General features: G+C 39.6%; 2 protein-coding genes across 2 annotated transcripts; both read left to right on the forward strand.

The window, feature by feature from the left end:
• Positions 1 to 1,882: 1,882 nt before the first annotated feature.
• myo3a (myosin IIIA) lies at positions 1,883 to 41,279 on the forward strand. Its single transcript, XM_030768932.1, has 37 exons — positions 1,883 to 2,050; positions 3,671 to 3,805; positions 11,596 to 11,700; positions 11,902 to 12,001; positions 15,986 to 16,062; positions 17,277 to 17,422; positions 19,708 to 19,773; positions 20,092 to 20,247; positions 21,006 to 21,047; positions 22,167 to 22,266; positions 23,060 to 23,176; positions 23,622 to 23,726; positions 23,814 to 23,897; positions 24,489 to 24,691; positions 25,475 to 25,573; positions 25,693 to 25,807; positions 26,851 to 26,977; positions 27,314 to 27,524; positions 27,890 to 28,037; positions 29,547 to 29,700; positions 30,132 to 30,220; positions 30,343 to 30,472; positions 31,486 to 31,571; positions 31,808 to 31,849; positions 32,873 to 32,956; positions 33,211 to 33,291; positions 33,416 to 33,621; positions 34,029 to 34,140; positions 34,247 to 34,409; positions 34,581 to 34,667; positions 34,767 to 34,890; positions 34,988 to 36,158; positions 36,527 to 36,665; positions 38,653 to 38,744; positions 38,863 to 38,903; positions 40,734 to 40,916; positions 41,165 to 41,279. The coding sequence occupies exons 1-37, from the start codon at positions 1,883 to 1,885 to the stop codon at positions 41,277 to 41,279; spliced, it is 5,403 nt and encodes a 1,800-aa protein (XP_030624792.1).
• Positions 41,280 to 44,189: 2,910 nt separating this feature from the next.
• On the forward strand, positions 44,190 to 56,817 carry gad2 (glutamate decarboxylase 2). Its single transcript, XM_030767529.1, has 16 exons — positions 44,190 to 44,259; positions 44,648 to 44,710; positions 44,922 to 45,062; positions 45,720 to 45,953; positions 46,585 to 46,675; positions 47,828 to 47,940; positions 48,517 to 48,632; positions 49,317 to 49,396; positions 49,526 to 49,580; positions 49,762 to 49,878; positions 50,946 to 51,010; positions 51,333 to 51,411; positions 51,528 to 51,677; positions 52,903 to 53,010; positions 54,047 to 54,136; positions 56,644 to 56,817. Exons 1-16 carry the CDS (start codon positions 44,190 to 44,192, stop codon positions 56,815 to 56,817), a joined length of 1,746 nt encoding a protein of 581 aa, XP_030623389.1.
• The last annotated feature ends 10,742 nt before the right edge of the window (positions 56,818 to 67,559 follow it).

The following is a 67,559-nucleotide window of genomic DNA, read 5'->3' on the forward strand; positions in this document are numbered from 1 at the left end:
ACAGTTGCTATACACTTCTTGTAATGACAACAACTTGGGCACGATGAATTTCTGTCCAGTAATTAACAGAGAATGTGATGTGTAACATGCTGGTCTCCCTAAGCTTTAATTACATTAGACCAAAACAGTATTTTTGTGCTATTACGTTGCTGGTCCTCTTTGGATTCACAGATAAAAAACTGTACTTGACTTACTGATATCTGTTATTGAAACCTAGATCTCTATAAGGGGCAGGATCATCATATTGGGGACATTGCTGCCTTTGGAGATGGAAACCTCACTTCAGCGCAAGTTTACAGCAATCTTAATTCAGATATTTGAAGCTGTCAGGAATAGTGAGCTCATGCTGGCCTATTTCCCATCTTGAGATGACTGGAATAGCCATATTCACCTAGCTCTGAGCCATTCAGAGTCTTGTTTACATGCCTGCAACCTACATGAAATTAGCTTGCATGTCACAAATTACCCAACACTGCTTCATCGTTGCTTGAGACCTCAGCTTGTAGTCGTCCAAGTGCCGTCCAAGTCTAAACACTATGTGCTGCTTGTTAGTGCGATATCCTTGCACCACTGTGTATTGCTGGTTTTCTTTCCGTAATATGGCATTTCATGGGGGGGCCTCGTTCAACCCTGCTTCGCTCATTCAGTAAGATTAAAGACACCTGATTGCTTTCCCAGTGTCTAACAAAATGCTTAAATGGCAGGCTGCATGGGAATATTAAAGTTTATCAGTAGTGCTATTATAGCAGATTCTCTCAGGGACTCACAGTAACACTGGCCATGAGGTTGGGCACAATTGCTGCATCTACTAAGCAATGCCACTAAGTAAAATGTACTGGTCCCTGGTTTATATTGGAAGGTATTTATCACTGACAGAAAAACAGAGGCCGTGAATGCTGTAAGATTTGTCTTGTTTGTATGAATTTGGGGGGAGGAGATCTTGGTACCATGCTATGTCTGTGACTGATGAGTTTATTTTTACGTAATACTCTTAGAATCAATTGTGTTGCACATTGCAGTCCATTTGCAATTCTCCTGAACAAAGTCACTGTCTGAAAGGATTTATTTTCTCCTGCTCTGTTTACAGAGAGAAACAACCTGCCAATTATGTTGGAGTAAAACTAATTGACCTCAGGGCTGTGTTACTGATACAGAGATCCTCACATCTCTTTGACCAGTGGTTTAACAATGTCTTCATCTTTGGGTGCTTTTTTAGCTTCGAGATTCATTAGGTTTGTACGATCAAAGCCTTTGAGGCTTGAATGGACACAGTGAGAGTTAGTCTGGCGTCTTCTGTCCTCTTTTTTGGGCATGGCACTAATCCAACTGGCGTGTTGCTCCAAGCTTCAGAGTGGAAGAAGTTCTCTGGCTGGCTCTTTATCGGTTCATTTTTCTTTCCCCGCTATGTCACCGGCGCATAAAACAACACGATCCTTGGACTGGCACATAAAGTAAAGTGCCTGAGGTTGAGGTATATAAAACAATACAGCTTCAGCCTTAGCAGGCTACTGACCGAGGTTTATGGCATTTCTTATCTTTTTTTTTTTTTCCACCTATTATTTATGTGGGACATTAGACAAAATCTCCATGTAAACTTTCATTGCGTCGTCAGTACTGTCTTTAAGCCCGTTGTTAGAAATATGCCATTTCACTGTGTTTATGGGGTTTCTTCATTTTAATTTGGTGCGAAACACTCTAACTGATATTGAACAGAGGAGTGAAAGGCATCCCAATAGAGAGAAACGCTGGCAGCTCTCAGGTTTTCAATAAGACGCCAAAACAAACTGTCAAGGGCCGTATACTCGTGAGCTTGTATACCACTGAGCATCCAACTTGACTGTCATTAGATGTTTATCTCATTTGCAGGAGATCCCTTAGGAAGATGTTTCCACAGTCAGGGAAATCAATTGTGTTTGACAACTTTCCTGATCCATCTGACACCTGGGACATCGTGGAAACCATTGGCAAAGGGACCTATGGAAAAGTTTATAAGGTGCTTAACAAGGTCGATGGAAGCAAGGCAGCTGTCAAAATACTGGATCCCATTCATGTAAGTTACAGTTTAGGGATGCCTGTGACATACAATCCATAAGTGAAGGACAGACGTGAAGACATCATTTGTTTTCTCAGAATAAAGGATGAAAGACAATGCGACTTTATGGGGCATTGCTGCATTTTAAATGCAAAGTCATGGGTTGAGATCACAGAGAAAATGAAGGTCATGTTTATATGAAACAATGCTTGAGGGACTATTCAGAGTCATACAGGTGTAGCAGTCGTATTGTATTAACTGTGTTTACACAGGTTCTTTTTTGAGGTCATGCCCCACAAGTACTGGCTTATTCTCCTTCACATCTTTGTGTGGTAGACAGACTAAAGGCTAAATTTGTAAAGCTCCGTGAACAAAATCTCTCACATTTGTTCAGACAGTTTACATAACTGTTTATTTCCATTGATTTCAAAATAAACCAAAACCTGTTTACTCACCGCAATATTAAAATTCTAGCACCATAGTGCTAAAGAGAACGTTACAAAAATGCATCGACGCACAGTTGCCATTAAAATGCTTGACTCAGTGGTTGTTTTTTGGTGGATTCATTTTGTAAATAGTTATTTTCTGCTAAAGGTCAGTATGCACTTCAGGTGTCAAAAAAAATTGATACAAAATTGATTGTCTGCAGCACTCAAAACCGTTATTGAACGTTTTTCTGCTACATTTATCCCTCCTGGGGGTTTAGAATTATAGATGGATCATGTTGTTCCCTGTTTGTTACATTTTTTTACTTTCCTCAAAAACAAAGCGTAAATACTAATAAAAATGTAAATAATGAGACATCATCCTCATTTATCAGATAGAAGCTCAATTTTTCAGCGTCCCAAATTGTTACACATTAGACTATGAATGGTTTCTTTTCCTCATTATTGTTGAATAATTATGCAGGATGTAGTGGTTTAGAAGATTAGCATCATTTTAATCAATCAGTTGATTGGCTCTGTGAGCATGAGGACTGTTGCGACCGTACACAGTGACAATGCCTAGAATTACAGTTTTAACAATGTCACAGTCTGCCAGTCTAAAATGAGCTCATATAATTGAGACCTGCACTTTAGTAATACTTTGGTTGATAGACCAGGGTAAAGAATTAGTTTATATTTCATCCAGTTTTGACAAGGATATGTTGATGCATTTTAACATGAATACATTTTAACAAAAAAACGCATTGTAGTCTGTAAGTAATGGTATGATTAAAAATATACAATTTGATGTGAGTGTGTTTATGAATAGATTTTCAGATGCGCTGTATAATTGTACTGTTTTATGCTTGGCATGTTCGATTTGGAATGCTGCCCTGCACATTGAATTGTACAGCACAACAAGAACAGGGAGTTAGTCTGGTGCGAGCTGTATTACAGCTCAACCCAGAAATACCTTATCATATTCAGTGTCCTGTCCCAGAGCCACAGATGACCCCAAATGAAATGGACTCCTATTCACTTAGTTCTTTACAAACTGCTCACTTAAATAATGTACAGTAGTATGCAGAATCATTCAGTGAAAGTTCAATACTTGTACTTGTACAATTCATGTGTCACATGTGCTCAGCATCTTTGCTGTAGATTAATCCAGTAATGTCATTCGGTTTCAACTCTGTTAATATCTGTGTTGTAGGACATCGATGAGGAGATTGAAGCTGAATACAATATACTAAAGGCCCTGTCAGACCACCCCAATGTGGTCAAATTCTTTGGGATGTTTTACAAGAAAGATGTGAAGAACGGAGATCAACTGTGGCTTGTGCTGGAGGTAAAAAAAAAAAAAAAAAAGAAATACATTTTTTTTTTGTCTCACTGTGGACTCATACCGTACTTTACAACCAATTTGACAAAAACTTTTACGAATGTTAACAGATGCTAACGAGCAGAGCTAATGTACTGTCATACTGATTTTTTCACATTTAGTCGTGAGGAAGATGTATGTGCAGAGCTGTTGGGAGAATTTTATGCTGCTGAGAGGTGACCTAATTGTATGTATTTGTAAGTGTAACGTGTCAAAAAGAGATTATCATGTTGCATTTGGAAGAGATTAGCAATAGGACACTTTCCTTAATTATTAATGTGGGCATGTTTATATCAGTTGTTTCGATGTCCTCTTTCAACTTATATGTTGGTACATGCAGTCTAAAACAGTCTGTTTCCTTAGTCTAATCAGTGTTAGTATTGCTCTGTAGTGTGTTTTGGCTTCTTTACTCAACTCTAGGTTGACAGAGTATCCACAATGGAGATTGGATAAAGTGTTATGTAACAGTCTAAACCTCCACAGGAGGTCCTGGACACAGTGACCTTGTCTGTCTGTGTGGGGTTGTGATCTGTTCTCACTGCTCCTACATATATCTTGCTGAGAAAAGCAGGCTACAGATTTGCTTTGCTGGGTCTTTGCTAAGACTCCCTTAAAGCACCTGTTAATGTCTTTCTTTCTGACTTTAGCAAGTTATAGACAATATCCAGAGGGCTAGAAGTTTGCATCCTTTCATGTGCAAAAGTTCTAAAATTAGCACAATAATAGAATGTAATTACTGTATGGCTAATTGCCAATGAAGTGTTTACAGCTTTCTTCTATATTAAGTATGTGACCAACATTGTCCGTGAACTATTTTTGACCTTAGCAATTATTGTGGTGAGACATTGATTAAAAGTCTCATGACTCGGAACTGTACTTTAGAAATACACTGTACTGTTTTAAGAGCTGCTAGTTTCCTCAGTATACTGCTATGGAGGTACTTATGCCACCTTCTTATAACTTTAATGTTTCCCTGTATTCAACACTAATGCTTTTTCCATGAAATATGGTTATTTTTTAGTAGTCTATTGGTGCCCCAGCAATATGTAATTACAACAGAGGAGTCACATCCAACCTAATCTTAAAAGTTCTGGGTTCTTAAATTAGTCTCAAAATGAACAATATCTTAGGCTTGTTAAATGAGAAAACCTAAGAGCAGCAGTGCTCAAACTCCATAAGACCAGACCTGTGGGGAAGGCTTTGGCTGAGATTATGCTGGGATGCCCTTAGATGACCTGTACATAAGCATGCGTCTCATGCGTATACTTAGACTTGTTTGAGCGTGAACTACTCTTTGCGACACTACTTTAGTGCTTCTATTTCAGTGCAGCCTCTTATAAATATCTTCCTTTGATTTTTCCATGAAGTGCTCAGTATGTTGTATGTCAAATGGTTATAGCTAATTTCAGAAATAAGGTGAAAACTTTCCTTTCACATCTTAAAGCAGTTGAAGGATTGATTTCAGTTGGTGGTTAAAGGATCGGGCTTAAAGGATCAAAGGAAAACAGTGCTAGTTTTTCTCAACACCGAGAAGGTTGAGTTGACCTTATTTAGCTGTCCTTCACATTTTATTTCCACCAGAGGCTTTTTGAAATGTCAGGGCGCTGACAACTATATAATGGAAGTTCACCTGTGCTGGCCAGAGAGTTCCTGTGGTTGGACACTGTGCTGGGAGCATGTGTTTGTGTTCCTAAACTTTGACTCTTTGCTCTTCCTTTATCCTGTAAAAATGATTTTTGCATTAGTGTGTGAAAAGATACCCTGAACAGAGTGAGAAATTTAATTCAGTTCTCTTGTTTTGTCTGCAAGTGCCTGAATGTCTGTCAGTGTCTGTTTCCAACAATATGCTGTAAACCAATATCAATGCTTGTAGAGATGATCTTGTTAATCTGTTGCGCTGTACACAATCATCAGATACACTTTAGGCACAAACAAGCTTGGCCACTTTAATTCTCCTGGAAATGCTATCTATCTTAAGGCCATGCAACTGTGAGCTATTCAGGTCATTCTCCCAGGCTATCCTGATTTGCTGTCATTCAGAGTGTGAAATAGAATCCCAATCATTGGTGAACTGGAGGCTTGATTAATTCAGAGGACAATGTAGTTACAAAAGAAAGGTGACTTTCCTTGTCTCTGTGGCCTCATAGACAGTCTTCATGTGGTGTGCTTCTGTTTTTGTGTGTGACAACAGTTGCCTTGTAGGCTAGAGTGAGTCCAGATGGTATGAGTACATATGTTCAGATTTGGGTTTTTTTTGGGTGACATTTTTCGTATGATTGCTGTGGTGTTGTCATGAATGTATCATTTGCTGTTAGATAGGAAACACCACAGATCTAGTGCTGAAACAGACAAAAAAAACCCCTCCAGAATTGCCATATATTTAACAGTATTAACACAAAGATACTTTAGCACACATTTTTTTCTTTTCCCAAAGAGCTTTGCATCTCTGTATGCAAACACCCTTACGCAAAACCCACACTCAGCAGTCCAAATCTGAGAAGCTAATCCTTTGGCTTGAGTCGCAGCATGCCTGTCAGGCTATTGCTCGCAATTTAGAATCAGAGCGAGGGATGGTGGCAGGGGGGGTTAAAATTGCCATGGTTACGGTCCTTCCCTCTGAACTGTAATTTTCTGTGTTTCGGAGAGAGATCCGGGGAACTACTCCTCAGTGCCGCTCAAACTCTGATTACTGAGAGGACTGGCGTAAATTGCGTCCTCCACTTTGTGGCCTCCTCATCGGCCCCACTGCTTGTGCTGCGGTTCTTTTGTCCGCTCATCTCTAATTATGGTTATGGAACGATCCAGAAGCTTTCATCTCTTTTCAACCCGGCCTCAGCCTTTTAGGCCCCCAACTCCTCACCCAGAGCACCGGAACTTCAAAGAAATAAGAGAACCATTCGGTTGTGTTTGGAGGAACGCAGTATGCTCATGCTCATTTTGGTTTGTATTGGTCAATATGGGTTTAATAGGGCAAAAATAGATGTTCACCATGACAGTAATTACAAAAACAAGCGCAGCAGTGTGCTCAACTCTCAGCAGTCCTATTATTGTTTTTTTTTTTCATTGGTCTATTAATAGAGTTAATGGCCTTCTCCAGCTCACAAATAATTAGTTTCACAAATTAATATTGCAGCACAGTTTGTGTATCGCGCCTTATTCATTTTAACACAATTAATTCATGCTACTTTAATGGTCAGACAGAATACAGACTGTGTTATTTTTCATTTAGGGAGTATTTTGTTTTTCTGAGTGGTCTGGAATTTTTGCGGTTTACTCACTGAATTTGTATTTTATTTGTATTCTTAGAAATCCCTTGTCAAATATTTGTATTCTGATCACAGCCTAAATGTATTTCATTAGCAATGACCAAACCATCAAGTGGAAGACAACAATTACCCCACAGGAAGAGGATCTAAATGCAGAAGATATAATATAACAGGAAGTGATGATATCTGCAAGTGCTGAAGCTGAGGTCCACAGTTATTTTGTCTAACTCATGCTTTTATGCTAAAATGAAGCAGGCTTAAAGTACCCTTGTTTTTTTCAGAATTTCTTACATATTTGAACTTTCAAAATATGTATTTCTTTGCTTGTGCATGTGATATTAACTGGCTCATGTCATAAACTTGCTGATGTCGCATCACAAGAAATAGTGATCAGACTCAAAATTCATTAGGTAGAAATTTGATCACAATCCATTCAAACACCCAATACTGTTGAATAAGCAGAAACTCAGATTTTGTTCTTGTGTGAGTGCCATATAATTTTAGTCTTGATATTATCTGTTGTGTCTTTTTTTAATAATCCATTCGCTCCCGTCGGCTTTTAGACTGTACCTGCATTGATCCTGAAGTGGTGCCCTTTAAATGAGTGCATTTTCTGGCCAGGTCTAATGTGTTCAGCTTGTGCCATCATTAATTGACAATGAGGTTTAAAATGCCATTGTTTGTCAGGGCTTTTCATTAAACGGCTAGAGAAAGCAGACACCCAGCTCTTTATTTGAGTGTAAATGATAAGGTCGTCTGAACAAATGAGAACTTCCAGAAGTAGCCATGCGCACCCCCCCCCCCCCCCCCCCCACACACACTCACTCACACACACTCACTCACACACACACGTACTGCACCAGACAATCTATACACAAAGAAAACTTTCAATGAAGCATGATGAAAGTCTTTGCAGTGGTGTTGCAAAGATTCTTCAGTGAATGAGAATGCTTGATAAGACAGTACAGAAATTGATTGAAGTCTGACTCTACCCTGGTATTCATCATAATAACATCCTTATGAAGAGAAAGAGGCCTCTAAAAGGTGGATATGGAACTGCAGCAGGCTCTATAGGTTAAGTTCTGCTGTATGTTGAGTATGAGGTGAAGCAACAAGATGAATGTGTCCTTATGTAATACTGTTTTGCAGGTTGTTATATTCAATATTCATAATCTCACTTTACTTATGTATTCTTCTTATTATTTAATCAGAAAGATCCTCACAGTATAATTTGCTGCACCTTTCGTTTTGCTTTTCAGCTTTCTATATTCAGTTAGCAGTCGCACTGATTATAATTATAGTTTATTGTTATAGCTGTAGTCTTTTGGAAGATCAGCAGAGTAGTCTAACAAACTAACAAACTTTTTTTTTCTTTTAATTGCCAGTAAAAAATAGGCAGCAGACTTTAAAAGCCAAAGGTAGTCTGACCGTAGGTGCAGAGGAGTGATGATCGAATTAGCCTTGAATCTCTGCTTCAGCTCCATGTGAGGAATTATGCTGATGTTGTGTCTGAAGATGGCATTTAATATTGTGCCCTCAGCCTTATGAGGGTAAACAGAGGCAATACACATCAAATCTAAAAAGAAATCAATATCAGAAATGTTTCTACTGTCAGAGAACTAAAATGAAGGTACTAAATTAACGTTATTATCTACAGAATGTAGCTAACAATTCTTGTCTATAGTTTTACCTCTCATATCCTGTTTTGTAGACTTGTTTTTAAATCAGCTGTCTCTCTCTTCTTAAATAATCCTCTAAACATATCTCAGGAAGAGCTTTTAAACAATAAAAATTTCGACTCAGTTAACTCAACTGGGAACATTTTGTATATTTGTAACTGATAACTGATGCTACTAACTGATGATTAATTGAAAAATAAGGAAATTAAGTGATGACATCCAATCAGAGAGAGAGGGGGGGGGGAAGGAGGGAGATTTCACACAGACAGTAGTCCCTGTCCTCAGTGGTATGACCATTTCTGTTTGGGGAAGAAAAGATCTGAACATGTTAATATTCATGTCAGAGGTGGCACACCATGTGATGCCAAGCACTTCTTCGGAGACATCTGTGAAAGCTGGACCAATTCAAAGCCACACAAGCCTCTCTCATTAAGACACTTCTTTTCCCTGTCTGCTTGTGTGTGTTTGTGTGTGTGTGTAATTTAATGACGTCAAATGATCTCACTGCTACAGTGGCCACTTACATCAGGTCCAAAAGGTTTTGTCCAACCCCTCTGTTTGTATGACCCCCCCCCCCCCCCCCCCCTTTTGACTGCAAGGTGTCTGCAGTCAGAGCCGCAGTGCTAAAGTGTGTGAGACACTGCTTCAGGGTGTTTACACCATCACAACTCAGACTGCAGGGGTGAAAATATTCTGTCAGATGTGCCTTCATGTGTTGCTCTGACCATCTTCCTCCTAAATTATAGGCCTTCATGAACCAGTGTACCTTCTTTTTGAAAGCTACAGCTTGTGTTTGTTTACAGCATTCTTTGGAGATGTCTCTATAGAGGTATTTTCCACAGTCTTTTCCTCCAAATTGCTGTGAATATGGGCAATGCAACATAAAGTGCACTTCATACATCAATAACTAACTGCCTACATATGCACTCTTTTCATCTGCGTCAAATCGATACGTGTTCTTTGGGCGTGTTCCTGAAATCTTTAGTGTAAGATGTGAGTGGAACAGGGAAATTACAACTCCCTGTGGTTAGCTCAATTAACTTTCACAGATGGCAGAGAAACATGAAGGCAAAAACACACTTGACAATGGCACATGGCCCTTAAAGCAGAATGGTAATGAGATCACAAAAATGGTTTTGTAGCTTTACGGGAGTTTATTTTTTCCACAGCACACCAAAAAAAGAAAAAAAAAACCCACTGAAACTCCGATTTAAAGCTTTACTGTGCAGGCCAGTGACAAACGCCGTCTTAACCCTATTTTCAAGTCATCAGAGAAAATAATATGTGTATTGTAATAATTACGGTTACTGTTTTGAAGATGTTTGACATGCTTTGATGTTGTTAAAGTGTGGTTTACTCTGGGTAGCATGTTGTGAAACATAAGCTCTGGATTTTCTGAATAGGAGAGTGATTTCATTCTCAAATATCTTTTCACTGGATTGACTTTATTCATTATCAATTCACTGGACAGACAAACATTACTCCTGGATGTCTGCAAGAGTACCATGTATAATTAGGCAAAAGCCAGTCTCCTTGTAGGAAAAGTTCTGGGGACTCAGATGTTTACAATGCTTTTTGAGCATATACGGGGGGGATTTGGAGCACGTCCTCTTTCATTTGCTCCTGATGTTTCACCTAAGCCTTCCATGTGAACCTTTTCACCTGAGTCTAAGCTACTATTCAACAACTGAGAGACCTTCTGGACAGAGCTAATATATGTAGTTTGATGTGTCTTTTAATAAAGTACAGCAGGCCTGATGTGGATCAAATCATGTTTTTAAAGAGATGATTTTTGTTGGGGGTTTGTGATACACCGTGTTGCTGACTTTAATATTCTTGGGAGGTTGTATTATTCGTTCATTTATCTATTTTCTTCTATTTATTAATATTTCCAACCTCTTTATAACATCAGTGATCTGACGGAATATGGATATGAAGGAAAACAAATGAAGAATAAATACTTTAGTTTAATCAAAATGTATTTTTTATTACTTTTATAACTTTTTAACATTAAACATTTTTTTAAACATTTTTTTTTAACATGAAACATTTTCTCTGATCCCAGCAGTGGATAGTTGATAGCAGGCAGTTTTTTTTCTAGGGGTCAATTTGAAATGGTCCCTAATAAAGGGGTTTAGTTGTTGCCTTGGTAACACATAAGACAATTTTGTGCAATTTTATGAGGGTTTGTGCGTGCTGAAGGAACTATGCTCCTCCTTGATGGCATAAAAAGACAGCTGCCGGAATTACTGACAGAAACATATGAACTATCCTGCATTTGACACCCAAACAACACATCACACATCTCCTAACCATTAAAAAAGTGCTCCAGCATAGCTCATCTGTTTAGTGTACTCATAACCCCAAATTTTTTTTTTGTCTTAAAATGAAGGGAAGAAAACTACTGCGTGTCGATTTAATGTAGTTTAGAGGCGTTCTTAATTTGAGAAAAGCGATTTGCATACCATTAATACTTGCACAGTACAGTCATTGCTAATCTTAGTAAATCCCTGTTATGAGAGATTTTTTTTTTTTTCAGAGGCATGTCTTACCTTCTTCTGCCAGCATCTCAATGATTAGCTTTAAAATGACTGCGGAGTTCAAATGGATGTGACAGCTGCAGCTCATGAGCTCCTCAAGCATTACTTCTGAAATCACAGGTTTAAATTTGAAAGCTCTCAGCCACAGAGTTAAAATAAGCATATAAACCTTCTCTGAATTTAAGCTTTTGTCTCAGCTGCTACAATTTGCACAAATACGGACTCACAAAGATTTGTTTTAGATTTCTTTTATTTTATTTGTGTTGTTTCAGCTCTGCAACGGAGGCTCTGTGACAGATCTCGCCAAGGGGATGCTGAAAAGAGGAGACAGAATGGAAGAGCCTGTAATTGCCTACATCTTACATGAGGCACTCATGGTAAGCAGTAGTTTTGTACGGAGTCATAGTTTATGCAAGACAGACCGAATGTCTTATATAACTGTACATCAAATGTTTACATGACTGGGAACATGCATCTTCACACTTTCATTCTCTTTTGGTCGCAGATTAATGACCAATAATAAGCTTTGATAGATGGAGGGTACAGGCGCTCTTACTATTCTTGTCCCTCATTCACAGGGGCTCCAGCACTTACACGTCAATAAGACCATCCATCGAGACGTCAAGGGCAATAACATTCTTCTAACCACTCAAGGAGGGATCAAGCTAGTTGACTTTGGTAGGTTATTATGAGTTTACTGTGGGGGGGGGATGACATCAGCAAGGAGCGAGAGGAATAAAAAGAGAGATTTTTTTCCTCTCTCTCTCTCTCCCCCTCTCTTTCTCTCTGCCACTCTGTGTGTGTGTGTGTGTGTGTGTGTGTTTGGGAGAGAGACAGAGAGAGCGTGGGTCAAAGACATTACCACAAAGTGTTTGCAATGCTAATTTCTAACCGTGTTTTTTTTTTTTTTTTTGATGAAGGGCAGAATGCATTTACGCAGTGTGGGGAGGTTGTAGCCCTAATACGTTTCCATTAGAGCTCCATCTCTGTCCATTGCCAACAGGGCACAGGACATTGTTATTTGCTCCCTGTTAGCACTGATTTGCTTTTAGTTTTTTTCTTAACCAAACGAAGCTCTCTAAGTGCCACTGTCTGAAAACAGAGCAGCAATAAGGAGAATGAATCAGAGCATTTTTTCTTGTGACTCATTTAGTTCCTTCGGGGCCCGCAGAACGGATTGCCTCTTTTCATTAGAGCAAGGCGAGAGAAGACGTGTGGGATTTCTTTTCAGTCTGTAAGTGGGACATTTCTTAAGAGCCCCAGCCAGAACATCTCATAACATTCCTGTTGTAAAACCTTTAGAAATCTGGAAACCATTTTCCCTCTTAATAAAACAACCGATCGTGCCTCGTGCTTCGCTATATTGTTGAGCTCTGTTTGTTGTGCCCCACACGTTTACATTGCACACGTCCATTACAAAGCATTAATTTTCATCCCGCCCTCTGTAAAATCTACTTTAAATTTAATCTCCTCTACTCATGATGCAGTGGGCCGGTATTAGCCCCTTTTCATAGATAGGTGCCCCACAGTAACCCTCACTGGGGTATCAGCCCCGATGCAGAAGCAAAGAAAGCCTGCAATTAGGCAGCACTACACCGGGGAGAGGACAGATAACGCTTTTTTGGGGGGGGGGGGGGGGGGGGGGGTCCAGACATATGGAGTGAGTGGATAGGAGGAGTAAACCCCATTTAGAACGAAATAGATTGATGAGTCATCCGGGGAAAGTTAAAACCGCTCAGGCGGAGTGAGAGTCAGCGAAAAAAAAAAAAAAAAAAAAAAGCATTGTTTCCCGAGAACAGGGTCCCATCAAAAGCGTGTGACAAAACACCCTGATGCTGTGACAGAAATGTGGTTAGGAGATTTCCATCATTCCAATTATCCATTTGTCCTCTGCTTTCACTTACACCCAAAATATCTATTTAAAGGAAGAGTTCAAAAAAAAAAAAAAAAAAAAAGAGACTGAAAGCGTAACACTAATGGACTCGTATTTTACTCTCACATTTTTTAAAATGAATGCACCGGCATACTCAGATAGATGACTCCAGGTTTTTAAATAAACTGTGATGAGCAAAAATTCCGGCCTTCCCGCACTTTAAACAGGAACACGAACTCTTACCCAGAATGCTTTTACGACGTGCTCTACAAATCTGCATAATTCCATATATAATGCTTATATAACCCACAGCTGCTGGTAAAAGAATTTTAATACCCCTGCACTAAACCAAAATGTGAACATGGTATGAGCAGTGAACCCACATTTCTCCTCAAGACTTTTAAGAAGTTGAAAGTGGTTTAGCAAGACTTTGTAAAATAGAAAGCTTTGGTCTGTTTTGCTTGCCAAGCCTCAAGACATTTGTGCTAGCGCTATAATGAGGTTACCATTTGCATACAGACATATCTCTTTGTGTTATAACCACACATTTTTGAGTAACAGAGAGAGTGCATTGAACAAATTCTTGTACGACACAATTTTTAGATGTCTTAAACTCTGTATGAGGGCCTTGCGTAGCCTAGCTGTATCTGTTGAGAAATGGTGAATCCCTGTTATGTGCCTTTTTTTAGGGGACTGAACTTCTCAAGACATCTTAAGTTAATATGTCTTTTTTCTTTCCGAATATCAGACTGAGAAGGGCCGTCGCAAAATGATTTTATCAGTAGCTGCAGTGTTACAGATGGGGTAATAAATGCTCTTGACTTGACCGGCCAAATGCTTGTAACACAAGAAGAGGAAAGTGGAGCAAGTTGAAGTGCTCTTCTTTTGTCGTCTGTATAATTTTGTAGTAATTCTGTCTCTTTAACAAAAATACTGACCCCCAGTATTTGACCCCAGACCACCAACTATCCTTCAGTGATGCCTCAACTATATATAGAGATTCTGGGCTAATGATTGAATGTTTATCGCCTTGGAGAGCCAATGAATTTGTACCACGTGGCAGTTTGTGTGTGTGTGTGTGTGTGTGTGTGTGTAGTGAGTGGGTGGCAGAGTGGTAGGGAAATGGGGTCCACGTGCTGGCATCTCCACGCGTGCGCCGTGTCACATAGTGCTAATGCGCTATCCGTGAGAAGGAGCTCACGCTACGCTGAGCAGCAGAGCTGATAAAGCCCCCGCAATGACTCATCATTCAGAGAAGAAAGGGAAAAAAAGAACATTACTGGCCTAAAAAAAAAAAAGAGCGAAAGAATGGAAGAGATTGGTCTAGTAGTCTCTTCATGAATATTCTAATTGACAGTGTTATCTCTCAGATGATTATTAAGTCTGGCCCCAGGGCCCTGTCCACGGCTAATGTAGCAGAAAGAAAAAGGCCACAGGAGACCTGTGTGTGTCTGGGTGTGTATGTGTATGTGTGTGTGTGTGACAGTATTTGTGCGGAAAAGTGTTGGTGTGAATATGTTGGAAACACAGGCTCTCAGCCCTCTAGCTATTGTACACACCCCACAATATTTCCCAAATCCCTTTTGATCGTCGCTACTGTTGAGAATCTGATGTTTTCTTCATCATAGTGATTCAGAAATCCCTGTCATTGCTTCGAGAAGAACATCGCTCAGAGAAATGAAGAACCATTTTGAGAAGAAACCTTTTCAAAATAAAATGAAAGTCAGGATTGCATTTCTCCATATACACAGTGTGTACCTACCTTGTAAACATTGTCATAGTGGATTAAATTACACTCCCCCACCGAATTTGTCCGTTTTTAAAAAAAAAAATATCTGTTGAAATGTTATTTATATAAGGATACATGGATTCTCATGGAAGTCTTGTGCATACCAGGATGCTTTTCAGACTAGAGATCATTAGAATCAGTCTGATCCAGGGCTGCTCTGTTCTTACAGCTTTTAATGCTGATTTGTCTGGAAGAGTCACAACTGGGTGCTGGCCTGCTGCTGATTGTCATTGTATTCTCTCTCTCTCTCACACACACACACACACACACCCACACACACAGACACACACGCACACACACAAGCAGTGTCGTAGACCCACGGCTGTGGGCACGGGAAGGAGTGTGGGGGTGGAAAAGTGAGAGTGCTTCTAATGCCATTTGACATGGTGGTGGCTGTCACCCAGCAGAAATGAAATACTGCTTTTGATTATTATCCAGTTAGCAAACGGCTTCTTCTGGGAGCGTTCAGGTGCCTAGTTCTGACCACATATAATCAATAGCACAGTGACTATATTGCCGCCAGCTGAGATACCCTTCAAAATGAGGAGGAAGATCTTTTTGGATAAACTGTTCTCTGACGTGTGTTTAAAAAGCAGTCAGCATTCTTTTGGAACGTTTTTTCTTTCCTTCAGAGGTCCATGCTAAGTCATTACTTAACGTAATGTTGATTTTGGTGGAGAGAGTACGGTGAGATGGAAAATGGACGAATCGTTAGTGAGTAAATACATGCTGCAACTGTTTCACATGGTATGTTCTCTCTAGTCAAATGCTGTGATAGTGTATGGATGTGATTTTCAAAGTTTAAACTTTGTCATTCAAAACAGTCAATCATTTGCCTAAGAGCCATAAGAGCACATCACTAGCACAGGACTGAATTTCTGCCCCAATGCGTTTTTCAGTACTGCAATGAGTGCAGTGTCAAATCTGCTAGACAACAAGCTGCGTTCAGCACCTGAATGCTAAATCTAAACACCCTCCGTGCCCTCCTGTCTTTGTCCAGGGGTATCTGCCCAGCTGACCAACACCCGTCTCCGTAGGAACACCTCCGTTGGCACGCCCTTCTGGATGGCTCCAGAGGTAGGCCAGCTGTCAGCTCACCATCAGATCCTGCTATAGCTTATCATTTAAACTGAACACTTAACCAAATCCTCAGGAGCGCACAGAACATCTCCTAAAGAAATGTTTTCCACGTGTGTCTTTTTCTGCAGCCTCTTATTTGCGATGTACCTAATTCTTTAATTTATCAACATTTTGATCACGTAAACAGTCTTTTTAAATCAGTGACTGATAAAACATTTACATTTTTTCCCCTTCACTTGCATGCAAACCAGGTTGAATTGCTTAAGGGGAAGTTGATTTTACATGATGTTTACATATATTCGGAATAGAATCAGTGTGTACTGATGATTACACCACTTGAACTGACCGAAGCAAAAGGCTTTGAACCAAAGAAGCGGTGCCAGAGACAAACATAACAAACAACTTGCTTACAGTGAGATTTTAGACTAATGCCGGATGCTAACAGAAGCCAATTCTGAGTGAGTGTAAAATGGTTGAGAAAGTCTGTTTTGAGTGTAATGTAAAATGGTTGACCAGTCTGTCAAAACAAGTGAAATGAATACCTTAAGAAAGTATATGCTTTGTTCTCTGATGGAAGGGGAGTGGGAGTTTTAGTATATTTGTCTGTTGTGAGCTGAGGTAAACTTTGGTCATTATTAAACACACTGTGCACTTATACAGATCTGTGTATTTCAGCAACAGAATAGGTGTTGCAGGCTCGTGTGATGAATGGCTTGTGAAATGGTTACTCTTTATTTTTAAGTGTGAATGCTTAGTTTGAGTACATCTCCACATACTCATCAAGCGCTGGTTGTGCTTATAGTGCTTCAATAAGTCATTCTGTTATGGCTCGCAGCATGAAACTGTTTTCTTAAATTCATCATTTTATTTTGTCGGATAGTTTTCTTTCTCATTTCATTTTGTGTGGACAACATTCTTATAAATGTGTATAAGTATTTCTATAAATCATACGAACTCCACAGAATTGAACGCTTAAAGCTGAAATATACAAATATAGCATCACAAAATCATTTTACGATTTAAACATATATGATCGGTTTTAAATGAAATGTGATGTCTTTACTTAAGTGATTAGATTAATTATTTTTGATGAAAAATAATAACAGTAAGATAAACTGAGATTTGTATGTTACATGTGATGCAGCTGTGATGTTCATCTTTGGTGTTAGACATGGTTATTGTATTGGTAAAAGAAGTGTCTGGTATGCTAGGTAATAGCATGCGAGCAGCAGTTGGACTCGACATATGATGCGCGTTGTGACGTCTGGTCTCTCGGTATCACCGCCATTGAGCTTGGAGATGGAGACCCGCCCCTTGCAGATCTCCACCCAATGAGAGCTCTCTTTAAAATTCCCAGGTAACATTTTTTTTTTTTGCATGATTTTTTAAAAAAATAATTCTCTAATGCCATACATTCCTCAGCCCCTCATTCTAATCACTCACCATAAAAAAAAGAAGAGAAATATCTGCTTTCATTTTTCATTTCTTTCCATTGATGTTTTCATGGCTCATTTCAGATGGTGGATGACAATGCCAGGGAAAGTCTTATCCTTTAGTATACACTGTCACATACATCTGTATGCACACTCAGATTGATTGCACTCCCATATTGTTCTGTGTGGTTGCAAGACAGCGAGCACCTCTTCACTCTTAATGGTTTATTGCAGCTGTACAATTTTTCAAGCTCCTCTTCCCTTCTCTGGTTCTCTGTGAAAAGAGGAGAGTACGGATAGTAATTCTTTCCACTGCACCCATCATTGTCTGAAGGTGAATTCCTATTGTGCGCTGTCCTCTACATTCACTCTCACAACCTGTTATCTCCAATGTCATCTTGACAGCACAGCACTTTTGTTCCTAACCTGCCTTCTAAGCTACACACAGGCAGACACACACACATTCAGACATATACACATGCGCACAACCGTGCGCACACACACTCACACACTCACGCACACACACACACACACACACACACACACACACACACACACACACACACACACACACAGATACACACACTCTCACACTCCTATGCTGTCAAAGCAGTCCTGTTTTGCTAGGGGGCCAGTCCGGGGGAATCATCACAGAATTTTGTTATAATGTTTCCGACTGCCGCTATAAACGCTCCGGGCTTTCTGCACACACACTCTGTTTAAGCATTCAGATCCTCATGAACTTGGCACTCGGTGTGAGTCAGTGGACAAATCAAATTAAAGGGCCCAGCACCACTGAGCTGGTTTACTGAGCTGTTAAGCTGCTTTATGTTTCCCTGTCATATCTGAATGAGTGTGAGGAACTGCACAGCCTGATTCACACAATGATGACCACAGAGGGAATTGATGTGGCTTTAGGGAGCAGGAGTATCCCCATATGCAAGGCCACAGAGAGTGCACCAGTGCAGGCCAGTGGTTTGAAGCCCCACAGCCCCTGAATTACTGAAGACTTTTCAGGGGGGCAGCTGCCACCAAGGCTCCTCCTAGCACTTAAGAACTCTCCCAGAGAACCACTGCATCTACATAAGGAGCCCAGTTCTGGCAGGGCTGAGAACAACACAGGCACAAATGCTTTAAGGCAGGGGAGAGGAGCTATGGCTCAAGGTCAGGCCCTAAATAAACACATTTAATAAAGGAAGACAGGCTGGGATCCTTATCATGTTGATGCAGTAGCAGAGTAAAGCCTTGCTATCCACAGTCTCTTTTTACCTTCTTAAATCTCTAGGCCTTATCCTGATCGCTATAACTAACTTTGCAAAATAAAGATGATTTAACAATCTGACAGTCATTTGTCACATGCGGTTACAACAATTTATACTGTCATGTGACAAACTATTTTGTAATATGCCAGTGATATTAATCATTAAGCGCAGTAAAATATTTCAGAACAAGCAGAAATTTAATCAGGTGTGATTGCTTAAAAGTCTTGGCCTTTGTGGATTGTAGGCTGGATTCAGGTTTTAAATTGCAGATCTTTGGCCCTGTTTTTAGCTTGAGATTTGCAAACCTTGTTGTCATCCTGATAAGGACGCATTTAAATCGCCTGAGCGTGCACTCGGCAGGTCTCACCGCAACGTCTGACACACAGTGCCCCGTGTGGGGTGTAAAGTGTGATAAGCAGGAGATGTATGCCCCCCCATTAAAGCAATTAATCGTTGTCAGTCGACACAAAAAGAGGTCCTGATGCACTAGCCTGTTAGTGTGGAGTACCACACTTAGCGTATAGCTTGGCTCTCTAAAAGGCACTTAAAGCAGGACAGCAAATTAGTTCTAATTAGGCCTATTGTTCCACAGCTCCACAGTCTTGTCTTCAGCTCAGTGGCAGCTTTGCATGTCTATCTAGTTTTGAATCTGCATGTCAAGGACAAAGTGTTCAGTCGTTCCCAGTAAGACAACACGCCATTCTAAAAGGGCTTGAAAATCCTTACCGTGTCCGGCCATAAATTGTATTTTAAAATGAAGTGGAATAAAAAAGAAATATGTGATGACAGACAGTTTTTTGGGATGGAATGAGGTCATAAATGAGGAATGTCTTCTGTTTTTGCCATTATGTGATTATTCATTTCCCAAGAGCATTTGATCCCTTCCTCTGTGTAATATTCATCGTATCTTACTCATTTCTCATTTATCTATCGGTTTCTCCATGCAGAAATCCACCCCCTACGCTGCACCAGCCAGAGCTGTGGTCCAGTGATTTCAATGACTTTATCTCCAAGTGAGCAAACTTCTGCTGATTCTCAGTCATTCAAACCATTTGCAAAGCTTTGAATACAAGCGTTACCTGATATTATAACATCATAATTCAGCCTCAAGATTCAGTGGCCTTCGGTGACTTAGTAATACCCTCCTACGTTTGATGAAAGAAATTTCATGATTCTGACTGTACGTCTCTCAAACAAATATCTTGATAGATATAATTAAAAATATCCTCATGCAGTTTGTTCATTTAGTGCATCCCTCAACTTTGTATATTACAAAAGCCATGGAGCGCTAAAACCGTGACCCCAGATGTCTGCCTTTGTTTCCCCTGCAGATGTCTGATAAAAGATTTTGAACTGAGGCCGAATGTTCTGGACCTCCTGCAGCATGTGTTCATCAAACAGATTGTTGGACGTGAGAAGACTCTTCAGAAACAGTTGATGGAGCTCATTGATCTTAACCAGCAGATTGGGACCGTAGAGAAAACGAGGTACTATAAAATGGATGTCCATCATTCTCACAGTGTTGTGTTGTACAGCACTGTAGAAGTGCAATCCCTCTTTTAAATGTTATGTACACAATGGGTGATAAACAGCTGTCACAGTCTGTGCATGCAGTTCATTTTCCTTCATCCTGAAAATGGGATCTTTTAAAATGTGACCTTTTAAAACATTTGTTTGAAGGGAGATCGTTGGAAATCTTGTGACTGGGCAAGAATGTTCTATGTACGATTTCATGAAACACTAGCATTTAGTATCTATAAATACTAAATACTAAATATAAATACTGCTTTTAGAATGAGCACTTTACGTTAAGTGTAATTTACTGAATCTAGTTGGAAGAGTAACATTGTGGTTGAAAGGCATATATAACATCATGTGGAGTAAGTTCTTTTGTAAATATTGATTTTATGCATTTTACAACAAATCAACAGAACATCCACTATTTAGCAAAGTAAGGTGATAGTGTACAATAGTGTAACTTTATTTATGTATTTATTTATTTATTTATTTTATGTCGTGTATATTGTGACAACCATGGGTTTATTTAATTGTATGTGGATTAGGACAATAACCCAAATAAATGTTCTGTCATTGCCCAAGCTCAGAATCATATTAGCTCTCAGTATCAAACGTAACAGAGCTTGCTGCTGGGAAATATCTGACCAGTCAGTCAAACCCCCCGGCAGCAGAAGACTCAGTGCCTTGTCACAACTTCAGACTGTTCATATTCTTTCTGTCATTTAAGCCATCACGGAAAGACAGAGAGAAGTGCAGACAGTAATGACAGGTATGGGCTAATAATAGACACATGCAGCAGTAGGCTGGAGGAAGTCTGCTTTCTGTGTGTAACCAAACCTTAGCCAAGTCGCTTTGTCCTACATAGCTCGCTGCTGTAAAAACATCCCTAATACTGACCCATTAGATTCTCCTTACCCGTCTGTAATATGCTTTATTTTAGCACTGTGTCTTTGTGCTTGTCTGTTTTTTTCTGTTGTACTAACTCACTAATATTACCATAGTTTTGGTGTCAAAACACATGTATACGCTTAGTTTTCTAAATGGTTTGTTTTTGCTATAAGGTGCAGATTTAGGCTCTTTGAAATCATCAGAGGAATAAATTGAAAGAGCTTAATTGTCTTAATGAGTTATTTCAGTTTTTAATGTCATTACTGACTATTGCTAATTCTGTAAGCCAGAGGGGACAAAACCCTCTAGACACCTCAGTACAGTCTGTGAAAACAGTGGATGTACTTATTTTGGGTCATTTGTGTCCTCTCCATATACGCCAATCTTCAATTGGGATTTGGGTTCTGCATTTCCTAACGGCAAAGACACTGTAGTAGATTTTCCAGATGGTCTTTGTAGCTGGGGAACAGGCAAGATACTTAGAAACAGCATGTCCATGTTGCATATGGAAGGGCAGTCACCTAGACTTGTGTTACCTGCTCTTCAGCATGCGGTCTGCTTAGACGGAGTTAAAATGTGATCAGTCGCTGTAGACAGGACAGATTAAAAGCATGTTACTGGATGGTCAGTCTTTCCTGGGGCAAGGCCATGTGCTGTGCCCCACTCAGTACATACGCATGTGCAGGCAGCTCACGTCCGCATTCACCGCACAACAGGGGTTGGTTGCCTTCCAGCTACTCTAGGTCTAGATTATTTGGGGTTTTATGTAAGTCTGTTTATTGGCCCTACTTATAGAAAGCACAGCTCACACCCAAATAGTCTGTAGACTATGATTAAATAGTCCACCAGCTACTTCAACAACTAATTACCCTTCACTATTATGATCCTCAGTCAACCATAACTGTGTTGAATTACCTTAAAATCATCTCTCAACAATAACTTTTGTTTCTCTATTTTGTATATTTTGGTGACCTTAGCGATATTCTGTGCTGTGCTCTAGGCATGAACGAATACACACTAAAAAAGGTAGCTACATGAAATCTCAGGACCAAGCTGGGGACGGTGTGGATGACCTGGCCACACTGGAAGTGCTTGATGAGGTACACAGTTTATTCTCACCCCTCAGTGTAAGGGAGGGTGTACAAGGAAATCTAACACTTATTTTAGGACAGCTTTTCAGAGCCACAGACACAAGCAGATTTACTATTGACTCTTCTGACACTGTCTTCTGCATGTTAATCAGAAACAGATCATTCATTCATTCATTCATTCATTCTTTCTTTCTTTCTTTCTTTCTTTCTTTCTTTCTTTCTTTCTTTCTTTCTTTCTTTCTTTCATTTATTCATCCATCCATCCATTCATATTTATTTATTTATGTATGTATCATTTCCTCCATGCAGTCATTTGTACCAGTCAGTGTAAAATGAATAGACAGATCAGTGCACGGTAACAGTGTTGGTATAAGAGCACGTTTGAGGTCATTCATTAATGTGCCGGGGGTCCCCACTGACATACTGACAGATACAAATCGTTCCTTTCCATCCGTTAAAACAGGAGGTTTTGGGGACTTATTTTATTCCTCTGCCCTTGGAGTTATGACAGTAGAAGATGAAACACCGTGGAATGTGACTGTGTCTTATATGTCAGTGGGATGCTGTACTGAGTCTATACACACACAGAATCTTATGTGATAAAACTGAGGGGAAGATTTTGTTAAATGCTCAATTAGTGAAAATGATGTGGAAATAAATAGTAGCTGCGGGTCTTTGGGGAAGTATTAAACTGGCAGCCCCATGTATCTTTTACACAATAGTGTGCACATTGCAGACATTTTGTCATACATGTAGTAATAAATGACTGTTCCTCTAACCTGCAATTGATGTTGCTTATCAGAATGGAGTCACAGAGCAGCTACAGAAACGCTATGCAAAGGACCAGATCTATACCTACGTGGGAGACATCCTTATTGCAGTCAACCCCTTCCACAAGATGGATATTTACACCCCTCAGGTGCGTGTGTGGTGTGTGTGTGTGTGTGTGCGTGTGCATATGTGTGTGTGTAAAAGAAAGAGAGAGAAAGAGAGAGAGAGAGAGAGAGAGAGAGAGAGAGATGTCATGCACCATTTCCTGAGTGACTGACCATATTTCATTAAGGATATCATCAGTATTTGAATCTGATGCATATCATATTCACCGTTGGATCCCTCTCTCCATCTGTTTCTCTCTCCCTCTCTTTCCTGTCCATCATTTTCTATCTCATGTCACCAGTCCCTATGCCACAAAACCAGTTTCATCCTTCTCTCTGTCATTCCTTCTTTCTTTTTTTCTTTCTTTCTTTCTTTCTTTCTTTCTTTCTTCCTTTCTTGTATTACCTGTATGACCTGGATTTTGTGTACTATCTTTTGAACTATAATCATAATTTTGACTTGCCTTACCCTCTTCTCTTTACCCTCAGCACTCAATAATGTATATAGGAGCGAAGCGCGCGGCAAACCCACCGCACATATTTGCCGTCGCTGACATTGCCTACCAGTCTATGGTCTCATACAACACAGATCAGGTACTGCATATTCATCAGCGGTGTTCATGGAAACTCTTCACTTTGCATTAGAACATTAACATGCTCATCCCCACTCTCTATTTACAGTGCATTGTAATCACTGGAGAAAGTGGTGCAGGGAAGACAGAGAGTGCACATCTACTGGTCCAGCAACTGACATTACTCGGAAAGGTTTGGCTAATACCTTTGACTAATAATATACCTTAGACTAATACGATTCTATTCTCAGATAGACTGAACTGGATATGACACTAGAGATAAACCCTGATGCAAAGCGCTGAATGAAAGAGCCAGTAATGTATCCTTTAATGTGTAGTTATGGGCACCAAAAATAGCGCCAAACTGTTCGCTCTCTCAGCTATGTCAGCAGGCAGCACATGTGCCCACATCCATCTCTGATTAAGACTGGGAGGGTGCTGATGTCAAGATCCTGTCACGGTCATTCTGTGTGACAGTGGTGATTTGATATAGTAATGAAAGATTAACATTTCAAGCGCTTCATTTTCTGCATTTGGGGTTTTAGAGGAGCAGGGTGAAAGATGTGAGTGAATTAAAAGAATGGAAAATGTCTTCTTCAATAAAACGACAAAGGCTTGAGTAATGAGATGTGACGTGGGTTGGAATTGCAAAGACGTTGTCTTTTGTTTCTAATGGAAATTGTCTCCAGCACACTATCTGTACAAAGATGTTTTAACAATATTCCTAATTAAACTATAAAATAGTAAAGAGTTGTTCCAGCCTTAGTCTCGTGTGTCTTTGTAGGCCAACAATCGAACGCTGCAGGAGAAGATCCTGCTGGTGAATAACCTGGTGGAGGCGTTCGGTAACGCGTGCACCGTCATTAACGACAACTCGAGTCGCTTTGGAAAGTACCTGGAAATGAAGTTTACCTGCGGAGGGACAGTGGTTGGTGCACAGATCTCCGAATATCTCCTGGAGAAATCGCGTGTCATACACCAAGCTGTGTAAGTACAGGATGTGAACTGCGCCAGCAGATTGGTTTTATCCCAGCAAACCCCAGAGAGCTCTCTGTGTAAATTTAGCCCTGGGCTGGTTAAGCAGGGCCCAAAACCAGAGACTACATTTGTTGGTTTTGTTTCTGTGAAGGCTGTGACATTTACTGTCTTTAGTAAAGTTAATCCTTCCTCCTCCGTCCCCTCCCCTGAGAAACCTGGATTAGAGAGGTCAAGAAAATGGGATTACCTGTCTCTCGTTTGATCAAAGATTCAGACTTTGTGTACCCTCCCTCTGGGACTGAGGTGAATGCTGTGGGTTTGAAGAAAAATTCAGTTTAAAGAAAGAACGTCTTGTGTGTCATGCTTTAGCGTGCAGATGAAAAGCCGTAATATTCCGGTGAGACGATCATGCAGGAAGGAATCAAAAGTGTGGCTGACCTTCTTGAGAGCCAAAGGGTTTACAGCAAAATGAAATTGCTAAAGCATAATGGGAATGAGAATGAGAATCGGCAGTGAACTGTCTCTGAGATACAAAGCTATAAAAAAATCAGTTGTCGAGATAGAGCTTACATTAACAAACATTACATGCGATGAAGAAAAAACTTGCCCAGAGTGAGAATTATGTGAAGGCATCATAATCTAAATCCAATTACTCAAACCTCTATTTTTATGAAAATATTTGACCATTTGAATATTGACCAAGGACAAGATGACATTTCGAACTGTGTCGATGTTCCGAATCTTAAAATGGTACTTAAATCTTAAAACATGTCTTTTCTTTCTTATCTACAGTGGGGAACGTAATTTCCATATATTCTACTATGTTTACGCTGGTCTGGCAGAGAGGAAGAAACTTGCCCACTACAAACTGTCAGACAGTAAAACTCCAAAGTAGGTTTTTCCCTTGAATCTCAGTCCTGCAATCACATCACCTTTTCTTTATATTCATTTCCTGAGAGTACCCTTATTTAGTCTGCCTCAGTCCTTTCTTTTGTTTTCTTCAATAACAGGTATCTACAGAGTGAGCAGATAAAATTAGTGCCTGACATTGTAAGCAATCCCTTCTACAAAGAGCAGTTTGAGGGAGTGGAGCAGTGCTTTAAAGTCATTGGCTTCACCCTCGAGGTACGCTGATTTAATATCTCATTACCAAAGTCGGGAAAACCTTTTTTTTTTCTCACAACACCTATGCATAACACTTCACCTTTCACGGCAATGAAATACCACTGTCTTATTTTCTCACAAACCTGTCTCAAAACGTGTTTCAGACAATAGTTTTAGATTAAAACCGTTGTCTTTAAGGGAATATAAAACAGACTTTCTGAAAGTGGATACGATTGCATTATGACATCAGTTAATGAATATATTTTCCTTTGTCCTGGTGAAAAGGTTAAATGTCCTACGGCTGATGTGTTTAAAATGAACAGAACACACGAGTAGACAATGTGCACTGATCTTATAACCGCCCCTGTTTATTAAGGTTCAGTAGTCAGAGTAGAAAGAGAGACTTGTGTGTTTGTGACTCCTCCCTGATCCTGTCCTTTGATGCTGTGAGCATGTACAATTAGCATCATGGAGACCAGCAGAGCATTTTAAGATGCCATAAATAACTGATTGCTTGTGGGAGCCACATGTCAATTGCTCTCATCACACGTGTACACTCAGTGCACTTTGCTATAATCACGGTGCAGTTTTCAACAGCAAAGACAGAGCAATATTTGGACCTGGTGATTTATCAGCGTAATCAAATGTGAGTGCGCTGTGCCTGGCAGATTTTTGCCTCCGTAATGTCAGAGCAGGCATTTTGTTTTGGGGGTGGGGGGGGGGGGGGGGGGGGGGGGTACGGGAAGAAGCGTGGGCTCATGAGTGACATTAGTGTGGCTGCTCTGACATTATGGAACATGGCGTGTTGTAGGTGCTTCACATAATCAGAGAGACATCCATGACAGAATGCCAGCGGTCACAGACTGCCGAGCAATATTTACAGTGATGGATAAAGCAGTCTGATCTTTGCTGGAAAAGAAAAAAAAAAAACAAAACTAACTCTTTAATGATCTAAAACTGTATGTAAATGTAGTCAAAATAAATCATTTGTTGTTGTAAAAAAAAATGATATGAAGAATTCATTTGATTTTTATTTTATTTTGTTTTCGTTTATCAACCCAAAGGAGCTTGGGAGTGTGTACAGCATTCTCGCGGCCATATTAAACGCTGGTGAGATTGAATTTGCCTCAGTAGCATCAGAACATCAGACGGACAAAAGCAACATCTCTAACATGGGGGTTCTGGAGAACAGTAAGTTAGTCCTGTGAGTGTTTGTGTGTGTGTGTGTTTGTGCGTGTGGAGTGATGTAAGACATGTAAGATTACTCTCACCTCTGCCATCCCTTACAGTGATGACCTTTAGCTCTGTACATAATAGCATCCCTAGACTTAGCTGTTGGTCAGCTTTACATAACCTTTCCACACACAACGAGGGCACACAAAAAAAACATGTAGGGCATGATTACCTGTTGTCATGGTCACCATGATTTGAGCAGTTCTCAAAAATGAGCTTCTTCAAATAGGAAAAGTATAGCTTTATATTCATGTCTGTGTGTGTGTGTGTGTGTGTGTGTGTGTCTGCTCACAGCCGCCTCCCTGCTCTGCATCCGCCCAGACGAACTGCAGGAGGCCCTGACGTCTCACTGTGTGGTGGCACGGGGGGAGACCATTGTGAGGCCCAACACGGTGGAGAAGGCCACGGAGGTGCGGGACGCCATGGGCAAAGCCCTGTACGGACGCCTTTTCAGCTGGATAGTCAACCGTGTCAACTCCCTGCTGAGACCTGACAACCAGCTGGGGTAAGAGGAAGGGAGAGAGAGAGACAGAAGATAAAAGAAAGCCAAAGGAATGAGTGTGAATGAGAGAGGCAAGGGAAATCATAAGAGTACAGAAAAGAAGAAAAATAAAGATGAGTGGAGTTAAGGCGAAAAGAAGGTGAAGGGCTCTTTACAAAAACGATAGAAATGATTTGAAATGAAAATCCTCATCATATTTTCATTTATAACCTCTTCATTCCTCCAACTCCCAGAAGACAGCATAGTCCATTTTATCATTAACGTTTGATAAATGATGGCAGAAAATAGGCATTGATCATATCATCAGCAGATCGTTTTATTTACCCTCTCACATCTTTTCTGTCTTCTGTCCCATGATGTCTCCACAGAGAAGAAGACAAGGATCTGAATATCGGCATCCTTGACATCTTCGGCTTTGAAAACTTTAAGAGAAACTCATTCGAACAGCTCTGCATTAACATCGCCAATGAACAGATCCAGTTCTACTTCAATCAGCACATATTTGCCTGGGAGCAGGTACGCCATTCATCCCTACCTCAGATAGAGCTGTCTCTCCCCAAATTATGAATACTGCATGAGTTTTTTTTTTTTTTTTTTACTTGCGGGAACATTTAGAAGACTTTTTATTTTCTTCTCCTTGGAATTACCTTATTTCCATCTAAATGATGATGACACATCATCATTTATCCTTGTACAGTGTAGCAGAGGCAGGTGGTAAGGATAGAATATACTCCTCTCTTTTTTATGCTGGGGGTGGGGGGTGTTGGTAAATGCTCAGCTTAGCTCTCAGGGGTGACTGTAGCCTTGGGTAAGGAATGATTTGATGTTAAATGCTTTAGTCTAACCCTCAAAGAGACTCCATAAATCACTCCAAACAAGGGTCAATAACGAGTTTAGGACACTTACACTGAACTGCCTCCCACTCCACCAGCAGTTAGCAGACTGTAAATCCAAGTCATTTATGAGTCTTTTAGGTCAGTCCCACAAAGGCCTACACTGATCTCATTCATAAGTTACTGTTATTTTTTAATTTTAAACAATGAATACATTACTATTGACGGGTTTTTGGTCTTGCAACACTAGAATATCTTTGCTTGCTTGTAAAAAAAAAAAGGAGACATGATGTTCCTTTCTGTTTTTCCTCTGTCCCTCTGTTCCTGTGAGAGGCTTTGTTTTTGTTCTCCCCTGAGGTCTATTTTACAGCAGCAATAGTCATGCTGTCCAAAAAAAACAAAAACAAAAACAAAAAAAAAGAGGTCACACACAGCCTGCTGAATGACTTTACCTAAGGCTAAAAGTTCCATTGTACTCCAGAGACTACATTTCTTGGACGTGTATTTGTTTATTCTTGTGTGTGTGTGTGTGTGTGTTTGTGTGTCTGTGTTTGTATTTGTGTGTGTGTGTTGTATTTTTCTTTCGTGCATGGTAATTTGTGAATTTGGCTACCTGGAGATGGTGAAGGGCAGACCACAGCTCTTGGGGTTTAGCCTCTCTTTGCTTGCAGGGAGCCCAACCTGAGCAGCGGGATGAGTCTGACTCAGAGTGTTGTCTTTCACATTCAGTCAGCCTGACTTTATCAGCTTAGGGAAGCGCACTGCTCCAAACAAAATACATTTGTCTTAAAAACACAGCAAAGACAACCTCATGTGCTCCCCATAAAAGCAGTCCGCGGATGTACAAGGATCAAAAAAGGTTTTGAAATATTTCCCTCACGATAGCTTTTCATAACCAGGTTATATAAAATGTGTCCTTTATATAAAACCCATCAGTGCTCAAGGACTACATGTATGCTATCAGAAATAGCACCCCGTGTATAAAACCAGAACACATGTTAAAAGTCTTCTTTATCCCACCCCACTTAAAAAAGAAGTACACTGTACTTAGATTAGTGCTGAGTGGCTATGGTGCAGCATTAACTATGCGATCATGTGATTCTTTAGTTACTGACGTTATCCTGACGTGGCAAACAGTGTGCTTTTCTGTATGGTTTAACTCTTTCACTGTTCTTCTTGCCCTGTTCCACAGGATGAATATCTGAATGAAGATGTAGATGCACGAGTAATTGAGTATGAGGACAACCGGCCTCTGCTGGATCTGTTCCTGCAGAAGCCCATGGGCATGCTGTCTCTGCTGGACGAGGAGAGCCGCTTCCCCCAGGCCACAGACCAGACCCTCGTAGGCAAGTCCTGTACAATTGCAGCACTACAACACTCTCGCCCTAAACCGCTATGAATGACCGTCAGGCCACAAAGAGTGAGCTCAGCTTAGCTACAAAGCACCTAAATGACCTTCAGGTGTCACTTTCAGGGATCATGAGGGTACTTCTGCTGATACACACTCTCTCTCTCTCTCACACACACACACACACACACACACACCGCTTTAGAGAAGACTGAGGGTTCTTTCATCAAACATTTACTGCCATGCTAAGCTTTCACCTGTTTTCTCCTGTTGATACTCAGACGCACAGTGGCATCTTTAAATGTCATTTGAGTAACTGAATATGTCTGGACCAGGCAAAGCTCTTGAGTTGTTTTTCCACTTGACACTTTTGCTCTGAATGAACAAATGAAATTAAATCAGATCTGAGACCTTCTCTTCTCAATACAGAGAAATTTGAAGACAACTTGAAATCTAAAAACTTTTGGAGACCAAAGAGAGTTGATCTTGGCTTTGGTATACATCACTACGCAGGAAAGGTAAATGCATTACATATGCATAATACTCATTAATCTCAAATGATTAATACTGCGTGTGTGGTGTTTTAAAATAAATGCAGGTACATCTGTAATATTACACTTCTTATTTTAACTGTGGTCAGGTGATTTATAATGCAAGTGGATTCCTGGCCAAGAACAGAGATGCCCTCCCTGCTGACATAGTACTTCTGCTACGCTCCTCGGAGAATGAGCTCATCCGCAAACTAGTCACTCACCCCCTCACTAAAACAGGTAACCAAGAGAGACCTCTGTGACCTCTGTGACCTGGGCTCTGTTAACAACGTGAAGGTCATTCAGTAACAACGCTGTCCTAATTTTTTTACCCTCTCTGTTTGAGATACTCACAAAACTGTTCTATTTACTTTGCAATGCAATCAATCATTTGACTGATTCTGTGATTATAGCTTGGCTGTGTATTACACTGTACTGCCAAAAGATGGAAAAACGTAAGTGAATGGGTCCATTTGGCTTCTTTCAGTACATCCTCCGGTTACCGCAGGCCAGAAATTTGTTGTAAAAAGCTGGCCCCTGCAGCGTGAGTACACTTCATTGGCAGAACAAGCAGGAAATCAGCTGGTCTATAATCACTCTTTAATGTGCCCTTAAACTGAAATCCCAGATGAACTCTTGAACACTAACATGTTCCTAGTAATCAACGGCCAGAGCCAAAGCAGGCAGCCGGGTCTGTCTGCTGATTCAGGAAGGACGAATCCGGCCATAGGCAAAGCATAGAGCCTTATTTTCGTTGGCCATTAAGCAAAGGATTCATTGTGTACTCTCAAAGAACAAAGAACATGGAAATGATCTTAAATATGCAAAGCCCTTTTCTCATGAACCATGGTCGTCATATAAGAATGTCATTTGTCATTTAAAAAGCTCACATTTGATTGCGCTAGTCAAGATCCATTAGTTCGCGAAACGCTTAGAGCTGTTGCTTATGATGATTGCAACTCTATTGTGTCCTTTGGTGGCTGCTGGAGTCCCACAAATCTCTTGTTGCTGTCTGATTGATAGCAAGATTTAACAACGTCACATGAAGGAGGACTGTTCATATTGGTAACACTATGTTCACTCAACTTTGGGTCAGTGTTAGGTTGTTTTTACTTAGATATGTGATGTAATTATTTCAAACTGATTGGCAACTGATTTTTAAAATCCCAGATGTTTACTCACTGGAATCACAACATGAATGTGTTGTATGTGTGTCCTTGCCTCTGACAATATTGTCCTCTGTCCTTGTTCAGGTAACCTGGCTCACACAAAGGGCAAGACCATGGGTGCTACTCGCATGGGGACACGGACTCATCAGCGCACTGTCAACTTTGCAAAGGTACACTTGTCGTTATTACTTCTCTTGAGATGATTATTGTTAACTTTTCCTTATGCCTTCCTCTGGCACTTACTTTTCCTTTCTCTTTTTCTCCTTTTTCTTTTTTATTTCTCTCTCTCTCTCTGTTTTTCTCTTTTCAACCTTTCCCTCCCTAATTCTCTTTCGGTCTGCTTCAATAACCATGTATGTCCCTGTTGTTCTCTTCCCTACCTTGTCTTGCTTGTCTTGGTCTAAAGATGGGAGTGCTTACGTTGTTCAGTTCATTTTCATTCAGTGAGGTAATGACAATAAGATCTCCCTCGGTGTTTTCTGCTCTCCATTCGCAATTCTCCTGAGAGAAAACAAACATTTTAGAAGAGATTTTTCCCACTGGCCTTATTCTCCAAGTGTATGCCATCATGTTCCCTACTGCCTCAAAAGCGTTTATAAGAATAGTAAACTACTTCTAGTCCTCCCTTTCCTGTGTGTGTGTGTGTGTGTGTGTGTGTGTGTGTGTGTGTGCGCGGGCATGTGCGCACGTTTGTGTATGTGTGTGTGTGTGTGTGTGTGTGTGTGTGTGTGCGGGCATGCGCGCACGTTTGTGTGTGTGTGTGTGTGTGTGTGTGTGTTTGTGTATGTTACACTTCTTTCTGTCTGGTAGTAAATTCATTTGTGGATTCATTGGTGATAAGATTTACTTGTCTACCAAATTCACATTTAGAGTTACCTGTCATCCCAATGTCAGAGAGTGTATGCAGATACATTTCCAGTCTACACTGCACCAAAACATGTTACTCATCAGAGAGTGTTCAAGTTTTAAGACATGTTTCAATTAGGTGCGTTTGATGAACATGTGCATCTATTTCCATTTATCTGCATATCGGATGATTACTCTTTCTTTAGAGAACTGACATCAAAGAGTCTTCCTGCATTAACTTGTGTGCAGCTGGAAGCAACACATTAGAATCAGGTTATACTACCTGCATTAATTACACTCACTCATCAATGCTGAGGTTCAAACTTGTTACAGTAAAGTAAAATGTACACGAAAGCACTGAATGCCGTCTAGACTTGTTAAAAAATCATAAAACAGTTCAAATATCTTCCATTTTTTTCACTTCTGAGCATACACTCTGTAGTTAAGTTGTCTAATAGGGCTAAAGAATATTGCATTTCCCTCTGCCATGCATTTAGATCCTTGACCTTAGAATTCCACCATATGCATTCTATAAATGCCAGTCTGAACATAGCTGTGTACAGAAATTCTCAAACATAGTTTGGCAAATCTGTGTTCATGTTACCTTTTTATGCATCTTTTTCAGCCTTTCCCTCGGAAAGTAATGCTCACTCCTGAAAAAAAAAATAGGCATGCCTTGCCTCTTGATCCCCAAGTTCATGTCCAAACGGTGATTGAGGATTCACCCTGACCTGTGCCTTTTGTTGTTGGTGTTAATTTCCCAAATGACCTTTATAGAAAAGGTCATTTTGGACAAAACTTTGTGATTAGAATTTTGATCTATTTAGAAGTAACGACACTCTCCCTGTTTTATAATGAGCATGTCTCATTAAGAACACTGACCAGTAGACCCTCACCCTGGCCTTAATATTTATTTTCAGTTGTGTAACTTTTTATTGTGCTGAATATTCTGTGTCTGTTCAGGGGGATAGTTCGGGCGACAGTGCGCATCATCCCAGAGAGACTACAAATATGAGAACCCAAACTGTGGCTTCCTACTTCAGAGTGAGCACTATCTTAGAATTTTGTATGGACAGAAACAGAAACAGAAACAGTAACAGAAATGTTTTTTTTTTCTGAGTGGTAATTCTTGTGCATTGTATACTTGTGTATTCATTTTGTTTACTAGTACTCACTGATGGATCTGCTGTCAAAGATGGTAGCTGGGCAGCCGCACTTTGTCCGCTGTATTAAACCTAACAATGATCGCCAGGCCAACAAGTTTGACAGGGAGAAGGTTCTGATCCAGTTGCGCTACACGGGCTTACTGGAAACAGCCAAGATCCGCAGGCAAGGCTACTCTCACCGCATCCTCTTCTCCAACTTTATCAAGAGGTGAGCCAGGAACAACTGCAAAACAGCAATCTAAGCAAAGATTATACTTAAAAACACACACGTGCACGTTACCTCTAATGCTAAATAGGTGTTTTAGTTGTCTCGACTTGCGGGCAGGATTTCTTTTTATGAGAACCTGTAAATTCAAAAGGCCTAAGCAGCTGGTTGCCTTCCAGTTGACAGGTTTTTTTTTTTTGTTTGTTTGTATTTTTGGGGTTTTTCTTCATGAAACTTCATCAGTAGGACCGTTATGATAATGAATTATAAACATAAACTTTGTTTGTAGGCATTATGTGAGCATGTGTTCTATTGTTTGCGTGGGTTGATAATTATACTCTCCCACTCAAATTCCTCCACAGAGAAAATTTTCTAGTGTTTACTGCCATTAAGAGACATTGTTGTTTCAGATATTATATTCTGGCTTTCCGAGCCAACGAGGAGCCACCTGTCAGCCCAGAAACATGTGCAGCCATTTTGGAGAAGACCAAACTTGAAAACTGGGTTCTTGGCAAAACAAAGGTGTCTCATCATGCACAACTAACTAACACTTTTATTAGAGCAATAAATTCCTTCAAGCTTTGAAATTCTTAAGATCTCATTTGTTTATTACTGTTCTGGCATTCAGGTCTTTTTGAAGTACTATCAGGTGGAACGGCTGAACCTGATGGTGAGGAAGACCACAGACAGAATTGTTTTAGTTCAGGCATATGTGCGCGGTTGGCTTGGGGTCAAGAGATATCGGAGGATATTGGAGAAAAGAGAGCAGAGTGCTGTGGTCCTGCAGTCAGGTGAGGTCCTAACCAGGTTTGAGACACACTTTTGAGTCCAGGGATAATGTGATCAGGAACAGCCAGTGATCAGTCATGTCCATTCTCCATAGTATTGCAGTGCTCTTATTCTTTTAGTATTACTTGTATCTTGTGTATCTGACACTTAAACTCTTCTGTATTCTCCAATAGCATACAGAGGACACAAAGTTAGAAGAAGAGTTGCTGATGATAAAAGCAAAGCTAAGTTAGACACCTTCATTACCCAGTTTCAGGCGGGTTAGTACATGATTTGGTTTTCTTTACATTGTGAATTGTGTCATTTTGAAAAACCTTAGGAGTATAGTCTCACTGTGTGTTGATCATTCTCATCTCCAGTATGCAGAGCATATCTAGCGAGAAAGAAGTATAAGGCATTAGTGGATGAGAAGAACAAGGCGGCTGCTAAGATCCAGGCCCACTACAGAGGACACAAAGAGAGGAAGAGTTTCAAAAAGAAGAAGTATGTAACCACCCTTAGGTTTAGCTCTTACTGATGGGAAATTATTAACTGTTATTTGAGTTCACTGATCCTTTCATATCTGCTACATTTTTCATAGGGAAGCCATGCAAAAAGAGAAGAGTCAGGCAGAGAAACAAGAGGTGAGGAAGGAGGAGATCCCATCAGAGGTTGCCAGTCCAGTCACAGAGGAGCAGGCAAAGGGAGGTGAAGACATTGGTGAGGAAGATGAAACCAAAGCAGCAGTGGTCCTTCAGAGTAACTATAGAGGTTACAAAGAAAGGAAGAAGTTTAAAGAGCGGAGGAAGACATTAACTGGAGATGAATTGGCTGCTACTTCATCCCACCCTGGAGATAAAGACCATACAGAACACCCTGCAGCAGGACCTGTCATCCTGGAGGAAGAGGAGGAGGAGTTGGAAGAGGAGAAGAAGATGGAGGATGAAGGTAAGCCTTTTGACGAAGGGGTTGATGGTGAGGAGGAAGCCAAAGCAGCTACAGTTCTCCAGAGTAATTTCAGAGGACACAAAGAGCGCAAAAGGCTCCAAGAGGAGGGAAAGCTTCCTGTCAGAGGGAGAAAGACGAAGAGCCCTACCGAGGAGGACCAACAAGCTGAGGAACCCGCTGTAGCTGAAGAGTCAGTAGACCCAGAGCAGAAAATGAAAGAAGAGGTTGAAGCAGAGGAAGAAACACCAGAACAGCCTACAGGAGGGGAAGAGGATGAAACCAGGGCTGCTGTGGTGCTTCAAAGCAACTTCCGTGGACACCAGGAGCGAAAAAGGCTGCAGGAGGAGGGCAAGATCCCAAAGAAAAAGAGGAAAGGAGACGAAACCAAATCTGAGCTCACAGAACAAAAACCCCAAGATGAGAAGGTACAAACTTTGCCTGAACAGAAACTAGAACCAGAGCAAGAATCAGACAAGCAACAACCCAGCACAAGTCAGGCAGAGCCAGATGAAGAAAAAGCGGCCACCGTTCTCCAAAGCAACTACAGGGGCCATCGTGAAAGAAAGAGACTGAAGGCAGAAAGAGGGGCAGCCATATCACAGGAGGTGACACATACAGCGCAGGAGGGGAAAGACGAGGAGGTTCTGGAGAAAATGGACGTTCAGCCAGAGCAAGAGGAGGAGTCTCAGGGTCACGAGGAACGCTATGACGAGGAACAAGCAGCAGTAAAGATTCAGAGTAATTTCAGGGGTTACAAAGACCGAAAGAACCTGAAGGCCGCTGCGCAGAGGGAGGAGGAGGAACTGGAGCACTTCTCTAAGCAGGTAATGGCCCACGACTTATTGCCCATCTGTGTACCTCCATCCAATCCACAGACCCATCATTTACATCACCCAGTGGGACTAGACAAAACTCTGCCCACTCAAAATGCGAGACAGCCTCTTCTTAGCCAAACCTCGTCATTTGTTCAAGCTCTCACGGTGCTCAAATTAAGCTGAAATAACCGATGCCCATTTTCAAATTATCATTACTCAGTGTGTGTTAAGAAAATAGTTTTACGTTCAGCCTTTTTTTTATTTCAATTACCTTCCTGTGCCTCACTGAAATGTGTAGTTTTACAAAAATGTCTGATCCCAAAATTTATACTGTAGTATCTCTGAATGATGAACATTTTCTTTATGACCTTGCTTAGATAAGCAAGGCCTCTCAGGACTACCTAGCTCTGCAGCAGAAGCTGAATGAGATCATACTGGCCCATCAAGTTGACCCGAGTACCAACGGCATGTTTGTGAAAGGAAAGGCCGTCAATGGCTATGCTCAACAACAGTCAGGTATGTCACATAGTCATGTTTCGTGGTGTGTTCAAAACCATCTTCTGAACAGGGTTCTGGCAGCATAGAGTCGGAGAAGCTGCTCGTGTCAGTGGCGTGGCTTGAATTTTTAATACTCTCACGTACTGCGCATATGTAACCTCCTTAAGACTAACCTGCCTCAGGTGCAAAACAAGATTGAAAAACTCCAGGTTTGATTATGTTTCGTTTAGAGCTGTGGTACTCCTGCTAGCTGATGATTTTATCAGTGGATGAAGTTCTCTTTTCTCTTGTGGCTCCTGATCATATCAAACACGGGGGATGTCAAGTGCCAAAACAGGAAAATGGTTTGCGGCAAGACGTGTCATCAGAAAATTCCCTCCGCTGTGCAGATCTATTGTTCATTTGATTTTTTCAGATGATATGTGTAATTGCTTCGGGAGGACGAGCAAGAGAAACTGAGTGATGAAAAGTCAAACGCCTGTGTTCAGCACGGCTGTCAAAAGACACCGAACCATATTCCATTATATATGACTAAGTCAATAAAAATGACTCTTATTTGTTATGACCCAATAACCAAACAAAAAATAATTATTGTGTCAAGGTTGATTGCTATAATTTTGTTGTGTTTTTAATTATTTCCATTCTTTTCCTGGTTATGGTGGTATCTCTTCATTGTTTTTGGAGCTTCTTGGAGCCTTTTGAGGTTGAGAAAAGTTTTGTTAAAATCTAAAGCTCTGTTCATTGGTATTTTTACAGTAGCAGTGGTGTTTTTTACAGTGTCTTCTTACAAACTTCCCAGGTTTCCTGAAACTCTGATGTGCATCTCATGTGGTCCTATGCCCTTTACAGAATGCTATGTAAAATATTGCACTGCCCCAGGCATAAGATTTTAAATTGTAATTACAACAGCTTTCACTTCCGCATTATTTCAGATTATCTTTTCCAGTTGATTTGTTGCAGTCATGAGATGTTCTCAGTGTTCTAGTGTAATAATAAACAATTATAATCAAAATTCAATGTTATTGGTCTCACTACAGAAATAGGAATGTAAGTGCCCTTTCAATGCCAATCATATTTAACATAATGCAAAAGGTCATTAAATGCTAATCATATTTCATGCTGAAGTTCTTGGGCAATTACAGCAACCATTAATATGAGAACCTCAAATTGACTTTATTCCTTTGGGCAATCAAAAATTGCTGATGACCTTTTAGGGGACATGTTCAATAAATATGACAAACTTTGCCCCCACTGGTACTTTGCCTTGGTAGACATTGATTAATCACTTGTGTGGTGGGCTTCTCACTTTATAAACAGTGACCAAGTTCACAGGTCCCATTAAAGCAGGTCAAATGGTTTCGTGCTTCCATAGTATCAATAAATGAAGAATAAAAAATTTAAATTGGAACAGAAAATGTTGTTAAAAAATTTCCCTCTCCCACACACAGACACAACCAGATCAACCAACACACACAAATAGTCCCACTATGCCGCCAGTAGTAGGTCAGCCAGACATGCTGTGACTAGTAGGGGAGTTCTGATTGATTGCTGTTGGAAAATTACAAATACTACACCCTGAGGGTTAAACTTTCAGGGAGAGTTTTCCAATGAAAGCAGTCAGGGTCAAAGGTTAGTTGACTGTCCTCCTTTCTCGTCACTATATGTTTGAACAGGCCTATTGAACGTCTTCCAAAGACAAGCATGTGGTACCAGGGTAACCCAGCAGGAGTCTATTACTTTCTGTCCATGGGGGGGTGAAAGACTTCCCCCTATACATTGTGACATGTAGGGATGTATGACTACAAAGAAGTTATACTGAATTATTTGTTTTAGAGGCAATTCAACAAAACCTCCCAATTCTGTTCCTATTCCCAATGCAGCCCATTTTTTTTTTTTTTTAAATCATAGAGATTCAACTTTCAAGAGATCGTTGTCAACAGCATTTGCCAGATTATTTTCCTTTATCTTATCTTTTACTAAATGCTGATTTGACTTTGTCTCTTAGATGATACGAAGCAGACACGGACACCCCGCCGGACTCAGAAGCCAAAGACGCTGAACACTCCAGAGGACTCTACCTACTATACCCTCATTCATGTGAGTCAACCTTCAGCATCTACATCACAATGCTGGTCGAACAAACCAAAATGCCTCATTTCATTTTTAATCTTTTTTATAAAACTGAGGTAAATTTTCTCCACGTTGTGTTTTTTAGAGATCTGTACAAGATGACAAAAGGAAGCCAAGGAAACAAAGGTAAACTGCTTAATCGAGATCAGCTCAGAAAATAATGTCCCCTTTCTCGCTGTGCACTGGGTTTTTTGGTGCAAAAAAGTTTTGCTTAGCAGTCTGAGATAGAGAACAAAGAATCAGAAACGGTGTCAGTCAGATTTAACTGCATGTAAAACAACACATTGACACAGTTAAAAATTAGCTCTGCAGAACCTCATCAGTCAGCAGAGGTAGTGCTACTGATCAGGTGAATCTGTCACTAGCACAATTTTATTTAAACTGTAAGACTTTTGCTAAATCTCCAATGGAAAACATCCTTAATCTGTCTTAATATTTCTAATAGAATTTAAAAATGCTGAAATGGACAATTCATAAACTGAAGCATGCATTACCGGCAGTGAAGCATGAGGATCATTAAAAATCATTACTTTCCATTGTTTTGAGGCTGAAATATTTAAGTTATTATTGATGAGAATGTCCATAATAGAATCCATAACTGGGCTGCGTTGAAATCTAGGCCAGTGGGCCGTGTGGGGAGCTAGCCAGGTTTTTGTCAGAATGTGAGATATATGCGTTTGAGCGTGAGCCACACAGCAAGACGACAAGCCCTCCATGATCAGTGTTGGCAGAGTTCACACAGCCAAGCAGAGTGACAAAGAGGTCTGGGAGGAAGGCATGGATGCATGGTACTTCATCATTACAGCCTGAGAGATGAGAAAAAGACACAGACACACAGACAGACACACACACACACACAAGCACATACACACAAACACACACGTGCGCACACATACCCACACACACACATACACACGCACACATACACATGCACACACAAACCCATGAACACACACACAGACACACACAAACACACGGGGACAATTTCTCATTGTCGAAACATCAAGGGTAATAATTTGTTTGCAGATAAATAAAGTAGGCGATGGACAGGAGTCGTTTACATGCATCATTAAGAACAAGAAGGTCAGAAGAAAAGATTGCATCTCTGGCTCAGGCTGACAGCACATGGAACCAGAGAGGGAGGGGGACAAACAGAGAGAGAGAGAGAGAGAAAGATGCAAGAGAGAGGGAGAGAGGGAACGAGGGAGAGAGATGGCTGAGGGGAGATGACCCTGAGAACTACATGAAGTAAAGGTGGGATCCAGTGAATGTGAGGGCACAAGAGCTCAGAGGAGAAATGAAATGTAAAGAAAATACAAATAGCTCTGTCTCTGTCTCTGCTGTGCATCGTGGTTATAAACCATCTTTGACTGAGGGACAGAAGCTCTAATCAGCTGATAGACTCGAATGAAATAAAATCAGAGGCTATTCTTAGAGTAGCTGCAGGCATTGGGGGCTTGCCAGTCACACGGACAGATATTTTCGTTGCATAAATCTGTCAGTATTATCCCTGAGACGATACAGGAGATAGTGGGTCCATGAAGAGAACATTCTCACTTGGCTCCATCGGTGAAGAAGCCCAGGCTGTTAAATCAGTTATTCAGCAGTACAAAGAGACCCTCATCATTGCCTGAGGACCACTGAGCGTGACGTCGAGTTAGCCATGCAGCCTGCACTGCATTGTATAATGGGATCAATGCTCAGTCTCCTATGAAATAATTGCTGATATTTATGTTCCAAACATAGGCTTTTCAGACGAAGACTAACCCATTGTACTGTAAGGAACAACTTACCGCTCTTTATTGGCTGTTGCAAATACTCATTGCAAAATACCTATATCATAAAAACTGTATGGTATTGTAACAAGCCAGTGTGATTTTTAGATGGGATAACTTGTCATGGGTCATCGGGTGAGCACCCAATAATAGTCATTCTCCTCCTCTCTGTACTCCCCAGCCCTAAAAAACTGCTGGACATTGATGACCAGTATTATCAAGGCCTTTCCAACAGTAAATCCATGGGATCATTGCCCAGTGAAAGACGCATGTCGAGAGACAGACGAGGCTCTACAGAGAGGAGGCGGTCTGCCGAAAGACCAGTGTCTGAATCGGCCCCACCCAAACCCCCTAAAGAGAAGAGGTGAGAAGGCATTCAACTGCAGCTAAGATATACACAAACACTCGCGATTTATCTTTCCCAAAACACAACTGAATGAACTCACACTGTGTTATGCAGCTTGAGACAGCGATGATAAATGTGACCGTCTGATATAAAGACAAAAGCGTAAACAGAAGCTACTTTCTCGACCTCCCTCCTCTGTATCTGTTTGTCCTCTGTTCATTTCCTCCTTGTGCAGACTCACTTTATCTGACTCGGTCTGTTGACAGGCACTCCCTTCCCAGAATGCCTTCCACTGAGAGCCAGACGGAAGACAACCCTTACGACTACAGAAAGATACTGAGAAAGACCTCCCAGAGACGAAGGCTCATCAAACAATACTAATTCTCTTGCCTGTGTCTACACACTTCAGAGTTTCCAGAACTCTCTAAATACTGCCTCAGAGGCTTATTTGGACAATCAGGTGGTCTTTTTGTTCTCGAGTAAATATTAGGCTTTCAGTGCTCATTGTTGGTAGTTTTGGAATCACTGAAATTGCTGGTAAGACGCAAAATAGTATTGTGGTAATGGTGTGATCCTGCCATTGATTTCAAACACTCCACTACATTTGAGATGAGTGGATTATGTAAAAGGTGTGAGATGCTCCATTTTAGAAGGAACATGACATAAATGGAATATTCTTTACACGCACAGAAACTAAAAGTGGTTTGGCGATTATGAATGTACATGTTCTGCTGGATTGTGGAAAGAACTTTATCAAACTGATCATGTGTGCTGTCTCAAGCCGAGGAATGTTTTTACCGAAAGAACTTGTTTGAATTTGGAGAGCTGCTCTCAGGATAAGATCCCACAAGAGAGACGTTTCCATTGAAACTACCTCAGCAATGCACTGCAGTCAGCAGGATACATCTGAAGAGCATGTATAATACTCCCTAATATAAGTGGAGGTCATTAGCAAAAGGATTATCTTAATGCATCCCCAAGCATATGCACATCCATCAACTGTTATTAAAGCATCAGTCACACATGTCATATCTGCTTTGTAATGCATTGTAGGTTCACATCGCTTCAGTTATCATTTACATTGTTGCAAAGCAGCGTAATTTAATTGTGCGAGGTGTTAGTACGGTAACTTTAATGAATGCTTCTGGTGTATGTTCATGTGTTTATTTAATTTATCAACATCTCAATATTAATGCTGTGTAAAATAGCAGGAAACATCTGAACACTGTCATGTAGAGAATTTCTCATCTTCAATGTATATTCACTTGTAAATATAAACTGCAGGTGTGTAAATACTCACGAAATAAATGCGTTACCCACAGATTACTGTAAATAATGTCCTTGTGAAAAGTCATGGCTAAATGGTCTTAACTTATTGAGCATAAAATTTTGAACGCAAATGCTCAAAAAAGTTTATAATTTCAGTAACGTGCTTCTCAACACTTCAGACTTTCATTTTAGTTTCTTTTCATTTCAACGTTTACCCTTGCATTTGATATATTTTAAATTATACAGATTATGTTTGCTATATTCTGTGGTTGTGTATTTGTTTTGTGAAATATAATGTCTCATCTTGGGGTCCTTCATATGTGAATATTTGAGGAAATGTAGAGGTAGAGCCTGACGAACTATCAGTCAATAGGTCCGTTGCATTTCTTGTCATCATGACATACAAGCCTGCGTGGTTACGCAGAGAGAGAAAGTGAGATGCAAGAGAAAGGAAGACAGGGAACGTACCTGTGGTTTATTTTCTTGAGAGTCTGTTAATGAGTCCATAGAACAACCTGATAACCCGTTCTCCTTGTCTTTTGGTATAATGTCATAAGTAATCTGGTAGGTGATTTTCTAGAAGGTATTTTAGATTACAGCTGTCTGTAAAATGTTGGGGTAGCCTAATTTATGCCATAGGTCTTGGATTTTATTTTTTACTCTAGAGTTTTGTGAGCGCACGCCGTTTTTAAACCGTTCTTTCAGAGCGAACCTCTAACCTTTGAGTGAGATGCTTTGAAACAAAAAGCCCCAACGGTCTCCGAATTTCGAGTCTATAAACTACTGATAATGCACTGAAATTGTAGGCCTACACGGGAACTGGAAGGTCTTTTGTTCATACAGCACCGTCATTTCTGCAGCCTGTGTGATGAGACAGTAGGGTATTATTCTGAGATAGGTTGTTATATGAAAAACCTAAACACCTGAATGACCATCATAATACCACATATGTTAATAACAGTGATTATGTGTTTGTGTGCGCGCGTACTGGGTCAGTTTGAATTGCGTCGTTTATTTCAATGTGATTCAAAATAACTGCTTGGAATTTTGACCGTGCAGTTTGCAAATTCAAACTAGTAGACAAAATGACGCACCATACGAAGAAGTGGACAGCCAAACACAATGGGCAGACCGTAGATTTAAACGCTACGCTCCACCGAGCGGCCAGCTTGGATTTCTGCTGAGACCCACGCGACTCCACTAATGATCTATGCCCATTGCCGGGCCCCTGCGCCGGTGAAGTAAGGCGATCAAGAGAATCACGGAAAAACGCTGGGAAAATGGAAAAACTTTGACAGATTGTTTTTCGTCTGGACAAATTGAAGTTGCTCCAACGAGTCAGGAGGGGCTAAATGCTTCAGAGGTGGTCACGACTCACGACGCAAACTGGGTCGTCACGTAGTGATTCACATTGGAATCTCTTTGGTGACGTGAAGCAGGCTTAGCATTACAACGACTTTTTTCCCCCTCTTTTTTTTTTTTTTTTTTTTTTTACTACTAGCATTACTAATAGCATTACAATCCCTAGTGGATCCCTGTAGTAAAACTTAGTTAATAACATACCTGAAATTACCAGGACACAGACACTTCGCATCTGCGCAGAAGACGACGTATTAAAAATTATAGAGTATCGAGAATCTCTAGCAGCGGTCTACAGTTGCCACTATTCCTCTCGTCGTTTTCAGACCATGTGGTCTGTGGCAGTCGCTGAGTGTACTCGTTGCATCCACAACTCCTCTGAAACAAAATTTCCTGGGTAGACGCTGCGCGGCGTCTCTGCTGTTTCATACCTGTGGACGCTGGAGACCTGAGAACACTCCAGTGAAGAAGGTGCGACCATCGCTTTATCTGTGTTTGCGCCAAATGCACTGCTGGACTCACAGCTGTTACCGAAGACCCGGCAAGACGTAGTCAGCACCACGACTTAGAACAGCTCCCTTTTCCCCTGGCGCGTTTTTCTGTCTGGATGGGCACTATTTGTCTCCGTCTCCAGTAGCAGTAAACCGCTGGCGACTATTTGCAATGGCATCACAGGGGTTTTGGTCTCTCGGCGGCGAAAATAGTAGTGACAGCAATCAAAGCCTCAGCACGCGTAAGTATCTACAAAAAATGTTAGATTCTGGAAAATAATATTAGCAGTGCATGGAGTACACTACAGAAAGCCGTTTAATTAAAAGGCTAAGCTATGAGACTGACCTACATAGCGTAATACTGCGAATGGTTTTTAATATTTTCAATATTTTGAGCGACATCCTATTCTCTAAATAGGAAATGTACTGTGTGATCCGTACACACTGTGTATGCTCAAGGTTAGCGCTTTAATATGTCGACGACTTTTCTGTGCAGAGACCAGTAGCCTATATTTGAATCCTGTCCATTAATGCTGATTTTGATGACCACTTTTGATGTAAATTAGGCCTGCAAGACAAAGTTCCACGCTTGTGTTTATTTTTTTTTTCATCTGTACTCACATACAATAGCTAGAGCTTGGTGCCAGGCGGCGGCCCAAAAATTCTCGGGAGGCATTGGATCGAAATTATGCGGTAGGTTCTATTAATCAAAATTTAACCTATAAAACTGATTTTCCTCATTTTTACTTCCATTTCTGCGAGTGGAAACATGGAGACAATTATTTAAGTTCAATAACGTACGCCGCACACCTTTAAAACACAGTTAAAATACATTTCTTGCATTTGGACAAAAAAAAGTATTATATTAGGTATGGATTAAATTACCGAAATATTTATGTTTTAGCATTGCTTAACGTGGGAGAGGCTGAGAAACCAGCAGATCAATCCACGAAACAAGATGAAACAACAGCAGAGACTTGTGACTGCAATAAACCATGTAATTGTTCTAAAGCGACGGTCGGTTTTTCGGACCTCTATTCAACAGGTAAATCCCTTCTGTTGTGTGTCATTCAATTTCTCAGACAGTACTTTAAAAAATAAATCAGAGATCATACCGATACCACCTTATCTATCAATATATTTAATGGTATCAAGTCTTTATGTTTTCCTAAAAAGACATTCTTTACATTTCTGTTATCACTGTGATTACCCTTCTCATTCGCTATTTATTTTTGGATTGCAATATTACAATATCTTATAATTATTGTTATCATTTTTATTATTAGTAGTAGTATGTTTCATTGTGTTTGCTGATTGTAACAATGAAAGGTTAATGGAAAAAAACCCCAAATCAAATATGCAACATATATATATATATATATATATATATATATATATATATATATATATATATATATATATATATGTGTGTGTGTGTGTGTGTGTGTGTGTGTGTGTACACACTCACATTGTTTCTCCACGGTGCATTTTATCGTTTTCAGACAATGAGTCAGTGGCCTATTGCTACATACAAGATGAACATGAACATTTTGATACAGTCGCTTCTTAAAATCTGCTCTGTTGTCGCCTCTGCCCATAAATGAAGCAAGATTGTCCTTAGTTTGTCAAGGTTAAATCACAATGCAATTCACGTTTTTAAAGCTGCTTAGAATATAAAGGAATGCTTAATATTATTTTGCAGATCTCTTGCCTGCCCTGGATGGAGACATGAAGACAATGAATTTTCTTCAGGAAGTTGTGGATATTCTGCTGGCATATATAGTGGAGTCTTTTGATAGGTCAACGAAAGTGATTGATTTTCACTATCCAAATGAATTGCTGCAAAGGAACAATTGGGAACTATCAGACGAGCCGGAGACCCTGGATGATATTTTAATAAGCTGCCGAGCCACTTTGAAATACGCTATCAAAACAGGTAACTGATGACTTTTGTATTTGTAGTTCAACATATCGTTTTTAGCATTTTAAATTTAGACGGAATTGAGAGCGTAAGATATGGCAACTGGATTTCAGATTTTATTGTTTGTTCGAATCCAAAATCTAATTATAGCTCTGTGAAAACAAACGAATTTATATTGATTTTTAAAGTCTGTGATAAGGTATGGATTAGCTTAATTTGAAAAGCGAGGGATAGCATAGATTAAGATTTATTTGGCGAAGATGGAACGTTATCAGTCAACATGCAGACATCGCTTCAATAAGCAGCGATGATATCAGTTAACTGGTCAGCATTCACCCCGGCTGAGAAAAATAATGCAATAAAAATCCGTTTAATGAAACGATGTCACTCTGCTGTTTTATGGCATGTAGAGAAATATGGGGACTGATCGCTGCTGTATTTATTGAGTAGTCTATATTGTAGTCGAGATGCCCACAACACTTAGGAACTCGCGCTAAAAATATAGTTCAGTATATTGTGCCCATGGCCCAGATCCAAAAACACACCTCTAAGAAAAAATAAAAAGAATGTAGTATTTACGGCAGTCTCACACCTCATCAGATTAATTTATTTTTTCTGTTTCTTTCAATATTTTGGTTACTTATAGCACACCCCAGGTACTTCAATCAGCTCTCAACCGGATTAGACATGGTTGGTCTGGCAGCAGACTGGCTAACGTCGACTGCCAATACCAATATGTGAGTGTGACTCTTCTTATCATAGAAAGACACAAAGCCTGTGGCGACCATTTCCGTTTCCTGTGTCTGCATATGCATTATGTTTGTGGACCTGCTATCACAGATAACAGGTCCTTGTTCTCAGAAATAATGTAAAAGAGATGAAAATGAAAGCAGCCTTGAATTCAGTCTGGTTTTAATTCCCCCTCCTCCCTAACTCCATCATCACAATCATTTGGGAACAGAAATTTATAATGGAATTACAATCAGTTTAATTCAAGGAAACCAAAAGTTCATTTTATGTGAGCTTGCAGTGATAGATCCCCACCCCCTCCAAAATAAAGGATTCTGTTCTGAATGTCTTCTTAGAAACATGAAGTGTGATGTGTACTGACATTTAGCCAGTGAATCATCATAACAATATTTCATTTAATAGAGGTATAATAACCACTTCTTCTTTTCATAATGTTAGAAATTAATCCATGTGTGAGCTACTGATTGAGAAGACACTTTGACTCTTTGAAACTGGCTGGTCTCAGCCTCAAAGAGACTGTTACCAAAATAATAATAATAACAATAATAATAATAACTAATAACTATTATTATTATTATTATTATCATTATTATTATTATTATTATTATAAGTGGTTCTTCCTTTTACTTTATAGTGTTAATCAAGTTCATCTTGTTCCAAAATATTTTTCCCTATTTTATACTGTTGCTACACCTTCAGTGCTCATTATTTAAAAAAAAAAATCGTGATCCTCTTATCTATAAATGTATTATAGAAGCTATTTTTAGATCACAACCAAACTGACATTTACTTTGCTTGATAACTGGCATTTGGTTTGTAATGATAACACAATTTTATTGAGCTTCATAAGCACAAGAACTGATTTGTACTGTATGTAGATGTCTGGTCAAGTGGTTGTTTTCGTTGATGGACTAAATCCACTGCTAATGTTTTGTTAGGTGTGTCTGATGTGCATCAGTCAGTTTAAGGGGAAAAAAACACTTCACTTAAACCTCAGCCAGCTCTGTCAGTCACAAAGTCTTACGAAACCTTGCAGTATTGCAAAAAAAAAAAAAACTCACTTGAAAACCCAATCTGAATGACGTTTCTGGGCCTTGCTTTTGCGTAACTGAGACATGTGATCTCCTTGCGGATTTCAGGTTCACCTATGAGGTGGCTCCTGTGTTTGTGCTGCTGGAATACGTCACTCTGAAGAAGATGAGGGAGATCATTGGCTGGCAAGACGGCCGTGGGGATGGAATATTCTCGCCGGGTAAGCATGTGACTTTCTCTAAAAAGAAAAAAAAAAAACCTCTCATTTTAACAGCTTGAGCTACTTCCATTCTGGGTTGATTGTTGATCGTAGATTGTCTGAATCTCACCAACAACTAGTGCACGCGACATGAGATGTTTACCTCAAAAACATCTCAAAAGGCCCACATATCGTCGTTTCAATTACTAATCAAGATTTCAAGTCAATTCCAAATTCCAGGAGTTGCGGTGATGTTCACATTTAAAAATTCTTCCACAAAACTGGATATTTTAAGCATTATTTGGCCATTATTGTGTGACCAACCACAGATATAGTGGACACAAATTCAATAGACACTGATCACTGATGCTCTGTCCTCTGCATTGTCTCATTAATATGTAAGACTGATCTTTGTGAATGAGTCAGATGTTTCAGACTGATAAATGTGATAGACTGTTATGGTACTGACAGTCACCATCATGAGGAGAAATAGGGCAGCCTTCCATATCATGCATGAGCTCAGGCAACTAATTGAGTGCAGTCAGGTCTTACACAAAGTGACTGAGGAAGGGGAGGGGGATGCTGTGTTTCCTGTAGGTGGCGCCATTTCCAACATGTACGCCATGTTGCTTGCCCGCTACAAGATGTTTCCCGAAGTGAAGGAGAAAGGGATGTCTTCAATTCCCAAGCTGGTTGCCTTTACATCTGAGCATGTAGGTATTTTCTTTAACACAACGGACATGATTATTTTTTCCCCACACTGTTTTATTTCTGTTTTTTTTCCCCTGGATGAAATGAATAAAGTCAGTGCCTTACTTGACCTTGAGATTTCATTGGAAAGATGAGATGCATGACTTTTACACTTTAATTCAACCGAAATACTGAAATATGAATGCATTAACATATGTGAAGCACATGCTTTAACAGTCTGGGCTTTCAGGAAACTCCATATTTGAATAGTTTTGACATTTAGTATCTTTAGTACGTGGCTGTTCTCTCGCATGTCAGAATACACACTACTAATTTGTCATTTTCTCCCTTATAAAATAGGACCAACGTCTCTTTTTTTAGGTTCAGCAGCACTTCTAGTTTTATTTTCTTCAGGTATGAAATGTCAGTATGTCACTTTCTCAACACCAGAGTTAATGTGATGCTGACATTCAGCTTGGCGTTGCGTGAGGACACTCACTGATATTTACCCTCCAGGCCTCTGCAGACATTTTACAAAGGCTGTGAAAAACCGCCAAAATGTTTGAATAATATCCAAATGTCTCAGCTCCAGAGGAATATTATTACAGTATTATATTGCCCTGATCTGTTATTAATATGAGTCCTGAATGAGGGTTCACTTAATACTTCATTGTTATTGAACAGGATTAATCCATTTTGTCTTTCAGAGCCATTTTTCAATAAAGAAAGGAGCTGCAGCACTCGGAATAGGCACAGAGAGTGTCATCTGTATCAAAGTGGATGAGAGGTAGGTCTGGATCTTTACTCTGAATATTTTATGTGTATGACTCAAATCTAGAAAAAAAAAAAATACAGCATGTCATGATGACAATAGCATATAGCACAAGCAGTAAAATTCTGTTCTCATCTCCGGCAGAGGTAAAATGATACCTTCTGACCTTGAGAGGAGGATAGTTGAAGCCAAGCAAAAGGTAACTTCAAAGTCCAGCCCTACTCTCCTGGAGAACCTGAAAACATTCCAAAGGCTTCAGTTGCATGGGCTATAATCATTTTGCTCGATTCTGTTAGAGTGATTTAAACGATTTGCCATCATTTTGAGGAGACGGATGGTGGCATGGCCTCTCATTGATCTTTCCTCCCTCATCACCACAGGGGTTTGTGCCATTCTTTGTGAGCGCCACCGCTGGCACCACCGTGTACGGTGCCTTTGATCCTCTCATCGCCATCTCTGACATCTGTAAGAAGTACAACATCTGGATGCACGTGGACGTGAGTAATTCTTCTCCTGAGCTCATGTCGTGATTCCATCTTGAATGTGTCACCTATGAGATGCACAGCACAGACTTTTGAAATCCTTCCGAGAATGATCTCAACATTTGGCCGGCTCTCTTCGCAGACCTCTGGCTGTAAATCAATATCTCTCATTTGTCCGGTATCATTAGTGTCTTGAACTTTGATGAATATTGTTGAACCATCGCCAGTGCTTATGATAAAATTTTAAACACATTTCTGTAGTACTTCTTAAAAGATACAGTATTGCTTAAGAAGAGACATCAACTCTTCTCTTTCCAGAAATATGAAGTAGCACCATAAAACTTTTTTTTTGTTTTAGTGGACTCTAAGAAGGTCAAATTTACACTATAAATCATTTCCTTCAATGGACCGGCTTGAACTAATAGTTCCCAATTACTGGCTATTACTCTCATTTAGTCTGGGTGTCTAGCTTTCTAAGGGAAAGGAGATTAATAGAGATAGGTTACCTCATTTGCTGGTGATGGCATAACTCATAGCGTGTGGCATTCCAGCATGAAAAACAGACATATTGTGCCTGTGTGCTGGAGTCTGACAAATGCACTGCATTTGGATCTACTCTCCAGCTTTCCTTTGACCTAAATATACCAAAGCGAATCATTTACCCTCTACCACTGCAGCATATGAGGAAATCTGGAGAGTGTGGCTCACTGTTAGACCTTAGAGCAAAACACAGATGATTTGCCTCTGGCAGACCCAGCTTAACCAAAATATAGTATTTCATTTATCTCCAGTCTAAGAAAAGTTACTCATTCCTAAAAACTTCAGAATAAAATTATCATGAAGTTTCTACAAGGACAAAGGTGATTATGACATATATTAATACTTGTAGAAAGTTTATTTTTGTCATTTATACCAACCAGTGGGCGCTGAAAGGTAAGCAAAGGGACACTGAATTAAATATTGACCTTGACACAAGCAACACAGTGAGAGTTCACTTTGGAACTTGACCTAGTTCAGTGTGGCCTTTGGAGGTGATAGCTACAGATGTGTTATGGTGTTAACCTCTATGTGGCTTTGTGCAGGGTGCCTGGGGAGGAAGTCTTCTTATGTCGAGGAAACACAGATGGAAACTGAATGGAGTTGAAAGGTCAGGCCAGTATGAAATATTGAGAACGTAAAGCATATTTGCAGAGACAGGAAATTTCAATGTGAATCTACCTCTCAGAATTAATTTTTTGTTTTTGATTATCAGTTGACATAACTGTATGGATTTCTAATGAGAGCTGAAGTACCATCAGGTTTTCGTGTCTCTGGCATAAATCAAGATTGTGTGTCTTGTCAAAATATAAATAGATTCCCCTCTGCTGTCACATGATCAGCTTGCATTGTCATAGAAAGCAAAATTAAGAAGGTATATAGAAATAACTTAATAATCTGACTGTGCTTTTCATGTGTATGGGCACTTACAGAGCTAATTCAATGACATGGAATCCTCATAAGATGATGGCTGTACCACTTCAGTGTTCTGCCCTTCTAGTTAGAGAGGAGGTAAGGAGTAAGGCATCTTTCTGAACGGATAATAATTATTCTCAGACAAAGCAAAATAAGAAAAAAAAAATGAGGAGGTATTTTCAGTGTTTTAACAGTCCTGTTTGTGCATACAGGGGCTGATGCAAAGCTGCAACCAGATGCATGCCTGCTACCTGTTCCAGCAAGACAAACACTACGACCTGTCCTATGACACTGGGGATAAAGCCCTGCAGTGTGGACGCCACGTTGACATCTTCAAACTGTGGCTCATGTGGAGAGCAAAGGTACTTTACCGAAATTAGAGGTTTTTTATTATTTTGATTTTGAGGACATAAAAGTGCTTGAAAAGTCTAGAACTTTTTTTTTTTTTTTTTTTTTACAGTTTTCTAACAGTAAAAATGCTTTCCTAGAGGAATCCATGTATTGTTTTAAAATGCTGCCTGTGTAGTATGTCCACTGTTGATTTATTCCTTGAGGCTGAATGTAATTGGCAGGACTTTAAAGGCTTTCACTGACGATTTTTCCTCTAAATAACAAATAGCAGTACTAGGACAAACAGAGAGAAGTGTAATCTGAGCAAACAAACGCATGCCTTTCCCACAACTGATAATGTGATAATGTCATGTGGACTGACAGTTACAATCAGCACATTTCAGCCTGTTGGCAGACGAGGGTCAGAGTCATTGTTTGTTAGCTGGCCAGAATCTACAGTGCTTGGACGCTGGCCTGGGATTGCTCTGTTCTTAGAAAGCATTAATCCCGACAGCTTGAGTTATCCACAAAATCGTATCTATTTATGCTAATTATATTCAACATTTTAAGAACAAATTCACTTTTACTTTCACTTTTTAATCAACCATTGTATGAATGGTGCACATTATGTGGATTCCTTTATTTTTTTGGAGTGGGTCAGGCATCACATTTGTTTGTTGCCTAAGGAAGGCTATGAAACACACTGTGAAAAAAAAAACAGGTCATCTGCTGTCAAAACCAGTGGGACACTGGAGTGTATTAATTGAATCTGCTTCTAACACCACTGAACAAGAGCGTTTTGATCCTGGAGGCTTTCGCCAGCTCCAAATCAAACCAATGAGAATGTCAGAGTTGACTGCTGTATTTACAGCAAAGGGTTTGTGATGTGCAAAATATATTATTGTCTCATAAAATGTAGGACATGGTATTTTAATCCGGGAAGTTTTTGTTCATGGAAATATAATCATTATCAGCATCATTATCACTGATATTTTCATTATGATCTAACGTTCTTCTTCTTCTTCCTCTTCTTCTTCTTCTTCTTCTTCTTCTTCTTCTTCTTTTTCTTCTCCTCAGTTATTCCTGCCTGCTCACAGCATACTAAAATCATCTAAGCCCCCAATGAAGTGAATATGTCAGCACTGTTTCCATTGTTTCTACATCATGCTCCAGAGGCAGCCCAGAGGGCTGGACTCCATGTCATGTCTCTGGTTGTCATGTCTCCGTTGTTAATGACATGTCCCTGTCTCTCCATAGGGCACCATTGGATTTGAGGCTCAAATTGATAAGTGTCTGGAGCTTTCAGAATATCTTTACAACAAGATCAAGGACAGGGAAGGATATGAGATGGTCTTTGATGGAAAGGCAAGTTCTTTCAGTGAAAATATTTGACCTTTGTTTCAGTTCCTTATTGAGCTTTGGTATATACACAGCAGTGTAATGTTTGGAAATCTGAAAGCAACTATTTGTACCATATGCTAATTTAATCTTATTTCACTCATGGGTTGAACAGGCATTTTTTTCAGTGTAGCAGACAGAAGTGTATTGTGGTACTTTGACATGAAATTAAATGTTTTCTCCTTGAAATGAGTTTGTAGTCAAGGCTAATGTGGAGGCTAATTTAAATGCAAATTGTGGCTGTTGCTACCCTGATATCAACATTTGGCCTAGAGTGCCATACGTCACCTGCATTTATATGACTCACTGAAAATGTAGACAGATGTGACACATTTATGCAGAATTTAACAAAACCTTCCAGGTTTTGAATTTTATATCGTACACTTAATATTGTGTTTACATTTTAGTGAGATGAGGCATCATTTTGAATGAAAAATCATAGCTTTGGTCCTGTGTCTGCAATGACTGATGATGTCCCATCTGTGCTTGACCAGAATAATGCTTGATGAGTTGTGTGGATGCAGGCCCCTCCTCTAGCATGGCCTCTAGTGCCAGACAAAAGACATGAGTGGCTTTAATGGACTCTAGTGTGTCTCGATGAGCTACCTGCACACAGAAACATGCTGAGTTTCTTTTGTCTGAGTGTGAATTGCCCTTTTGATTGCGCAGATTACATGCCAGCTACCAAACTGACAGGAACAATTATGCGCATTACATCCCTGCCATTGCAGACCAAGACTGATCACATATTCTGTCACCATTATAATGGATTCTTTGGTGTCCTCTCTCTCCCTCTCTCTCTCTCTCGCTCTCTCCCTCTCTTTTTCTCTCTCTCTCCCGCTCTCTCTCTCACACTCTCTCTCTCTCTCTCTCTCTCTCTCTCTCTGGCTTTGTTTTTTTTTTGTGTGTGCGTGCATGATAATTCATGTGGAGTGCTGGATGGATGTATTTATGCTTGGACTGATTAAACCATTAAGTGGTCTTGCTCTGTGTATCCTTGCAGCCTCAGCATACCAATGTGTGTTTCTGGTACCTTCCTCCGGGTGTCCGCTACCTTGAGGACAAAGTGGAAAAAATGAAGCGCTTACACAAGGTGAGTAACAATACGTAGATAATATTCGTACTGTAACTGATATGGTGAATATATTTTTACCATTAAAACCAAAGAAAAGTCCTGCTTGCAATAGGATGCCGGTTAAAAAAAACATCAGTGACTACAAAAATTAGGTCTATTTGTGTAACCTTGACAATTCAAATTTCAATGAGAAAATCTAAAATGAAAGACATAGTATCCAAGTGCATGGAAAAGGAGGGGCAGCTAGTCATGGCTTCAGTCATTGGATGGTAGATGTTTCTAAAGCAGCCATTCAGAGACACCGATGCCCACAGCAGCGGGAGCTCTCTAATCGGCAATTAGAGGAAACAGATGGCGTTCGTGCCAGCCATACAAAAGGCCCAGTCTCTCTCTCTCTCTCTCTCTCTCTCACACACACACACACACTCACACACACCCCACCCTTTTCCACTGCCTTAAATCCAGAGCTAAATATAGAACAGTCACGCTTTACCTGTTATAGGGGCGACACACACAAACCCGCATTCAGCAAGGGCCTCACGCTTGGTGCTGGGTTCCTACAGATGACAGCCTAATTTGCCGAACATACACTCTGAGAGCAATTGAGGAGTGGAAAAAATAGCAGCTCAATCAGAGAAGTTATATCATTTTCCCTGTCTTGTTTTAGTTATCACTCTTACAAAAATACGGCTAGTGACGGTTGGATGAGCTCTTCTGTGACAATGCTTGGCACCAATAAAGCGAATCCCTTCAATACACGATAATTTATTATTTCTCCGTCGGAGCCTTCACATGCCAATTAGAGAAGAACACCTGCAATACATTATGGGAGGAAAGTGACTGTAATTATTGTGGGATGAGAGGCTTTAGTGGGCCCATTATGGTGGTTAAAGTTCTGTTCTCTCTCTCTCAGATCGACTGTACTAATTATCTGAATCTGACCAATATGAGCAGAAGTAGGGCTGAGTATGGAAGGCGTGGTCATGGCTTAAATAAAACCGTAAAGAATTTTTCCTATTCAGAAAACTTTGATGTATCTGTACAGAGACTTTGTTTAGTGCAGCGCAGACAAAATAGTATATTGTGCGTATTCATTATTTTTGATGGAGCTGTTTCGACATTACTATCAGCATGGTGCTAGAGTATAATGCTTTTGTTCACAACAGTGTTCAAAGGATACTCAAAACACTTTAAGAGACGGAACTAGATATTTTAGTGTCCCAAAGATGCTCTGTAGGTTGTTAGAAGGGGAGTTTCTGTTGCATACATGTAAGACTTTTCTTTGCTCACTCTAAACAAAGTGAGAGACAATCATAGAGGTCTGAAAAAGCTCCTCCATCATCAATGTGTCATTCAGAGCTGACAGGGCATTCAGCTGTAACAGGCAGAGGAGAACTGCACCGTCACTATTACTGGCAGGAACTAATGAATAGTAAAGTGAGGGTGATTGAAATCTCCTAGCATAAATCAGGAAGAAATGATGTTCGTGTTTACTGCTCCATATTCTGCGTGGTGCTGTGCAATGCACAGTGTGGCAAACTGTTTCTGCAGTGTTTCATGGCCATTGTCTAAAGATTATAATCTTGATAAAATGTAAAGATATGTGAGTAATTCTGTGGCATTATTGTAAGATAATTACAGAGTAATAATGCATAATTACAGTATCTATTATAGTGTGGTAGGTATTACAAAAGTCAATTATTGATAAATACATGGCTTTTTATATTAATTCCTGCAAATAGAAACTAAAACTATAAATCATCCAAATAATAATGGAATAATGGAAAAATTCAGTGTGAGACACACTTAGTGATCTGGCCTGTATCCATGATTGTGCTGTCATCCATACACTTGCTATATGTACTTCACAAAATGGAGTCGGCCTCTGCACAGAGCGTAGGAACATTACCTATGTTTAAAAACAGCCCAAAAATAAATTACTTGAACCAGGTGTCAGTGTGTGATAACTTCAGAATTTTGTGAAGCCAGTTGAACTCTTGGCAGTTTCACCGCTGTGAGATTTAGTTGTCACCAGTTCTGTGGTTCACTGCCCGCCAGTGATAGTTGTCTCTGGAAAAGGTCATTAGTACATGCTCAGATAACCCACTCAGAGCACATCACAGATGGAGGTAGGGATGGGCTTGATAAAGAGAATCAGAGAAAGGATCAGAACCATTAGGTACTGTCTCAGATCTGAGAATGGAAAACTAATTGGATTGTATCCTTCCATCCGATACGAGATGTCCAGATCTTGGCCATCAGACCTTTCAAAACATCAACACATTTTCTTATGATTTTAATTCCAGAAACGAAGGACAAATGTTTTTTTGTGTGTGCCAAATTTTTTCACAACAGCAGTAATAACTTCAAGCAGCTATATTCCACTTTACACTGTGACAAAACTCAACTGGTTATTAGAGTTACTGACCCGACAACATGTCTGAGAATGTAACTTTAGAAGCATCATCTTTAGTGTGGGCTTCCTCTACCATACCACAAAAGTATTTCACTCTCTGGTCTCATAGGTGGCCCCTGTGATAAAGGCCAGAATGATGGAGTATGGGACAACCATGGTGAGTTACCAACCGCAGGGAGACAAAGTCAACTTTTTCCGCATGGTCATCTCCAACCCGGCAGCCACATTCGAGGATATCGATTTTCTAATTGAGGAGATTGAGCGACTTGGACAGGACCTATAAGACTTGTAACACCAAAATGTTTTGCATTCGTGTCCCTAAACGAATGAAATGTTTGTTGTGAATGTACTGGTAATTTATTTTTCCTCCTCCAAAGTCTCATATAGATGAATATATTAAAAAAAAAGAAAGTATATAAGTATTGTAGCGTTGTTGTGGACATCTTTGTCCAAAGCCCTGTAAAAGTGTTTTTGTCTGCTACTTCTGTCCACATTAGTGTACTATATATATCTTCATATATAGTAGAGATTACAAAGTTATTCACTCTTATCTAGTGCAATAGGTCACATGCAAAAGTTTTATTAAATCTGTTTGACCTGACATTCTAAGTGCCAGAAAAAAAACATATATATTATTTAAGAAAAAAAAAACATTTTATTAGTGCACCACTGCTTACCTCAAGTCAGATTACTGTTGCCTTTAAAATCACAGGCACTATGAGGAAATTATTTTTAGAAATATGTAGAAACTACAATATCTTGTTTGAAGCCATGCTGGAATATATAGTTAAATTTGGTCAAGAAAGAAAGAAATAAAGAAACAAACAAACAAAGACAGAACATCAGTCCTAATAGTTATATAAATAAGCATGGTTAAAATCATATGTATAATATACAAAAAGAAAAAGAAAACTGGACCATCCACAGAGAGGATTGCAGGTGGAAATATATACCAATGATGCACTTGAGTTCCGTCTTTTAAAGACAGTGGCTCACATCCTTCCATGTTCAGAGGAAGTTGAGAGACGTCTTAGAGCACGTCTTAGAAAGAAACAGATTTATTCATGTATTCATATCAGTTATGTCACGTGTCATAAGAGACTATGATCTGTACATGTAATAGTTGTGAGAATACTCCTCAGTCCAACCTTGACGTACAGATCGTAAGCGGAGGTGCTAAGAGAGACTTTAATCAGGGACACGTAACAAAGTTAAATAAATATAGCTTTGTCTTAATGAAGATTAATTTCTCGTTGAAATCCTAAATCCAGTGGTGAACAATTCTCAAAGAATATCACACTGTCAACCTCAAGTGGTACAGCACTAAAGATTCTAGATTCTAAATTGAAAGCACCATTGTCCAAAAGGAGAAACAGATGGGGGGGGGGGGGTGGACAGTAATGAATATCTAAAATATTAGAGATGTTTGGAAAACTTTTCAGATTTTCTTGTTGTTGGCATAGCTAGCTTCTTCAAGGACCTGTAAAATTTGAATGGTTGTAAGAAGAATGCGAAAAGCACAAGTTTCCCTCTTTATGGTTCATCGTTATATGCTCTTGATCATGATTTGTAAATAGTTGATTAAGCACATATTTGTGTGTATACACCTGTGTATATAAAGCAAGATTCTATTTGTGTGGTAAAATATTATTTTCTTTATTCAATATGTAATAACGTACAAACTACATTCCATTTATTCATAAAGCCTTTTTGTGTATTGAAAATGTTTTAAATGGTATGGTGTACATGATGACTCACTTAATTACGAAGATATATGACTGCAGTATCTGGCTTTAACCATTTTTAATGAAAATGCGTCCTGCATTTTGATAAACTCACTACACAAAATATCTTTCGTTCAATGGATCGTAATATGAAATTCCAGTGATTATGCAAAACTATTTCATAACAAAAGCCTGTGGTCCTCGTGCCCAAGTGATATACTTGACATTATGTGCCAATCTGTGTTTTTTCTGTGTGTGTAACTGTGTTGCCTTAGTATAAATTGCTGGTATTGTCTAGTTCTCCTCAAGGGGAAGTTGTGCACTTTAGATAATGCGTAAGATGACATGTTCAATGGTTGTTCATTGTTTGATGTTTTTTTTTTTGTTTTGTTTTGGGGTTTTTTTTTTTCAAAACTGTGATTTGTTTGAATGTCACGGCTTGAGAGTCCTTCCAAGATGGGAGTTTTAATTTCCAGTGCTTTTACTCGTTCAGTTGCTTCAGTGGTTAAAGTCACTTGTAGAGATGATAGAGCTACCTTATGACCCATTCTCGCCCCAAAAACCAGAGAGCAGGCAAAAATGTTTGACTTGTTTCTGAAAAGAAGTGTTCTTTCTGTCCCCTTTCTAAACTGGAAAGCTTACTGTGACACAAAAACCCTTTGGTTCTTGAATGGAAGCTAACATTGTAAAATCTTTGTGTGGATATAATCCACCGTTTTCTCTCTTCCCCAACCCCCCCCCCCCCCCCCCCCCCCCCGCTGCTGCTGCTGCTGCTGCTGCTGCCAGATCTCGCTCTTTTTGCACGTGCATGCACGCCTTGCCTTCCAAGCTTGTGACATACAATCCCAAATATATAGTTATACCCGGTCTTAGTCTTAGTGAAAAATGAATATATTAGCTTAAATTGTAGTGCTTACCCGCTGGCTTCCTTGCTGTGTGTTTTTGGTATTGCCCCCCCCTAAAGATGGCTGTTCGCTTAGCAAGCATGCGCTGTATGGCTAGAAATCTTCTGCTTTGCAAACTAGTCTCCTTTACCTCAGTCTCTCTTTGTCTGCTACTCTTTCGCTCTCTGAGTCTGCCTCTGCTCCAATAGTAGTTTACTATATGCAGATCCCTAGCATGCCTATGTAGAAGTATCTTAATATATGTTTGTCTCTCTCTGTCTCCCTGTCTCTCTCTTTCTCTCTCTCTCTCTCGTGCTCTCTTCTAAAGCTTTGCCCCTTGTTGCAGCAGTCAGATTTTGGAAGTGCACTATTACTGTTTCATGGCTACCCACTGTATTTATCAGTTCAGTGTTAGAAGAGTGTTTACCATGAGCTCATACTGTGATGTTTAATAACTGATGAAACAGGGTAACAAGGAGCCTGAGGTGATTTTAGTTTTGCTGCTCATACTGGTTAAACGTAAATTTGATTTCTCATATGTCCTGAACTCATGTGAAATTGTGTGTAAAGATGGATGATATATGTGTAAGATGCCAGTCTCTCTTCTCCAAAAATCCTGTTCTCTTGAAATTAATGTTACTTTCCTTGGAAGATACAAATAAACATTCTCGACAAACAAACAAACAAAAAACGACACTGAGTGCAAAATTATTAGCTTGAAAGGCATTGTTTAAACCATTAACATAGAACCTGAAGTTCTATTTTCAATGCAAATTAGAAGAATAACAGTGAAAGACTGTAAAACACAGAATTCACAGATAGGATTCCATGTGCCTGCTATCTCTTCAGCAGCATTGAAAACAGAGTATGACCAACTCAAAACCACAAACCACTACCTTACCAGTCCCAAGTACCTAGACTGAAGTGTCTAAGGCATGGTTGTTATATAAAGCTGAATAAAGCGCTGTTGCATAACTCTACAGAAGTGGTTTAATGAGAGCCACTCTTGTGGACACATCATGCAAAGAACCATACTAACAGCACTGAAAGTCCAGACACAAATCCCCTCTTAAAACGTTTTCTAGTTATTCAGCTCGGTCCTACACACAGTCACAGCAAGACAGTTCCACCCTCTTGGCTGTATTTTAACACATAACACACAATCCAAAACAAAGGACAGGAAGTGCGGTCATCTAGTTATTTCAGTCGTTTCATCAGTAAGTGCAAATGGAAACACTTCAAGTCTACTTATGGTCAAAATATTTGTGGCGTTACCACACAGGAAGCTACATAAAGTGTGGGCAAATCTGGTCCTCTGAGGCATCTTTGTAAGATTCTCCTCCTCATCGCTAAGTTGACGAATTCAAGTAAGCTGTGCTATGTGTCGTCATCATTATTGTGTTTTTGTTTGCTAACACAGAATGTATTTCTTTTTTTTTTTTTTTATTGGTTTACCTTCTTTTAATTTTCTTCAGATGTAGAAATGTAAATAACCATGATTAGGCCCACTAGAAATATATTTTCTCAGACCAGTTATGTTTGGAACTTAGCAACAGTACTATTGTGTGTTTGTTTCGACGACGACAAGTTATTCCCATGAGAGAAAGAAAAAAAAAGCAATGGCATACATTGCCCTACAGGGGTCACTGCTTCTCAAGGAGTCCTGGAAATCATAAGATGTACAAGTAAGGCCAAACTTTTACATCATAACTGAATTTATCTCTTCATTTATCATTTTATTTCTGCGGTGCACTCATCCCCCTAAGTTGCTAGTTTCTCATGCATGGAAAGTTGACACACTGATATACAGGTCTTGTAGGTTTGGAGCAACTACTATGATTAGCACAGCTTTAAAAATGTCACCGAGTGGTAGACTGAAAATGCTCAGTGGAACTAACTCAAAGATGACAGACTAATTCATGAAGTGAAAATATACATTTTGTATATATCAGATAACACTATCACAACCACTACTACTAATTATTAGCTAACTGTTCTCCAGGTGGGATGAACCTTTGCATGCATCTATTTCAAGCTTAATTAATTTAAAAGTCACTGTTGCACATAGAAAGTCCTGAGGTGACTTGTTTGCTTAATGCTTACTTGTCTATCCAGTTCAAGATGATCCTACATTGCAGAAATAAATGTTGGTCCTCTAGCACACAGTTCCTGTGCAGGAAGATATGTAACATTTGTGTCTAGTTATTAATTGGTTGTCTATTTGTGATTACCACCTCAAGAAAGACATTGTAACAAAGCCTAAAACTCATCGAGAGTTCTTTTCATTACACTGTCAATCCATTTGAGCTGGAAATCACCTAAACAGGCTGTACATTCAGACAAGCGCATTGTCTGGGACACCTAGCAAGCTAACCACAAAAATGAGTATATGCCACCTGACTCAGTTTTCCTGAGGTTAGATGACAGAGGCGATCAAAAGGCCTTTGGTTTTGCTGCCAATTCCAAACAAAAGAGGATGCATTAAGCTGGCATGTTACCACTCCCTCCATTAAAAAGGAAAATGTGGTTCAAAATGTTTTTGGGTTTTTTTGTTTTTCTGTTACTTGTTGTACTCTGTTCTGCGCACAATATTTCTCTACCTTCACACTGCTGTACCTGTAATTTGCAAATTCTGAACTAAGTATTATGACCTACCATCAGTTTTCTTCAGCTTTGGTACATTCAGTAGCAATCCTAATTGTGTAAATAACATAGGCACATACAAGCTGGAAATGGATAGAAGAATTTTTTCTCGTGGTTTAATCTGGATGATGCCTTGCATGCACACTCCATAATATTTTTGTCCTTCCCCTTGAGGCTGTTGAAATATTTCAAGGGTCCAGTTCATGTCCTATTAGTGTACCACAACAACCATGTTTACAATGCAATATGATTGGTTGTTTTTCCCTTTTTTTTTCTTTTTTTTTCGTTGGATTCCTGAGTTGAACTCAGAGCACACAGCATGCCATAGGCCCCTCCTTTTGGGGCCTTACATTCACTCAATATTCTCAACAAAAGACATGGCCAGGGAGTAGTTATGAACAAAATATCCAACAAAAATAATATGTTGGCCCACCTTTGGCCTTAATGACGACTTTGCTATGGCAACGAATGCTCTCAGCTCATTCCTAATAAAAAGCAAATGAAGCATTTGTAACATTAGTGCTGAACATGATAATCATGGACTCACTTCAGTTCTATGTTGCATCACATTCAGAATATGTTCTAAATTGTTTAGGTTTTATGCTTGCAGTTTTCAAAACACGTTTTCAGCTCATGGCTTGTTGCTTTGTAAGATGGAACTTCGTTGTGTTATGGCACAAGAGTCAATACCATGAATCCGCCCTGATGTGGAGAGAATTACTCTCCTGTTGGTCAAATCCATATATGACCTGTTTCTGTGTAAAAGGTATTTCAGTAGAATGTTATATAATACAGTGTATTTCAAAACTCTGCCATTATCTCAAGCCTCCTGTTGCCCCAACATCTACTCATTTCAGCTCTTAAAGAAATGTGTTAAAGGGATGTATAACCACCATAAAGAGAAACAATAATTTGATGGCCCTTAATTCCTCATCTTTATCACTTTTTTAGGGCCAGCTGCACCAAGATACAATGTAATCACCTGTCGAGGGGTTTGCATGTTTTGGACATCAATCTCTGTTTATGTTATGTCCTTCCCTGAGTTTATAAAGTGACAGTTCTGTGAATGGGGAGTCTGACAGCAGTGTTCCTGAGCTGATCTGTTTTCTGTCTGGAATACTGGTTCACATGTGGCACACATCAGAAAGGACTATGAAGCACTCATACTCTAATCTTCCATCAAATTTCACCAAGACAAGCAAAGCCTTGAAGTATAGCATACAACGGCTTTTTTTTTCAGAAGAGAAAAGGAAAAGACAATGAATTGATTGTTTGACTGTATCACTGAATCTGAAACAGATATACTTCATTAAGTTATTCATGGTGAAACATTAGTAACAGTTATATATATATGTATATATATATATATATATATATATATATATATATATATTTATATATGCTTTACCAGCTATTATCTGCTTGGTCTGTGCCCCCAGGTCAACCAAAAAAACCAGATGTTTTGTTCCATCAGTGCTCTCCTGAGGGACCAAAGTTCTGTGGCAGTTTATCTAACATGATACTCCATTCTCGTTCCATGAATGACTTCTTGACCTCAGGACCTCTCTTGTGACACACTCATGACCTCTGAAAACAAGCCCTGTACTTAAAGGGTCATACAGGCAACAACAAAATTACTGCTCTTTAGAGAATTAGAGTGCAGCTATCCATACCTGTTAACCAGCAAAAGGAAGCATTTTCAAAATGACCCACCATTATTGATATATAAAAATATTTGTAAGAGCCCAAATGCCCAGCAACGTGGTATGTATTCTGTCACGCGTTGTACCATTGTATAATGATGTTTACAGTGTGAAATGATTCATGCAAACAATAATTTTTTGTTCTCTATCTAATGATTTGACATCTCCTGATGTAGATGTGTATCCTCACAATGTTTTTATTTGAAAGATGTCAGCTTAGCAACAGTGTTGATCCTGAAATGCACATCGCATGCAGGGAATTCAGTTTGCTGCAGTAACTCTGAGGTAATTTGAGTGCAGGTATTGTGAAATGTTTAATCTCTCAGTGACTGCTGGAGAAAGCAATTAACCTCAGTGTACAGGAGGGAGTGAATGAGATCCCCACTGTTTAAAAGTACACCAGAGAACTAGCTTGCTTCTCGCCAAAGTCAAAGTTCCACACTGTCTGCTTCATTATTGTGTGATAACCAGTTCACTGACTCCCAGTCATTGTACAATAACAAGGCATGCTCTTTTGATGGATTTGATAGATTTGACTTTGGCTTTTACCGTCATTCAATCTTTTAATCAGAAAATATAGGAAGTCTATGATCAAAGAATAAGGTCAGGTCCAGTTCTTGACAGTGACTAAAACTAAAGGTAGCAAAACAGTTTAAGTAATCTTTAACGGTAAGATCAAATTTTAGGGTGATCCTCTGATGGTAAACACTTGGTATTGCATTATGTCTAAAAAATAAAAATTTCAGTTGCAAAGAATATTTAACTCAATAAGTTTTCCAAAACACATTCAGAAAGGCCCTGTGTAAGTGTAGGCTGTTGGGGTTCAGGGAAAAGGCTTGTTCAGTTTCCTAGATTGAAAAACCTTTCATGCTTCACCGACTGAGTTTCTTTCTGTTTGTGTGTAGTGACCCGCTGCTCCTTTCCAGTATGCCTCAGTAAACAGCCTAATGAGGAGAAAAGAGAGAAAGAGAGAGAGAGAGAGAGAGAGAGAGAGAGAGAAAGAGAGAGTGAGAGAGTGAGAGAGAGAGAGAGCGAGAGAGACAGAGAGAGAGAGAAACAGAGCAGGAAACAGCAGAGAGAGTGGATGATAAGGGAATGAATAAACGATCACAAATGGTTTTTGCAACTCCACTGCATCTTTTTCCACCACAGTATCATTTCCATGCCATTCTTCATATACTTCTGTGGTGACAAGGAGTGCCATGGAATTTAATTCTGTGGTGCCTTCTGATAAGCATGATTGAACTGAGTAAATCTGTAACCCGCCAGCTGAACCTCTCCTGGTTTCATCACAAGTAGCTGAAAGTGTCTCATTTAATATGGTGTCTGCTCTCTCGATCTGTTTGTCAAACTCCTCAATCTACTCTACACAATAAAGATTTCATATAGGTAATTCAGTCATGCTTATGTTTTATTGCCTAACTACTCCTATGTGTTGTTATTATTATTATTACTATCATTAGTAGTAGTAGTAGTAGTAGTAGTAGTAGTAGTATTGTTGTTGTTGTTGTTTATTGCCTTAGTACTGGAAGCAGCAGTGATAGAAGCAGTATATTCACCAGAATGCTTGTGGTCTTTTGACCAAATGTAGATGTTCTTTTTCAACTTACTACAGCTTTTGAAAACACAAGTGCAATTTTAAAAAGAAAGGAATTTGCTAAGATATATAGACACACTATTAAGCATTCTGCATGACCAAAGAGGCTTTCATCTGTAAGATGTATTGCAGTCAGAACTCTGAGGCAAACAAAAGTATTCATATACTAGTATAGCTCCTTACATAGCTGCATGGCAGAGCTTGAAATATATCAGTACTGAGAGAAATGGTTTGTTTAAACATCCAAGATGAATTAAAGTATCCCTCGGAAACTCTAGAAGTCTTTGTTTGTCCTTTTTAAGTCAACATCTGAATAAAATGGGAAGTGCTTGGCATGGGCAGCTCTGTGAAGACCACAAATAATACAAATTCCTCCTGTAAAATGAGACAGTTAAAGCGCTGGTCTGTCAGGATATTTTATGTTGTTCTCACCCTTGATCACGAAGGCTTTGCAAAGAATCCCTACAAATATGTTATTTTAGGCATTCTTGACCCTAAAATGTAACTACAAGGCTGCTCACATAAAAAAGGGTTGGACAGGTGGCCTGTGGTGAGATTTGAGTGAACACATGCAATGCTTTTGTTTCTTCACAGATGATAAGTCACCCAATCATTGGTCACGTGTTATGAGAGGACACAGCTGTGAATACTGGTGTGGGGGTCATTGAGGGGAGTCTCTGATTATACAGATGTGGAACTGAAGTAGCCAGCATACCGCTGTTAGCAGATGATCCATTACGTCTTTTGGTTTTAATGTTGCGGCATTTTACAGAGCAACGCATTCACATATGGGGGGTGGAATTAACAAAAATTAATTAAGGAAAATGGAGTCAATAAAAAGGCAAATAAATTAAAAATTTTAGTGATAGTCATTTGATTTGATAAATTTGAAGATTATTTGAGAAAAACATGTAGATTCAAGAAAATATGAGCCACAGTTTATAATCCATAACCATTTTCTGTTATTCTTCATTTATCATTCATACCACAAAACTACCATTTATAATCAATTACAGCATTGCAGACACAGAAAGCCTGTGTTCTGAATTTTTATTATTTGCAGAAAATAGCTGCGTCGTTAACAGTATTCTCAACTTATGGAAGAGAGGTCAGGAACCAGCACACACTAGACTGTGGTGGTGGATAGTGAAGCAATTCATTGAGCATCAGTGGGTACAGACACTTATAGCTTTACATAGCTGTAAACTCTTTGAGCCTTGAGAATAACAAAAATACTTGTGTTAAACAATAAACAAGGAAGTAACACTAAACTAAATGTTTTTTTTTATTATTTTATTTTTCATTTTATTGATTTTCAAATACCTGTTGAAGAGATCAGTCACTCTTTAAAACATCACTTTAGTTTTCAATTCGTGCTCAATTCTTCACCTTTATTCTTACCAAAGAATGTTTGTGGAGACAACCAATAATAATGGTAGTTTTGTGGCATGAATGATAAATGATCAATAACAAAATGGTGATGAGTTATGACAAATATTTTATCAAGTCAACACCTTTTCTGATCAATTAATCTATAAAATCAAATACTGTAATTTTCAATCCTTATGGATTTTTATAGACTCAATTTTTAACTCACATGTATTTTCACCAAGTCAGTTTTCATCATTTATATTTTCTTACTTCTGCGCTTCATATTCAGTGCTATTTTTACACTCTCTCTCTCTCTCTCTGCCTCTCTCAGTCTCTGTGTTGGTGTGTTTCTATGCACCCCTCTTCTCTACATTTTCCTGCATGCACAAAAGAACTTATTTGAACTACAACGTGAAACATCTGCAGCAAAGCATGTTGTGCACCTGTTTTCAATTCACTGTGCAGACAGTTACATTTTATTATGTCTCAAAATCAGTGGATTTTTCCGCCTAATGGAGGTGCCATTAGTCAGATTTGAGCAAAATGTTGACAGATTAAAAAATGCCAACAAATAATTATGAATCTGATACACCGTCCTCAGAGTCCTTCTGCTTCTTTCCAGTGTTTTTGCTTTAGCTTGGGTGGGCTGAGTGATATGATCGAATCAATCTCTTTTACAATACTGTAGGAGTGGCGCAAAGCTGTTTCTTACGGAGAGTGCTTCTACATTTTTCTAAACATGATCAAGAATGCTACACAATTCACCTGCAGGTTGAACCAATCATTTTCAGATAAACTTAGGACAGTCTCAATATTAGGACTTCTCAATATTAAGTAAAAAAGCAACTGAAACAGTAAAACATTTATCTGGGTTTTAATAATTTATGTGTATGTGTTTTTAATTGTACTGCCCTTAATCCATAGTAGAACAAAACAGTATTATTATTATTGCTCAAAATTTAAAGCAAAATCTGGCAAAATATAAATGAACTTTATTACGAATTATAAAAGATTATATTCAACATCGATCTACAGTACAGGATTATTGTATGGGAAAATGTATGACTGTAATGCAGCCAATTTTCTGATACACTTCATTAATC

The sequence above is a fragment of the Chanos chanos genome, chromosome 3, assembly GCF_902362185.1.
Source record: "Chanos chanos chromosome 3, fChaCha1.1, whole genome shotgun sequence".
Lineage (NCBI taxonomy): Eukaryota > Metazoa > Chordata > Actinopteri > Gonorynchiformes > Chanidae > Chanos > Chanos chanos.

Excerpts from the sequence above, each read along its gene's own strand:
- myo3a (XM_030768932.1), top strand. The coding sequence starts at position 1,883 with ATGTTTCCACAGTCAGGGAAATCAATTGTGTTTGACAACTTTCCTGAT. Across the intron at positions 19,774-20,091 it reads TTCAATGACTTTATCTCCAA|ATGTCTGATAAAAGATTTTG; the intron begins GTGAGCAAACTT and ends TTTCCCCTGCAG. Across the intron at positions 30,473-31,485 it reads TCACCCCCTCACTAAAACAG|GTAACCTGGCTCACACAAAG; the intron begins GTAACCAAGAGA and ends GTCCTTGTTCAG.
- gad2 (XM_030767529.1), top strand. The coding sequence starts at position 44,190 with ATGGCATCACAGGGGTTTTGGTCTCTCGGCGGCGAAAATAGTAGTGAC. Across the intron at positions 48,633-49,316 it reads TTGCCTTTACATCTGAGCAT|AGCCATTTTTCAATAAAGAA; the intron begins GTAGGTATTTTC and ends TTTGTCTTTCAG. Across the intron at positions 49,581-49,761 it reads TAGTTGAAGCCAAGCAAAAG|GGGTTTGTGCCATTCTTTGT; the intron begins GTAACTTCAAAG and ends TCATCACCACAG.